Here is a 59,325-nt window from a genome sequence, read left to right as displayed (position 1 = left end):
AAAGGGGGAAAAGGAAACATATTTATAGGAAAAGCTATATTTTTCAGTCAAATTGGGAGAATTTTAGGTTGTCTTTTGAACGCCACATTGTCCTTTTTCTTACAAATACCATTTTTAAGTAATTACTTTCTAAATAAACTGCAACACCCCTGAGGTAGGGGGTACATGGACGACCGTTGAAAGGCCCAAGGGGTACGTAAGAAAATAAAGGTTGGGAACCACTGGTTTAGAGGCTTGTTATTGTTAGCATTATTGTTCTAGTGGTAGGAATGAACGTTCAGAGAATGAGAATCACCCTCGTGTGGTCGAGCAGGTTCATTTGAGCTGGACGAAAGGAAGAAGACAGGATATTTGTTTCGTTTTAACCGCACTTTACTGTTTCTGTCGGACATCAAGACCATTGGACCACTGATAACAGTACGAAAAGCTGCTTTATGAATCGTAGAAATGTGCCCAGAGAGAGTAGGTGTAGTATCAGGAAGTGCCCATCTTTACCCCAGTCTGAGTGTGAGCTACAGACAGACCCACCGCCCCGTAACAGACCGGCTGCTCGTGGGGCAGGAACAGGGGCGGGTCTCGGGGAAGGAGAGTGAGTAGGGAGGGAGGTCCGCAGTGTGAGGAGGACGTGTGCTTTAGGGAGCGGTCCCGTGGTCCAGGGGCAGTGGAGCTACACAGGCTGGAGAGACGAGAGCCTCAGAGGTTCAGGGGTTCAGAAGTAGAGCGCTGGTTCACTGCTGTAGTCGGAGAGGGACGAGCTGTCTGCTGGGGTCAACTGCGGAGGAACAAGTCGTTTAGCTTTACATGGATGTAGGCATTTTATAATAAAGAAATAGTTGTAGTACTCTCGAGCACGTCAGTATTTAAAGGGATATTTCAGGATTTTTGACATAGGGCCTCATTTCCTAGTTATCCAGAGTGTTGCTGGTACCTGGAGATATTTTTTTTTGTAATTCATGCAGTTCTTATTTTTGAAGAGTTTCGTGGCGCTAGGCTAATGCAAGGCTAGTGTATGTCTATGGTATCAGCTAGCCTGCATTAAAAACAGTCTGACCCGCTCCACAGTCAGAGCCGTGGGAAGATATTTTAGTTAGGGGGCGCTGAGGGACAAAATTTTGACCCCAAAATACTTTTTCTGTGCATAAATCCTATTTATTAACCTCTTAACTCCCGCCTGAACCGAGAGCATTTTCCCTAGTTCAGCTTTACCCAAATCCTGTAGGCCAGTGTGACGCGTCACTTGAAAGACCTACAAAACTAAATTGATCTTTTTCCTCACATCAGATGTTTTTTTCATCACTTTTTTTGCTGGGCAGTCGTCTCATTTTTGTCACTTTTTTGTCAAATTATTCACATTTTTTTGGTCAAATTCTTATCACTTTTTCGTCCATTTTTTCTCACTTTTTTTGTCACTTTTTCGTCAAATTATTCACATTTTTTGGTCAAATTCTTATCACTTTTTCGTCCATTTTTTTTCAATTTTTCGTCAAATTTTTCTCACTTTTTTGTCAAATTTTTGTCAATTTTTGTCAATTTTTTGTCACTTTTTTACCAACGTTTTCTCACTTTTTTCACATTTTCATCCTTGTTTTCGTCTCAGTTTTGTTGCTATTTTCACACCTTTTTTCCAGAAGCTTTTGGACTGGGGTAAAGCTGGAGAAAATGTGCTCGGTTCAGGTGGGAGTTAAGGGGTTGATATTGCCTGCAGTTCACAAACCATCCACCAGGGGGTGCTGCAGCGCCCTCAGCACCTTGGGTTCCCACGGCCTTGTCCACCGAGCACCTGAGGCAAATCACTTATAACACCAGACTAACCATGTAAATGTCTGTGTCCATAGAATCATGTTTGGAATATAACTGACCTGCATCACATGAATGATCGCATTTTGAGGGACTATTTTCTAGCAGATCACTCCGCCGCCGCGTAGCTTATACAACCATGAAGCTGATGCTGCTCAAATATAAGGTATTTTAAATGCAAAATGGTTAAAAATATTCTATGGACACAGACATTTATATGGTTAGTCTGGTGTTATAAGTGATTTGCCTCAGGTGCTCTGTGGAGCGGGTCACACTGTTTTTAATGCAGGCTAGCTGATACCATAGAAATGTGCTAGCCTGGCATTAGCCTAGCGTCACGAAACTCTTCAAACATAAGAACTGCATGAATTCCCAAAAAAATATCTCCAGGTACCAGCAACACTCTGGATAACTAGGAAATGAGGCCCTATGTCAAAAATCCTGAAATATCCCTTTAAAATGAGAAAATGGTGGTTGACCTCACCATGACCTCGTCTGTGAGTGCGGGCTGCGGAGACCCCTCTCTGAGCGCCACCTCCTGGTGCCTCTGCTCCTGCCACGTGTTGTAGTCCACCGAGTGTTTGGGAATGTAGTTCGAAAGATCTGGGGCGAAAAAAGTGAAATTAAAACACAAAGCACAGGCAAATTCTCCTAGTCTTAAACCGTGACATGACGACTGCATAATAATTAGACCCACAAATGTTGAGTGCAGTTCAAGAAATAACCAGAAGGTGGCATCGTAACCACACGATTGTGCCAGTACAGATGGTAAAATGTCATTGTACTTACTGACACCAGAAAACATGAGAAATAAGGACACAAACACTATTTTTTGTTGATATCTATTACTTTTAGGTTCTTATTTCTTCCTTTTGTATGTATGTCTGACTTAGTTTGATGGATAATGGTGTGTTAATCCTTGTTTTGCTTCAGCACGCAGCAATTTAATGAAGAAAATTTCAATTTGTTCATGACATAGAGGCATAGAAATAAAAAGGAGAAGTGGAATTCGATCCTAGCGTATGCAGACACTGTCCACTAGCCCCTCCGCCTGTTTAATGTTTTTTTTCCTATAGCCGTTAGCATTAGCCATCAAACATCCCAAATTATGAGTGATCCAGATGTTTTCAGCTGTTGTATTGAATGTAGAGATGTTCACAGGTATAAAAGTGTCCTCTGAGATAAATGCTACATCATATTTAGCTAAGTTTCTGCTTTTTGTGGAGTCACATACACATCCGATGGCCACTAAACATCTCATTATATGTCATGAGATATGTTAACCTCTTAACTTCCGCCTGAACCGAGAGGATCTTTTTTCTCACGTCATCAGATTTTTTTCCATATTTTTTTTGTTGGGTATTCAACTCAACAAATTTTTTAATTTTTTTTTGTCATTTTTTTGGTCATTTTTTGTCACATTTTTGTCAATTGTTTTTTATCACATTTTTGTAATTTTTTGTCATTTTTTGTCACATTTTTATCACATTTTCGTAATTTTTTTGTAGCATTTTGTCACATTTTTGTCATTTTTTGTCACATTTTTGTCACTTTTTTTAATCACATTTTTGTCATTTTTGTGTCTTTTTTGGTTATTTTTTGTCATTTTTATCACATTTTTGTTTTATGAAAAAATATGAAAAAATTATGAAAAAGTGGCAAAAATGTCACAAAAATTTACAAAAAAATGTTACAAAAATGTGACAAAAAATTGACAAAACAATTGACAAAAAAAGGACAGAAAGTGACCAAAAAGTGACAAAAAAATTACAAACAATTTGACAAAAAATGTACTAAAAAGTTACAAAAATTAGTTGAAAACCCCCCAAAAAATGATGGGCAAAAAAAATCTGATGACGTGAGGAAAAAGATCATTGTAGTTTTGTAGGTCTTTCAAATGAGGCGTTACACTGGCCTACAGGATTTGGGTAAAGCTGAACTGGAGAAAATGCTCTCGGTTCAGGCGGGAGTTAAGAGGTTAATGGGCAAATATTCAGACTTATTAAAAGTGCTCAGCCTAATTAATGATTCTCTGGGTTTTAAACACACATTAGCATTAGCATTAGCAGCTAGTAGGTTTGCTGCTGAATAAACCCTGTACCATTTGCTCTCATAAGCTAAATTTAACGACAATATAAAAGGGACAGACTAAAAGCTGTAGTGGCATTATAAAGCAACCAGCGAAAAAGTTACACAAGCAAATGTCACTGATGACGTCATGATTCTCGGTGAATTATCTGAAGCAACAGCTCAATTCCATGACTTTTCACATTCGCCAATAAATGAAACAAATAAAAAGTCTTTTCATGTGTAAATTAAAGGTTCTCAGTCGATCTTTGCGAGAGCGGTAACCTTTTGGCGCCCCTGATCTGACGTAGACGTTGCTCCATCTAGAGAATTCTGACTCATTCGTACCTCATTGATATAACATGGTTGGCATGGCAACAGTTAACAATGCTTAGTATAGATACAGACGGCATCTCTTTTTAGCCATTTTCTGGTGGAATATGAACTTATTTATCACATACAAATAAAGTCAAGTGTAAATCGGGCCCATATGGATATTCTCTCACAGCAGATTGTTCAGTAGAAGTGAAAAAACGGCAGTTGTAGCTAGCGCTAGCTAACCGTTAGCATTAGCCCGATGCTAGCATGTAGCATCATGTTAGCATTCTCGTTTTTTTTTTAAATGTATTTATGGGCTGTTGAACCACTTTGCTCCTCCCCATGTCTTTATAGCTTTATTTAGAAGAAACTATATTCATAATTTAGCGTTTGTTAAAGTAGTTTTTGAATAATTAGAGAAAGTTTAGATTTTTTTCAAAATTGTTTTTGTTTTGTAGCATTTTGTCACATTTTTGTAATTTTTTTGTCATTTTTTGTCACATTTTTTCGTCAGTTTTTATCACATTTTTATCACATTTTTGTCATTTTTCGTCAATGTTTTCTCGCTTTTTTGTCACTTTTTTATGAACTTATTTATCACATACAAATAAAGTCAAGTGTAAATAGGGCCCATTTGGATATTTTCTCACAGCAGATTGTTCAGTAGAAGTGAAAAAACGGCAGTTGTAGCTAGCGCTAGCTAACCATTAGCATTAGCCCATTCTCCGTTTTTTTTTATGTCTATAACTGCGTTTCCATCACTGGACTAAAATGCGCATTTCGAAGTTGCGCATAATTTACGAGTGATGGAAACACCAAATTTCGCATTTAAACTCTTAATTCGCATAAAAAGTTTATCCGCTCGCTTGAGGTGGTTTTTGATTTGTGCGCATAACTGTTGATGCGTATTTTGCGAGATGGAAACGCAGTTTGTCGAATAAATGTCATGAAGCGAATAAACAGACGCTGGTGCTAGCGTCGTTTCCATGGTAACATGGCTGCTTATGCAGGGTTTAACGCGCCTTAATGGGATTCTTAACAAAACGCATCAGTTCGTGACATGACACGATTCACCCTCTGTTCGTGGAGTTCGCAGCGGAGCGTGTCCTTTCGTGATGAGGAGTGGCGCTTCGTAATTCAGCGTGAGGGCATTCGTACAGCATTCGTACAGCATTCGTACAGCATTCGTTGAGCAGAATCACTGTTTTCACGCACAAAATTGATGGAAACACACGCTACGCCGAAAAGTACTTTTTTGGACCTGCAGCAGCAAAAGGAAAGTCACACACACTCGGCCAGTCCCGGGACAGCACCTGCTGCCGCCGCTCCTCAGGTGCTGAAGTTGTTCGGCCGGCTTTTCCTCCTCCTGCGGTCGTTCCTCCTGATGTTTGGGAGCCAGTCCCTGCCACCCCTATTGCCCCCCCGCTGGAGAACCCCACTGTTATATATTTGTCACGATTTTCCCCGCGTTTGTGGGGAAAAAGGGACAGTAAGAAGTGCGCCTTTCCCGCGGTCCCTGAATGCATCTCCCACGCTGCCTCGCACCAAAACAACAGCGCGTGGTTGCAGCAGCTACACCATGGAGAAGTTAAGGCTTATTTACAACCTTAGACACGTAAAACAAGCGCCGGTGGGCGCGGGGCAGGTGGAGACAGGCCTGTTTTTGTGGATTATAAAGTTTTTCCAAATGGAGCTGAGGACTGACCAGACGAGTGAGAATCATTGGATAAAGAGGTTTAAGAGCAGCAAGTTCGACGGATCCTCAGAAGATCGAGTGCACAGTGAGTGTAGTGTTTTTATGCTTATTCTGTGGAGTAAAGTCAGCCCAAGTCGTGGAGCTATTGAGCCCAACGAGTCAGGGGAGCACGGCGGAGCGAGACGTCTCTGCTCCGCCTCCACCCCGGTGTGCGCGGCAGCGATCTTGTCCACATTCGCCCAATTCTTGACAGATTTTTGACAGAACGCGACAATTCCCAATAACACGCAGCAGCACGCAGCAGTGCGGGACGCATATTCGTGACCGTGCGCAATAATTCGTGCCATTAGGCTAATCGTAACACGCAGTAACAGGTCGCAACAGTTCGTGGCGGCGCGTGAAACCTCTACCCCCAAATCAGCCACATTCGTGATCCTCGGCCACGAATGTGGATTCGTGGCATTCGTGACTTGTCGCCGTTATGTGTAAACCCAGCATAAGAAGGACAGGTTTGTGTGGACAGAGGATGAGATTGTGGCCCGGTCTCCATCTTTGGCTCTGGTTTGCCATAGTTACAACAGTGCCGTTATTCGCTAGAACAGCTTGATGGAAACACGTAAAATTCGCATCTGTTATACGCTTTGCTTTAGCGCATTTTGAAAAGATTCGCATTTTGTTTGATGGAAACGCAGTTTATGTCACTTCTTGCCAGTGTCCAATAGATACAGACGGCATTTCTGGAATCGCCCATATATGGTCATTTTTGAAAACAGTTAAGGGGGAAAACAATTTTGAAAAAAATCTAAACTTTCTCTAATTATTCAAAAACTACTGTAACAAATGCTGAATTATGAATATAGTTTCTACTAAATAAAGATACAAAGACATGGGGAGGAGCAAAGTGGTTCAACAGCCCATAAATACATGAATAACGGAGAATGCTAACATGATGCTACATGTTAGCATCGGGCTAATGCTAACGGTTAGCTAGTGCTTGCTACAACTGCCGTTTTTTCACTTCTACTGAACAATCTGCTGTGAGAAAATATCCATATGGGCCCGATTTACATTTGACTTTATTTATGTGATAAATAAGTTGATATTCCACCAGAAAATGGGAAAAAAGAGGGAAAATTGTGTTTCTCTAAAGATTCTATTTTCCCCCTAGGCGAAGCCACGCCCCCTTCTATGACAAGATGCCGTCTGTATCTATAAGGCAGCGAAATAATAACCATGGCAATACAAAAAGTCAAATTAAAGTCCATTATTATATATTTTTTTGCAAAATCTTGTCTAAAAATGTCTTCAGGCAATTTTGATTCCTGAGCGAACCCACCGTTGGCGTTGTTGGGGTGCGCCGGCGACCCCCCCAGCCCGGCCCGGGGTATGTGGATGCGCCCCACCATGCTGGGCTGCTCCTCTGGACTGTCCTTCCCCGTCCTGCCCCCGTCCTCCTCGTCCTCCTCGTCCTCACTGTCCCAGGCGCTGGTCTCGGACGGGTACTCGTACGTGCTCTGCAGGCTCGCCTCGTTGAAGGAGATCTTCAGCTGGAACACACGAAACACCACACGCACCGGTCAACAACGCCGTGGGAGTTTTTAGCGTCAATAATAAAAGATTTAAAAAATAAAATAATGAACAATCGGACAATCTAACAAACATAGGCCCGAGCAAATAATGACATGTTCCAATTCAAAACACACATGTAACAGATCAGTCAAATAATCAAGGGAAATGTGGCTCAAAACTATTTATACCATTATGTTCAGGGCCGGACTGGGACTGAAAAACAGCCCTGGACTCTGACCAGCCCGGCCCAAATTAGGGTAAATGTGACACTTTCACAAATACATGTTTTAACCTCTTACCGCCCGCCTTAACCAAATGCATTCTGTCCTCATTTGAAAGCTAAGACCCACAAAAATGACCTTTTTCCTCGCGCTGTTGCTGTGTTGTGTCACCTTTTGTATGTTTTTTTTTTTCCTTTTCTTTTTTTCTTTTTGTCACATTTTTGTTGAATTTTTGTCACATTTTTGTTGAATTTTTGTCACTTTTTTTATTGAATTTTTGTTGAGTTTTTGTCACATTTTTGTAGAATTTTTGTCACTTTTTTATTGAGTTTTTGTCACTTTTTTATTGAGTTTTTGTCACATTTTTGTCACTTTTTTTTTTAAATTTTTGTCACATTTTTGTCACTTTTTGTTGAATTTTAGTTGAATTTTTGTCACATTTTAGTTGAATTTTTGTCACATTTTTGTTGAATTTTTGTCACATTTTTGTTGAATTTTTGTCACATTTTTGTTGAATTTTTGTCACATTTTTGTCACTTTTTGGTTGAATTTTTGTCATATTTTTGTTGAATTTTTGTCACATTTTTGTCACATTTTAGTTGAATTTTTGTCACATTTTTGTCACATTTTAGTTGAATTTTTGTCACATTTTTGTTGAGTTTTTGTCACATTTTTGTTGAGTTTTTGTCACATTTTTGTCACATTTTTTTCACTTTTTGTTGAATTTTTATTACATTTTTGTCACATTTTTGTCACATTTTTGTCACATTTTTGTCACATTTTTGTCACATTTTTGTTGAGTTTTTGTCACATTTTTGTTGAATTTTTGTCACATTTTTGTTGAATTTTTGTCACATTTTTGTCACATTTTTTTCACTTTTTGTTGAATTTTTATTACATTTTTGTCACATTTTTGTCACATTTTTGTTGAATTTTTGTCACATTTTTGTTGAATTTTTGTCACATTTTGGTCACATTTTTGTCACATTTTTTTTCACTTTTTGTTGAATTTTTATTACATTTTTGTCACATTTTTGTCGAATTTTTGTCATATTTTTGTTGAATTTTTGTCACATTTTTGATGAATTTTAAATTATTTTTTCTATCACTTTTTTTTGGTGTTTTTTTGTGTCCGTGTTTTTCTCATGTTTTCATCCTCTTTTTCTCGCTATTTTGATGCTTTTCTTTTTGGCTTTTAGATTTGGGTAAAGCTCGGTTGAGGCGGGACCGGTGGCCCTCGAGCCAGTGGCAGTTCTGTGCTCTTCCAGAATGGACATATGGCCAGTCCACCCCTGATTATGTTTGAATCTCGTCCGAAATCCAGTAAACAAGCAGACATTCCCTGGCACTAAAAGTCAGCATTCGACACAGTTTCTTACATTCGTTGGTGACCACGGGGTCAGTTAACCCGAGCAGGAAAAACAAGGGTTACAGTTCAACAAGAACAGAAAATATTTCACTTATTTCCTGTCCGACCGTCAGGCAAAAATGTTGCACTTTTAAACAAGGCCAAAACACTTCAAGCACAAAAGGGGAGGAATCAGGCTTGAAATCAGTGTTTCCCAACCAGGGGTACTCGAGGACCAAGCAGGAAGTACTTTTTACTCTTTCAGATTGAAAAAAAAGGGAGGAAAAGCTATGTTTTGCAGTAAAATGTGTAGTTTTGCGCAAAACATGGGTTTCTTTTTTTTAACGCAACATTGTCTTTTTACAAACAGAGCATTGAACCCCTTAACTCCCACCTGAACCGAGCACATTTTCTCCAGTGTGGCTTTACCCCAGTCCAAAAGCTTCTGGAAAAAAGGTGTGAAAATAGCGACAGAACGAGACGAAAACAATGATGAAAATGTGACAAAAAAGTGAGAAAACTTTGACAAAAAAGTGAGGAAAAATTGATGAAAAAATTATGAAAATTGATGAAAAAGTGCCAAAAATGTCACACAAAAATGTACAAAAAATGTCACAAAAAAATCAACAAAAAATGTCATAAAAAAATGTCACAAAAAAATTACTAAAATGTCACAAAAAATGTACCAAAAAATGACAAAAAAAGGACAAAAAATGACCAAATTCGATGAAAAAGTGCCAAAAATGTCACAAAAAATGACAAAAAATGACAAAAATAGATGAAAAAGTGCCAAAAATGTCACGCAAAAATTGACAAAAAATGTCACAAAAAAATGATGAAAAATGATGAAAAAGTGCCAAAAATGTCACAAAAAATGTCACAAAAAAATGACAAAAAATGACACAAAATGACCAAATTTGATGAAAAAGTGCCAAAAATGTCACAAAAAAATGTACAAAAAATGTCACAAAAAAATTACTAAAATGTAAAAAAAATGTTACCATAAATTGACGAAAAAATGACAAAATTTGATGAAAAAGTGCCAAAAATGTCACGCAAAAATTGACAAAAAATGTCACAAAAATATGACAAAAATGCGACAGAAAGTGAAAAAAATGAAGAAAAAAACCAAACAAAACAGTTACAAAAATGATGGATCTTTTTCCTCACGTCATCAAATTTCTTTTCCATTTAGATGAGTTTTGTAGATCTTAGCTTTCAAATGATGGCGTTACACTGGCCTACAGGGATTTGGGTAAAGCTGAACTGGAGAAAATGCTCTCGGTTCAGGCGGGAGTTAAGAGGTTAAAGGGATATTTCAGGATTTTTGACATAAGGCCCTATTTCCTAGTTATCCAGAATGTTGATGATTTCTGGAGATATATATATTTTTAAGTCATGCAGTCCTTATATTTAAAGAGTTTTTTGATGCTAAGCTAATGCTAGGCTAGTGCATGTCTATGGTAACTAGTAGCCTTGCATTAAAAACAGTCTGACCCAAAAGGCAAATCACTTATAACACCAGACGACCCATATAAATGTCTGAGGACTGACCCCATGATTTTTAATGCTGGCTACTAGTTACCATAGACATGCACTAGCCTAGCACTAGCCTAGCGCCGCTAAACTCTTCAAATATAAGAACTGCGTGGATTTTAAGTAGGAAATGCACGTCCGCAGAGCATTTTCACGGAAGTAAGGCGCAGATTTTGTGTCTGTATTTACACTCGGGCAGTCACTTGTCATGCAGACCGGACCTCTTGTCCCGGAGCCAAATGTATTTAGGGGGGGAAACAAACGGCCCATTGAGGCAGTGTCCCGCTGAGAGTGCAGTTTGTATCGGCACAGACTTTGATGCGGTTCTGTTTAAGACCTCTGCGCGGCTGAACATTAACAAGTTGACGGCTCGTTCGCACTTCCTCATTGCGCTGAGATGATCCGCGGTGACTGAAACGTGGACATGTATATCCATCTGCTCACGTCAGCTCATTTACAGGGAGATAAGACACTGTACTTTTACTGCTGTGCTGGTTGTGAGCAGTTATGTGACGTTCAGGACTGAGTTGAGTCATTTAAAGTAACTGAGCGAACACGAGAAGCAAAAACAGCAGAGCGGGCGCCACCAGAAAGGCTTAAAAGTACAATCTAGTAGCTCTCGGATGATTAGATCAGGGCTTCTCAACCTGGGGGTCGCGAGACAAATTTGGGGGGGGTCGCCAGAGCATATAGATGAAATATACATTTTAATATTATTGTTATGGTGTTGTAGCATACATGCTGTTTTACCAAGGTGCCATTATTTGTTCTAAATGTAATTCATTTTTGTTTTAGCCATTGTTTTTTCTTTGTTTTTTAAGAGTTATATAGGTTAACCTCTTAACTCCCGCCTGAACCGAGAGGATCTTTTTCCTCACGCCATCAGATTTTTTTTCCATAATTTTTTTGTTGGTTTTTTTTTGTCATTTTTGTCATTTTTTTTGTCATTTTTTCGTCAAATTTGTATCACATTTTTGTCATTTTTGTGTCACATTTTTATCACATTTTTTTTCATTTTTTCGTCAATTTTTTTAAATCAATTTTTTGTCATTTTTTGTCAATTTTTTTGTCATTTTTTCGTCAAATTTTTATCACATTTTTTTCATTTTTTCGTCAATTTTTTTTAATCAAATTTTTGTCATTTTTTGTCACATTTTTTCACATTTTTGTCATTTTTTTGGTCATTTTTTGGTCACATTTTTATCACATTTTTGTCATTTTTGTGTCACATTTTGTCACATTTTTTTCATTTTTTTGTCAATTTTTTTTGTCAAATTTGTGTCATTTTTTGTCACATTTTTGTAATTTTTTTGGTCAATTTTTTATCACATTTTTGTCATTTTTGTGTCACATTTTTTTTTCATTTTTTCGTCAAATTTTTTTTGTCACATTTTTTTCATTTTTTGTCACATTTTTGTCAAATTTTTTCACATTTTTGTCATTTTTGTGTCACATTTTGTCTCATTTTTGCCACTTTTTCATAAATTTTTCGTCACTTTTTTGTCACATTTCCATCATTGTTTTCGTCTCAGTTTTGTCGCTATTTTCACAGCTTTTTTCCAGAAGCTTTGGGGTTAATGTCCCTGTTTTTCCCATGGTCTGACCCGGGTGGGGGTCACGATCCTAATTAACTGTTACAATGGGGGTCGCGGCTCTAAAAGGTTGAGAACCACTGGATTAGATTGATCAATAACATGATATAAAATGAGTATCGTAGATGGTTAGTTTTGTCTTTCTTATACTCTAGACTTGAAATTGATGTTAAGTGAGAAAACTAGCACTCACAACACACAACTCTATTTTCACCTGCCATGTCTTGCCTTAAAGGGGTTGTATAGACCCTTTAACTGGTGACATCATCAGTGACATCATCTGGAGGCAGGAAGTGATCAAGAGAAATAAGATTAAACTAAAACTAGCGATTATAAGCGTAAAACCACAACTAAAAAATGTGGTTCTGCTGGAACGACATTTGTGACGATAAAAAAAAAGGTTTATTTGATATTTCCAAAAACAGTTAAACATTTGTTTATCGTTACCATGACAACAGCTCCAATGGAAATAGATAGGAATCTAACTTATATTAAAGGGATAGTTCAGGATGTTTGACATAGGGCCTCATTTCCTGGTTATCCAGAGTGTTGTTGATTTCTGGAGATATATTTGTTTGTAATTCATGCAGTTCTTATGTTTGCAGAATTTAGAGGTGCTAGGCTAGTGCATGTCTATGGTATCAGCTAGCCTGCATTCAAAACAGTCTGACCCGCTCCACAGAGCACCTGAGGCAAATCACTTATAACGCCAGACTAACCATATCTGTGTCGATAGAATAATTTTTGGAATATAACTGACCTTGTATCACATGATTTACCGAATTATGAGGGAATATTTTCTGGCAGATCACTCCGCTGCTGGATATTAGCTTATACAACCACGAAGCTGATGCTGCTCAATTGGTGGTTAGTCTGGTGTTATAAGTGATTTGCCTCAGCTGCTCTGTGGAGCGGGTCAGACTGTTTTTAATGCAGGCTAGCTGATACCATAGACATGCACTAGCCTAGCGCAACAAAGCTCTTCAAATATAAGAACTGCATGAATTTAAGAATAAAATATCTCCAGAAATCAACTCTGGATAACTAGGAAATGAGGCCCTGTGTCAAAAATCCTGAACTATCCCTTTAAGGTGCAGTTACACATATGGCCTGAGGTGGCAGTGGTGAGTATAAAATGGCCGACTTGCATACAGCCCTTTAAGGCAAGACATGGCAGGTGAAAATAGATTTTTCACGCAGATCTTTTGCTAGTTTTCTCACTTAACATCAATTTTCAGAGTCTAGAGTATCCTGATATTTCCCTTTAAGCTTGTGCATGACGGCAATTTGGACCCGAAGTGACACCTTTTTGAGCAACAGGACTTTAGAGGCCGTTGTGGTGAACTCATTCTAACACATTAGGACATGGCTGGAACATGTAGGGGGAGGAAAACACACAATTTTAACATTTTTGAACTCCCTATAGTCCCTTTAAAGATTTGAACCTGCATTGAAAACACAAAGCTACTCCGTCTGTAATGAAGACTTTAAAACAAACTTCCTTTATTGATTTTGTTTACTGTTTTTATATTCCTCTGGTGACAGTAACAGCTCAGTGTGATGTGCTGCGGTTGGTAATGCGCAGGAGGAACGAGGAGGCGGCGGCGGTAGTATTTTTACCGCGGTTGCCATGGGGACGTGTGGGCCTGTTTAAAAATGGCGTTGGTGGGAAGACGGTCAGCTGTCGGCTCCGAACGTACACCTGGATCTGGATCAGAGGTTTCAGGCTAAACAGCAGCTAAAATTATATACATTTTTTTTCTAGTTTTGAAAACAGTCCGGGCCAAAAAAAACTGTTAAGACATCTTTAACCCCTTAACTCCCACCTGAACCGAGAGCATTTTCTCCAGTTTGGCTTTACCCCAGTCCAAAAGCTTCTGGAAAAAAGCTGTGAAAATAGCAACAAAACTGAGACGGAAACAATGATGGAAATGTGACAAAAAAGTGAGAAAACATTGATATAAAAGTGATGAAAAATTGATGAAAAAGTGGCAAAAATGTCACGAGAAATTGACAAAAAAATTACCCAAAAAATGACAAAAATGTGACAAAAAATGACAAAAATGTGATAAAAAATGACCAAAAAAATGACAAAAATGTGACAAAAAATGACAAAAATGTGACAAAAAATGACAAAAATGTGATTAAAAAAAAAGACAAAAATGTGACAAAAAATGACAAAAAAAAAATGACAAAAATATGACATAAAATGACCAAAAAATAAATGACAAAAATACGACAAAAAATGACAAAAATGTGATTAAAAAAAATGACAAAAATGTGATAGAAATTGGACAAAAATGAGATTTTTATTCTCATTTTTTTGTCAAATTTTTCTCACTTTTTTGTCAATTTTTGTCATTTTTCTGGTCATTTTTTTGTTATTTTTTTGTCACTTTTTCGTAATTTTTTTCTCAATTTTTCGTCCAATTTTTCTCACGTTTTTGTCATTTTTTTGAGATTTTTTTGTCATTTTTCTGTCATTTTTTTGTCACTTTTTCGTCAAATCATTCGAATTTTTTGTCAAATTCATATCACTTTTTTGTCCATTTTTCGTCGATTTTTTCCTCCATATTTCGTCAAATTTTTCTCACTTTTGTCCATTTTTTGTCCATTTTTTCCTCCCTTTTTCATCCTTGTTTTTGTCTGTTCTGCTGCTATTTTCCCACCTTTTTCCCTGAAGCTTTTGGATTGGCGTAGCGCTGTAGAAAATGTGCTCGGTTCCGGCGGGAGTTAAGGGCTTAAGGTAAACAAGCTACTTAGTGCTGCTTTAATCTCAATCAAAACATCAATTCTGCTTCAGCTACGACAACATTCTCTCCAAACAACTACATCTTGTCTCCAATTTTTTCAGCAAAACTTGCAGCTGAAAACATTTTGGGCCCTATTTTTTGCTATTGAAAGCCTTGATTTTACCACAATTCATCCAGTGACTCGCCCTCAATGTCCCGCGGAAACCCTGTATTAGCTCCGTCAATGGGACTTAGTTTATAATAGACTTTTTGGTTGCCTCCCCTTGTATGCACACAATGCGGGACAATGCCGTGACCGCGGGGCTGAATGTGGCGCTCGTCTGGAGCCGTGCCTCCGACTGCAACGCGAGCCTTTCTAAGTGAACCGTTTTCTCTTTAACCTCTCCCATAATGACGTGGGGGAATCGCAGGCGGAGTTTGTTCGATCTCCGCCCCGCTGCTGCCGGTGTCGCCTTACAAACGTCTGCCGCATCCCCACTGCTCTCACGAGTGGTGCACAAGGCACCGACGCAGAGGGAGGGGAAGGAGTTTATATGTTGCTACATCACTGGAGGATAAACGTGCCGGCCTGTAGTGTTAACACAGTGTTAATCTCTCTCTAAAAGGGGCTCTGCCTTGACATTAAAGGGATATTTCAGGATTTTTGACACAGGGCCTCATTTCCTAGTTATCCAGAGTGTTTTTTTGTTGTTGTAATTCATGCAGTTCTTATATTTGAAGAGTTTCGTGGCGCTAGGCTAATGCAAGGCTAGTGCATGTCTATGGTATCAGCTAGCCTGCATTAAAAACAGTGTGACCCGCTCCACAGAGCACCTGAGGCAAATCACTTATAACACCAGACTAACCATATAAATGTCTGTGTCCATAGAGTAATTTTAACCGTTTTGCATTTAAAAGACCTTATATTTGAGCAGCATCAGCTTCGTGGTTGTATGAGCTACGCAGCGGCGGAGTGATCTGCTAGAAAATAGTCCCTCAAAATGCGATCATTCATGTGATGCAGGTCAGTTATATCAGTGGTTCCCAACCTTTATTGTCTTGCGTACCCCTTGGGCCTTTCAATGGTCGTCCGTGTACCCCCTACCTCAGGGGTGTTGCAGTTATTTTTTAAAAAGTAATTACTTAGAAGTGGTATTTGTAAGAAAAAGGACAATATTGCAGTCAAAATAATGCTAAAATTCTCCCATGGCAACATATTTTACTGAAAAATATAGCTTTTCCTATAAAAATTATGTTCAATTTCTCCATTTTTTCAATCTGAAATTGTTTCAAGTACCCCCTGCTTGGTCCTCGAGTACCCCCAGGGGTCCCCGTACCCCTGGTTGGGAAACATAGAGGTATATTCCAAAAATTATTCTATGGACACAGACAGTTATATGGTTAGTCTGGTGTTATAAGTGATTTGCCTCAGGTGCTCTGTGGAGCGGGTCAGACTGTTTTTAATGCAGGCTAGCTGATACCATAGACATGCACTAGCCTAGCATTAGCCTAGCGCCACGAAACTCTCCAAACAGAAGAACTACATAAATTACAAAAAAATATATCTCCAGAAATCAGCAACACTCTGGAGAACTAGGAAATGAGGCCCTATGTCAAAAATCCTGAAATATCCCTTTAATGTCAAGGCAGAACCCTTTTTCTGTGTTTCGGTGGGACAATAAACAGCGTTACACCTGCCAAAACAAACTAAAGTTTTGCTCGCGTCTCTTCTGGACAAATTCAGATGATATGAGCGAGCTAAAGCGTGTATGTTCTACATCTGTATACTACATCTATGCTCCTAACAGTCCCACAGTCAGAGCGTTGAAGCCTATAATGTTTTATTTTGGCCGTACAATAATATCTGGCTGTAAGTATTTTGATGAAAGTTATGCTAGCTTGCATCAGATAAATGTTTTGGGGATTTTGTGATGTTTCCAATTTATAATTTGTAAGAAAATATTCAGCGCTAATAACGTTAGCATCCTCATGGCATCGTGCTAACCATTTTTTGTAGGTTTTCAGCTAACTTTAAGCTACTTATTCTCTATTTACATGGTATTTCCGTCCCAAAAAAGACTGTAATATGCATTTTCTTTGTTTCAGTGCACTACGTTAACAATCATTATGCAAATTGTATTTCAGTGCCATAAAGGTAAAAAAACATCAAGACATCAATCTTAGAAAGTTATGATAATTAGTTGTCATTTAAGCCCAGTGAAGGGACAAACTACTGAAAAAGGACGTTCCGCATTATTAAGCAGACCACCATTTTCAAGCAATATGGGAAAGAAAAAGGATCTCTCTCCTGATGAAAAGCGTGAAAAGTTGAATGTCTTGGACTCGGTATGAAAACATTGGATATTTCATGAAAGATTAAGCGTAATCATCGTACTGTTTTGTCCCGATCTGTGCCTGATTCAGACACACACGGGTTTGTGCGGATAAAGGCACAATGAGGACGGTTTCCGCCAGACAAATACATCAGATTAATAGAACAGCTGCTACAAAGCATGACACTGAAATACAATTTGCATAATAATTGTTAACGCAGTGTTTTGCAGTCAACCCAGTAAATTGCACTGAAACAGCAAGTGGTCCTTTATTGGAGACTGTTAGCTAGTACTACAAGCCTTGTAAGTATTCTGCCTTTAACTTTTAATACTTACAATGCTTCTTCATGCACTATAGACACCATAGTTATTAAATTATAGGTTTGAAAAGTTATGTAGTATGGCTTTAAGTAAGTTCACTTTCTCTTACTTTTGTCTATTTAAGGGGAGACACTACAGGCAAAACTCAATTTTTTCAGTTTTCAGGTTTTGGGCCAAATCGGTCTCTGAACATATAAGCTTTCACCCGGAAACAGAAAATATGCCAAATCTTCACAATAACATGTTTAAATATTGCGCTGATTCAATGTTCCCCCATAGACTTATATGGGAGAACGCAATTTCAAGGGCCTTTTTCTCAAAACACATTTTTCTGTCATTGTGGCGACACTATGTCCACGTCAGTCGGACCTAAAGACTTCACATTTTCCAGCCTTGGACTGAACAATATTTGGAAGATTTTTTCAGAGGGATTTTTTATTATTTAATCCCTTAAGCCCCATTTATTGAGTTTTGAATGTCAAAAAATAAGGCGAAAATTCAATTTTTACAAATTTTTCCACTAAAAAACTGCTTATTTTAAAACTAAACAAGAAATCCTAAATCCCCTCTGAGAAAGTCTTGGCAACTCATTTATTCATCAATAAAATAAAACCATAAATTTGAATGTAGCTCTATCCATTATTCAGATTTCGTCGCCGAAAAGATGGGAAAATTTGGGGCATTTTTAGGCATAAAACACCTTGTTCTTATATGAAAAGATAAAAAGGCAGAAAACTTGCCATGTATTTTTTTCTCACATTTATGCCAGTGATCGACAGCAGAAGCTTCAAATTGATATCTGTAAATATATATTTTTTCCCTATTCACCTGCAGTGTCTCGCCTTAAGTAAAGCATTATTTCGCCGATATAAAAGATTAATACATTTGAATCTTGCGCTTAAGTAAAAATATTCCTACTGATTTTTTGATGTTTTTTTAGGGAACCCAGCCCAGATCGAACCCGTGACCGTTTTTGTTGTGAAACCACCAAAGTTAAACCCATTAAGGCTTCCAGAATAGCGTCGCCGCGCCTCATTTATCCACAATAGATACATCAGCTGATTAAACAGGCGTTACAAAGGCCACGCTCCGGTCCGTCCCCGTGCGGGTCATGGGTGCAGCCCGCGCTTGTCCCGGGGCAGACGGGAGGAACCAGGAAGTGCTCGGCCTTTCCTGAACGCGCACAATAAAATATCAGATCACTTCGTGGTTTTATGAGTCTCATCAAAGCAGAGTGGCGTTCAGGCGACCTCAAATCAAAAGGCCAAGTGATAAGCGAGCGCGTCCGGGGTCTAAATATAACCTGAGCGACTGCGGGTGAACAGGAAACGGAAATAAAATACAGATCACGGGTAAAAATGTGCAGGATTGTATGTTTTTAGGGGTTTTATGAGTTAAAATGGCTAAAATGTTTTATATTTATTAGAAGCAAAATCTGAATCATGAATAGAGCAAGTAAAATTGTGACTTTTTAGTGACAAAGATTTGTTCAGAGGGGATTTTTAATTTCATGAAGCTCGTTATTGGTGAAAAAAACACATATATATAAAAATGTATACTTTTTTCACCTTGTTTTTTTAGGGTTCATAACTCAATGAATCAGGCGAGGAGGTAGATATTGGAAAATCCCTGTGAAATGTCTAAATATGACCCTCAAAAAAGCAGTTCTGAAAGATAAGAAGGGCCAAGACCATTAAGACATTTAAAAAACAACAAAAGAACTTTAAAGTCGATCCTGAAACACAGAAGGGGCCAATAGATACAGACGGCATCTCTGGAATCACCCATATATGGTCATTTTTGAAAACAGTTAAGGGGGTATTTGACAGTATAAGCTTTGCAAAAGGAAAAACTGTTGGAGGCCTTTCATCATCTGGGCGTATATTTCTTCAAACCCTTCTGACTAAATCTTGGTAACACACTGTTGCATCATGGGCCTAAAACCAGGGATTCGTCTTTCAAATTCTTTCACAAAACCAAGGCAATCGATCTACGTTCTCACCCTCACCTATGGTCATGAGGTCTGGGTAATGACCGAAAGGACAAAATCCTGAATACAGGCGGCTGAAATAAGTTTCCTCTACAGGGTGGCTGGGCGCTAGGGATGGGAATTGATTTTATTGATGTCTATTCCATCAATGATTTCGATTTGATTCTTTATCGATTCTTTTATCGATGCCTGACTGTGTGGGGAAAAGAAACTGAATGTGCTTTCTATCAAAAAGACACATTGTTGGTTTTCCCAAGAAATAATATTTATTAAGCTCTTAACTCCCGTCTGAACCGAGAGGATCTTTTTCCTCACATTAGATGTTTTCTTCCATCATTTTTTTGTTGGGTATTCAACTCTTTTTTGTCATTTTTTTGTCAATTTTTTATCACATTTTTGTCATTTTTTGGTCATTTTTATTCTTTAATTTTTTTGGTCAATTTTTTATTATTTAAAAAAAAAAATTGGCACATTTTTGTAATGTTTTCGTCATTTTTTTATCACATTTTGGACATTTTTTTGGTCATTTTTTTCATTAATTTTTTATTAATATTTTTTTTCGTCACATTTTGTCATTTTTTGTCAATTTTTTTTCACATTTTTGTCATTTTTTTGTTGTTTTTTTTCATTTTTTTGTCATTTTTTCGTCCATTTTAAATTTTATTTTATTGTCAAATTTTTATCACATTTTTGTAATTTTTTCGTCAATTTTTTCGTCAATTATTTTTTTTATTTTTTTGTCACATTTTTGTCGTTTTTTCTTCAATTTTTTATCACATTTTTGTCATTTTTTTGTCATTTTTTCTCAATTTTTTGTTTTTATTTTTATTTTTTTAGTCACATTTTTGTAATTTTTTGTCAAATTTTTATCAAATTTTTGAATTTTTTCCGTCAATTTCTTGTGGCATTGCACTAGCCTTGCATTAGCCTAGCGCCACGTAACTCTTCAAACATAAGAACTGCATGAATCACACAAAAAAATATCTCCAGGTATCAGCAACACTCTGAATAACTAGGAAATGAGGCCCTATGTCAAAAATCCTGAAATATCCCTTTAAATTCTAAGGCCTTTTCAACAAGAGAAACACACATAACGGCGGCGAGAACGGCGTCTCCGTGTGTGACCGTGGAGGCTGTGATTTGGCGGCGGCTGATCACAGATGGCGCTCACACCGACACGGCGCTCGGTGACGTCGAGCGCTCGCGTCCGAGGAGGAGAGAGTGTCTTCCGAGCGCTCCGGGGCCCGATGACCGGATTGAATGGCAGCGCCGGGCGTCGCCTCGGCAACGGGCGCCGTGGACACGTGAGGAGGAAACGGGAGAGAGGAGCGAGCGCACCGGGCACAGAGGGCAAGGAAACTCAGCCGGGGACAAAGATGGAAGACACGAATGTCAGTCTGGGGAGGTTATTCCTCTCTTTGTCTTAGTGGGAGGAAAGTTATGTTGAATTATCTGTTAACGTAGACATATCAGAGCGAGATGTCCTTGTCCTTTACCCCAAACCTTCAGGGTATCACTGTCCCCGGCCTTGATCTGCTTGACAAACTCACATTTGTTATCAAAATCACCACACGGCAGAAAGTACTACTGTAGTATTTGTCGCAAACCCCCGTTCAAAACCAGTCCCCTATAGTCTTCAATGAAGCAGCAAAATAAAAAGGTGGACATACTGTAGTGTTGGTGAAATAGCCAATATCACAGTGGAAATCGCTCACAGGTTTGTACACCTTGGATCGGAGGCAAGGCAATAAAACAATCAATAAAACCTATAAAATTAGTTAAAATACAATCAAGTACCATAGGCAGCAGTAAATACCGTAAATTCTCTAATACTGGCCTGTATTCCATTAGCGGCCGGGTCTCTGACAGAGGCCGGGTTCGCGGCTGGTGGAGGCAAATTAAAGCCGGTCTCTAAAACAGGCCGGGGCTTTTATTAGAAACTATAGTGGTAGAAATATTCCCCATGTTAGGAATTTGTCTCATACTGGTGTAAATGAAAACTCAGGTGCAGGAAGTAACAAACGGGAACCCGGGCCGAGGGGGACGCTGCGGAGGAGCTGATCCGAGCGTAACTTTGACACAGATTTAGCCACTTTTCAAACCTCCTGTGACTATTTGTAGAAACAGGGAAAGCAACAAATGTTTATGACCCTCCAGGGTTTTAATAAAGTCACCATCGCGTCTTCAAAGCACGTCCAGCTGCTCCGTGTGCAGGTCAGTCCCACGCCTCAAAATAACTCCTCCCATCAGCGCGAGCGTCTCGTCTTCTCTCGGGTCAGTCTCATGATCGATCACAAACACAAACGCTCCGTCTAAACTCGCCTTTTACACAAGATAACAACAAATAATCCGAGTCCGAGGTAAAAACGAAACAGAAACCTGCAGTGACATTGATGTCAAAGCTCCGCTAACAGCAACGAAACACTTCCTGTTGTCCCGACAAATTAAAAGGCGTCAATGTTCCAGCCGCTGGGAGAGGGTTTGAAATGTTAATTAATAAATAAACCTAATGTTTTAGGTGCAAATGGACACAAATCTCGTTTTTCTTCGTTTTCCTGGTCGTCCGTTTTGCTCAAATAGAAATAAAGGCCTGTCTCTAATTGTGGCCTGGTTCCAATAAAGGCCTGGTCCTAAATGCCCTTGAGTCCTCACTGAGGCCGTTTCAGACCATTGCTGCATGAACCTCACCATGTTTAGTCCTGACTCTGGGAACCACCAGGAGGATCTCAGAAACAAGTCAAATTTAATGTGTGTAAATGCCCGAATACTACATTTTAATGCCACAAATGTAGAAAAGAATCATTGCATATTTCATTTCTTAAGATTTGCAAATATTTCATCAAACAGAAGAAAGAGAACTGGACAAAATAAAAACTTTTTAGCCAGAAATGTGGTTAATTTCATCCAAAACTGCGTCTAAATATGTTGTAGACCATCATTTTGATACTTTCGACGATTGTACAAGCTTTATGTCCATAATAAAGCGCCCCCTGCTGTCATAGTTCAACACTGACATGTTTTACAGTTTAAGAAGCATCATACACAGGATTATATACAAGACTTACAAGACTTATAGACCCACATCAGTTTACCTCCTAAAAAAACTACACATTTTCTAACGAGCCTCGGGTATTACTCATGTGTGGTCGTATGCAAAGTCCATTTCTCCAAAACCGGAATTAAAATGAGAAAACAGCCGACACAGACAATAGCCTCATCATTACCATACGGTGCACTTGTGTCCTTGTTAAAAAAAATATACTGAAAACAAGCACGCGAGTTCATCCTTCTGCATCCCTGTCGACTCATGCAAATCAGCTCCGTGCTTTCTGCTTCATTTGCATTTCATTGCTACGTTTTTACCCAGGTATGAAAGGCTAGTCTGACCATGGTTAACTTTGTCTTTCTTTGCCTGTATTTCAGTTTCATAAATAATCTGTTGTTTGGTTAACCATTAAAGCTCAACAATTGTCATCACTGCTACCCTTGATCTAATGCGCGCTTGTTTTCCCCTTTCATGTTTGTTTTGTTAAGACGATTTTAAGTTATCGTGATTGAAATTATGCCCGGAATAATTGCTCTGATTATTTTTCAGATAATCCAGCAGCCCTACTGTGGAGCTTTCTGTGTTTGTCATGCACAATACACTCAAATTACTGCCCTAAAGATATAAATATGTGCATTTCTGGAATCGCCCATATATGGTCATGTTTGAAAACAGTTCAGGGGGAAAACAATTTGGAGAAAAATCTAAACTTTCTCTAATTATTCAAAAACTACTTTAACAAATGTTGAATTATGAATATAGTTTCTACTGAATAAAGATGCAAAGACATGGAGAGGAGCAAAGTGGTTCAACAGCCCATAAAAACATAAATAATGGAGAATATGCTACATGTTAGCATTGGGTTAATGCTAATGGTTAGCTCACACTAGCTACAACTGCCGTTTTTTCACTTCTACTGAACAATCTGCTGTGAGAAAATATCCGTATGGGCCCGATTTACACTTTATTTATGTGATAAATAAGTTCATATTCCACCAGAAAATGGCAAAAAAGAGTGAAAAATTGTGTTTCTCTAAAGATACTATTTTCCCCCTCGGCAAAGCCACACCCCCTTCTAGGACGAGATGCCGTCTGTATCTATACATGCCGTTCAGTCATGTGACCTTTGGTGGCGGCCATTTTGAATACCTAAGTAGAATTATGCACTACTACAATATGTAGCAATATCTCTATACTTAGGATATACAGTGGGGAAAAAAAGTATTTGGCCAAAATCCAATAGAATGTCTATGTGAAACTGACCAAATACTTTTTCCCCCCACTGTAAATGAAAGTGATAGCAGTGGTCTTTTTATGTACTCGTAATCATTGCTCAAGAAAACAACAGTAAAAATACGGCCCCAGACACGCACGTTTATGTGAAGAAACCAGTGAGTCGGTGTTTAAGCTGCTTAAGAAGTTAGCATGCTACTGGTTAGCATTTAGCTTCAACAGCTCAGCTCCGACCTCTCCAAGAGAAAGCAGTAGTATTTCCTCAGAGTCATCGATGTGAACCACACATGTGTTTATTATGTTGAGGCCATTGACAGTTGATTGATGACAGTTGCTAACCGGTAGCATGCTAGCGTCTTGAGCAGCTTAAACACTGACTCAGACTGAGACTCTGTTGACATGACAAACTGTAAAAATGACAGAGAATGGTTTTCTGTTTCCTCTTTGATGTGGTAAGTTAGTCTGAGAAGGGGAATCACACGAACCGAACAAGCCAGGGAAGAGACGCTCGGCCAGGGACGAGCCGCCAGAGGATCACGGCGGATATTCGAGCACGCGGACAATAAGCTTCACCCATAACAGAGGCTGTACCGGGATCATGTGGACTTCTGAGGGCAGCTGCAGAACACGGAGCAGGCACGGATTAGCCGGACGCCTGACAATTATAAGTTTGATCTGTCTTTTTCCTCACTTATAAATCCTAATCCCGCCTCTGTAGTATTCAGACATCGACTCCTTTCCTTTGCTTTTAATGCTCCACCCAGACAGTGCTTCCGAGCAGCCGCCACATTTGAATAGCATTTCCATGACACGGAGATACAGAGATGGCCCGACAACGCCAGTGTCTTTCAGGGCGACGTCTCATAAAGCGGCTGTGAGGAGGAGCTCTGGTCATTAAACTACAAAGCCAGAACGCTATTTGAATGTCCCCTACCGGTTTATCTAATTGTATACTGTTTGTTTTGCATCTGTTCAAAAGCAGAACCGTCTGGAGCTTACTGTAGACTGCTTATAGGGCTCAAGGGAATATTTAGGCAATAGTTTCCGTCATTTCAGGTCTATAATCCTCTACTTTTTCACACGCTTTGAACCTTGTGGCTTATACATGCCTTTCAGTCATGTGGCGGCCATTTTGAACACCAAAGTAGCATTACGTAGCACTACCACATGTACCAATATCTCTACTCTCGTGTGAAAATGAAAGACGGCTGATTGACAGTGGCATTTTTACACAGTCAACAGTAAAAACACGGCCCCAGAGACGCACGTTTATGTGGAGAAACCAGGGAGTCCGTGTTTAAGATGTTAGCATGCTACCGGTTAGCATTTAGCTTAAACAGCTCAGCTCTGACCTCTCCAGGAGAAAGCCCTGAAACAACCTCCAAACATCTAACCTTGGATACAACATGTGTTTATTGTGTTGAAGCCATCGACAGTTGAATAGACTGTTGACAGTTGCTAACCGCTAGCATGCTAACGTCTTGTGCAGCTTAAACACTGACTCAGACTGAGACTGTTGACATGACAAACTGTAAAAATCACAGAGAAAGGTTGTCTGTTTCCTCTTCAGTGAGTTAGTTTAGCCTGGTTAATGCTACTTTGGTAATCAAAATGGCCGCCGGAACTATGCGTGATGTCATTGGAAATGCTAGTTTAAAGATCTGTATATTATTGTGTCATGTGATCAAGAAAGACGCAATAAAAGCTCCTGTAATGTGACTTTGGGTGCAATTCTCTCAACACTGAAATATTATGGATGGACAAAGCCAAGGTTTTCATCAAAAGCCAGCTCACGAGTTGTCAAAAAAGTCAATTCCTCAATACCAAATCGTGAATAAAAACTAAATGCATCCATTGTCAAAGTGTAGGATCTGATTTCTGCTGCCGGACCAGGTGGAAAGGAGCAGGTGTTTTGTTAAAAACGTTACAATTTGCGATTGTGGCTAACGTTAGCTTAGTGGCGTCCATTGGTTTACATTCATCAGTTAGCATAGATTCAGACGGCATCTCTGGAATCGTCCATATATGGTCATGTTTGAAAACAGTTAAGGGGGGAAACAATTTGGAGAAAAATCTAAACTTTCTCTAATTATTCAAAAACTACTTTAACAAATGCTGAATTATGAATATAGTTTCTACTAAATAAAGATACAAAGACATGGGGAGGAGCAAAGTGGTTCAACAGCCCATAAATACATAAATAACAGCATCGGGCTAATGCTAACGGTTAGCTAGCGCGAGCTACAACTGCCGTTTTTTTCACTTCTACTGAACAATCTGCTGTGAGAAAATATCCAAATGGGCCTGATTTACACTTGACTTTATTTGTATGTGATAAATAAGTTCATATTCCACCAGAAAATGGCTTAAAAGAGTGAAAAATTGTGTTTCTCTAAAGATTCTATTTTCCCCATCTCGGATTGGATATAGAGTTCAGGAAAATCCACAGTTACCATGGAGATCTGCCATGTTTGCAGCTGTTAGCATAAATTTCCATACAGTAACATTAGCTAAAAACAAAACAAAAAGTGGAGAAAAAAGCAGCGGAACAACTCCGTTAGCTGCTGACTTACTGCTGGTAAATACATCTAACACACTGTGGTGTCCAAGTGTGAACAACAACAGTATTTTAACTTTTAAAATCTCCATTAGTTTATAATTGCTGCTCCCATGATGCTTAGCGGTATGACATTACATTCACAAACTCTATAAAGCCATTTTTTTCACCCAAAAAATCTCAACAAAAGGAAATATAATAGTTTCACATTAACAGTTTCCTATCTGTACTTGACTCATGGATATATTTGGAGGCAGCAAATATAGTGTGTGTATATATACTTTTCTGCCGTTGCATTGTTTCATTTTCAGGATCAAAACCAACTTTAACATTTTAGCATCACGACTAAAACGGCCTACACACGGCGGGTGAGCATTAACACTGCCTGTAGCTCTTCAAGAGAATAAAACAGGTTGCTCACGTGTAGCTCGAGGCCAAAAACATAACAAAACCTCACGTTCATTGCCCTTTTGTGCCACAATTACCGCTGATATATGCTCCTATAAACATAAACCGTTACAACCTGACCCACTGTGTGCCAGCTGGTTTTATCCTCTCAATTTCAGTGCTTATTTAGCTCCATACACTTGTTAATGTTTGACGCTAATGATACATTTGCACACACGGCAGCTGACCATTGGGCACCTTTTAGTTAATTAAACTTATAAAGAGCTACTGATGATAAAACATTCACACATGCAGGAAATTAAACCGGCGTATCAAGATTATAATTCACACATTATTAGACAAAGGAGCACATGTAGCCGCTTATAGAAAAAGTAAAGAAATCTGCAAAGCTTCTTAGCATTCTTGCCTTATCTGCTCATGGTACGGAGCAAAACAACGAGAAACCCACAAACACAGGAAGAGCAGTATAGTTCACATAGAGCAGCTTTGTTATGGGAAGTAGGTGGAAGTAATAACGCGCTCAGCAAGCGGACTACAGACTAAACCAGGAATAAAACATTCCCAAAACAGGAGACTCAAAGGAAAACTCAGCTAAGGCTAAAGAACAACACCTAGCTAACTCCATGTTTTAGAAATATAAGTATCGGGTGATTAAATTGTGGATTACTGATAGATCCAGACGGCGTTGTGTCGTAGAAGGGGGCGTGGCCTCGTCATTTTAGCCATTTTCTGGAGAAATATGAACTTATTTATCAAATACAAATAAAGTCAAGTGTAAATCGGGTCCATATGGATGTTTATTCACAGCAGATTGTTCAGTAGAAGTGAAAAAACGGCAGTCGTAGCTAACTCTAGCTAGCGTTAGCACTAGCACGACGCAAACATGTAGCATCATGTTAGCATTCTCCGTTATTTATGTATTTAGGGGCAGATGAACCACTTTGCTCCTCTCCATGTCTTTGTATCTTTATTTAGTAGAAACTATGTTCATAATTCAGCGTTTGTTTAAGTAGTTTTTGAATAATTAGAGAAAGTTTAGATTTATTATTATTATTAAATGGGAATCTGCACCATATGCACTTTCATAAAATCACTATTGTAATGGTTCATTGTTAGCCTATTTACTATGACTTTAAATCAGACAGATTGATCGACTGATTGATTAATATTGCCAATGGATTAAAATAGGTTAATGTAACATAATGATAGTGTTTCAATTGAATGTAGTTTTATGTCTTTAAAAATGTCCCTCATTGTCCTGCTTTGTCCCTCTTAAAATGCTTCATGTCCCACATTTGGCTGGATACAAACTGGTCACCATAAGTAAGTTTGAGAACCACTGCCCTAAGACTAAATTTTCAGAGAGCTGCAGTCGTGCCTCAGAGCTGGGGGGTCGGAGGAAGTGCGTTGGGGAGGAGACACGGGGAATGTCTGCTGAGCGTAAATTATTAAACGCAGTGGACTTTCACACCTGTAGAGCAGCGAGCACCCGTCACGCGCCTCCTCCACGGCCCTCCTCGGTTTCACAGGCCGCCGGGTATTTTTAAACTTTACCCAGCGGAAAAACCAGGCCGGAAATCAACAACCGCGGTGACGGGGAAAGACGGAGTGAGGTCATAAAGGAGTTATTCTAACGTCGGCCATTGTTTACGCCGCTGCTGCTGGGTATCTGATACTGTGTTTACCTTAATAAATCCTCCCCGTAGTCCCTGTGGGGGTAATACAAGTGTTTATGGGATGATTGGAGGGTCTTTCATCGCCCCCTGGTGTCTCTGGACAGAAAACCATGTTTGCAACTTGACTGCCACCGGGCCGGAGCCACCAATACACACTAATGGAATCACGAAGAAGAAGCTAGCATGCTAACGGGCAAAGCTAACTGCGGGCTAGCGTCACTTTAAACTGTATTTACAGCCAAGTTTGAGTGAAAAAATATTTCCATAACTTGCTACGACACCTGCAGTTGCGCTTATGGCCTCTAGGGGCAAGAGTTGCTTAGTACTGCTTTAAAAACACAACTTTCACCACTAAATCTGAGTGAATATGGACATGTTGTATGTCATTTTAAAGCTAAGAACCTGGAGAATCCAATCCCTGAGTTAGTTTCAATGTCCGCAAATTGTTGATCGATTGTTGATCGCTGTGCAAAATTAAACACAATTTAAAAAGTATGCTAAAGCTAGCGGGACCATGCTATCGCTACGGCCATAGAAATAAAAAGGAGAAGCATCATTCAATCCTTACGCATGCGGACAGTTAGCAAAGAAGCTACTCTGGTATACTTTTCAGGTTCCATTAGCCTCAACAGTGTGTATTCCCTATAGCCATTAGCATTAGCCACCAAATTATGAAAGATTCTGATGTTTTCAGCTGTTGTCAACCCATCGACCTCATTAAGAGGAGGCCAAAGCCTAGTTAGAAATAATGAATAAATGTACAGACCTTTGTACAATTTATTTTAGATGGATTTTTGTCACTTTTTTCCTGAATTTTTTTCACTTTTTTCCTGGATTTTTTTTTTCACTTTTTCGCTGGATTTTTGTCACTTTTTTGCTGAATTTTTGTCACTTTTTTCCTGAATTTTTGTCACTTTTTTCCTGGATTTTTGTCACTTTTTTCCTGGATTTTTGTCACTTTTTTCCTGGATTTTTGTCACTTTTGCTGGATTTTTGTCACTTTTTTGCTGGATTTTTGTCACTTTTTTCCTGGATTTTTGTCATTTTTTTCCTTAATTTTTGTCACTTTTTTCCTGGATTTTTGTCACTTTTTTCCTTAATTTTTGTCACTTTTTTGCTGGATTTTTGTCACTTTTTTGCTGGATTTTTGTCATTTTTTTTGCTGGATTTGTGTCACTTTTTTTGCTGGATTTTTGTCACTTTTTTGCTGAATTTTTGTCACTTTTTTCCTGGATTTTTGTCACTTTTTTCCTGGATTTTTGTCACTTTTTTCCTGGATTTTTGTCACTTTTTTGCTGGATTTTTGTCACTTTTTCCTGAATTTTTGTCACTTTTTTCCTGGATTTTTGTCGCCCCGAGGGAGAGAAAGTTCAAACACCCAGCACGTTTTCACAACTTCACGGTCACTTTCACGTGTTCCTGCCACAGACATGCCAACAAAAACTATCCTGCGAGCTCACAATCCATAAAAATGCTTCATAATCACATTGCCTCGGGTTTATTTACCACAGATGAAGTCCTGGTTTAGTCTGACTGTAGTCCAAGTGGAGACTGTTTACTGTCTGAAACTCCAAACACTCTCGATCCTGTTCTGATCTCTGGTTGTGGGAGAGGTTTGAACAAAAAAGTCGTCAGATTTCAAACCATGGTGCACCATTAGCAAACATATCGTATTTAAACTCCCAAACTCGCTTCAGTTCAGAGAGAAAAACCCGTGCAGTGTTTACCGTTGCCTCTCCGCAGATTAGCTCTTGCCTGTGGATGTTGTGCTATTTTCTATAATAACAGCTTATAGAAACCACAGCGCTCCCTCGGCTTCTTATTTCAGCTGCTCCTCTGCGGCGGGCGCTGCAGGCACGGGAGTTTAAATGTCTACAACCAGCTCCTGCTTCCACTGGAAAAAGGCCCTGCATGAGAAATCTACTGTCGGACGCATTTAGTCATTCTCAGTCAAAAAAAAGGGCAAAAAAAATGAATATCTGAACATTTTTGGGCACTTTAGACACGTTATAAACAACTTTAAAGCAGTACTAAGTAACTCTTGCCCCTAGAGGTAGTAAGCGCAACTGCAGGTGTCGTAGCAAGTTGCGATTTTTTAGCTTATTAATCGTCTTGGAGAGTAAATACTACGCTGACAGGAAAGGTGAAGGGACAGAGGGATATTGTTCATCCAATTATACAATGGGAAAAAAAAATTTCATTAAAACTTGGCTGTAAATACTGTTTAACCTTATGTGTTTTTGTCACTTTTTTATGGCACTTTTTTTACTTTTTTGATACATTTTTGTTACATTTTTTGCTGGATTTTTGTCACTTTTTTGCTGGATTTTTGTCGCTTTTTTCCTGGATTTTTGTCACTTTTTTGCTGGATTTTTGTCACTTTTTTGCTGGATCTTTGCCATTTTTGTCAATTTACATCCTCATTTTCTCGTTTTTTGTCGCTATTTTGAAGAAGCTTTTAGATTTGGAGAATTTGGAGAACAGGAGAAAACATGTTCAGGTGAGAGTTAAGAGGTTAAAGTGACGCTAGCTCGCAGTTAGCTTTGCCCGTTAGCCTGTTAGCTTCTTCTTCGTGATTCTATTAGTGTGTATTGGTGGCTCCGGTCCGGTGGCAAAGTCAAGTGTAAATCGGGCCCATATGGATAGTTGTTCACAGAAGATTGTTTAGTAGAAGCGAAAAGCATTAGCACGATGCTAACATGTAGCATCATGTTAGCATTCTCCGTTATTGATGTATTTATGGGCTGTTGAACTGAGATGAAAGCTGAGACGAAAACAATGATGGAAATGGGACTAAAATGGGAGAAAACATTGACAAAAAAGTGACGAAAAATTGATGAAAAAGTGGCAAAAATGTCACAAGAAATTGACCATAAATGGACGAAAAAATGACAAAAAATGTGACAAAAAAATGACAAAAAAATGACAAAAAATGACAAAAATGCGACAAAAAAATGACAAAAAATTGATAAAAAATGTGACAAAAAATGACTAAAAAATCACAAAAATTTGATAAAAATTTGACCAAAAAAATCACAAAAATGTGACAAAAATTTGATAAAAAATTGACAAAAATGTGACAAAAAATGACAAAAATGTGACAAAAATGTGACAAAAAAATGACAAAAAGATACAAAAATGAGTTGAATACCCAACAAAAAAATGGAGAAAAAAATGTGATGACGTGAGGAAAAAGATCCCCTCGGTTCAGGCGGGAGTTAAGAGGTTAAACTGAAAGCACATGCCTGATTAAGAGAGCTGCCTTTTATCTCCTCTGTGAAATCAAGGGCTGGCAGTCTGTTCACGTTCTGGCCCAAAATACTCCCCGATCCGACTCACTACAGCCCAGACACAACCAAACGGGGGCTGACGTGCGCTGGAAAAGCCGTCGCCGTCTTTGTAAAATGGTTCAAGAGAAAAGCTGGACCCTGAAGCAGAACCTCTCACTGGGTTTTATGCAAATATGAAAAAGTGATACGCGCCGCTGCTCTTGACCTACATTTGTTCCATAATTCCTCGGTCTGCCGGAGACGGGAGACGGAGGGAGGCGATGGGGGGGGGATCACAGGAAGCTGGGAGGAGCATGGGGGGAGACGCCGCGTTATCAACCGCGGTGAATGTTCAGAAAAGCATCGCCAGGGAACAGCTACAAAGAGCTACTGCAACACTCATATATCTACAGTGTCCTCCATTGACGGTCAATGTAGAACAATGTAGTGAGACAATCGCCTAAATGTTCATTATCAGGCAGCGTTTATAATCTGAGGATAAATTTGGCGATGCTTTCCAATTTTTCAAATGCATTCTGTCCTCTTTGGCCATTATATAGGTCTGTGTAACACCTCATTTGAAAGATAAGACCCACAAAACTGATCTTTTTCCTTTCGTTGTTGCTGTGTCGTGTCACCTTGTTATGTTTCTTTTTTTTTTTTTTTTTGGTCACATTTTTGTAGAATTTTTGTCCTTTTTTTGTTGAATTTTTGTTGAATTTTTGTTTAATTTTTTGCCCCATTTTTGTTTAATTTTTTGCCCCATTTTTGTTTAATTTTTTGCCCCATTTTTGTTTAATTTTTGTCACTTTTTTGTTGAATTTTTGTCACATTTTTGTTTAATTTTTGTCACATTTTTGTTTAATTTTTTCCACATTTTTGTTGAATTTTTGCCACTTTTTTGTCGAATTTTTGTCACTTTTTTGTTGATTTTTTGTCACATTTTGTTGAATTTTTGTCACATTTTTGTGGAATTTTTGTCACATTTTTGTAGCGTTTACATCCTTGTTTTCTTCTCATTTTTTGTGGCTGTTTTGGTGTTTTTTCCCAAGAAGCTTTTTGATTAGGGTAAAGCCAAACTGGAGAAAATGGGAGGTTAAGAGGTTAACAAACACTGAATTATGAAGAAACAAAGACATGGAGAGGAGCAAAGTGGTTCAACAGCCCATAAATACATAAATAACAGAGAATGCTAACATAATGCTACATGTTAGCATCGTGCTAATGCTAACGGTTAGCTAGCGCTAGCTACGACTTCCGTTTTTTCACTTCTACTGAACAATCTGCTGTGAAAAAATATCCATATGGGCCCGATTTAACACTTGACTTTATTCATGCGTTATAAATAAGTTCATATTCCACCAGAAAATGGCTAAAAAGAGCATGTTTGTTGATAACAGTACAAGGCAGATGCTACTCCAGGTTTCCCCGTGCTTTCAGTTCTGGACGGGTTTCAGGAAAATCACTTGCGTCATGAAAACCATCTGGAACGGCAAAAAAAAAAAAAAAAAAACGCCAGCTTCCTTATAAAACGCGCTCGGATGGAAAAGCGGAGCCCACACAAACCCACTTTCTCATCTACGCGGAGGCGAATTCCACACAGATGACAGAGCTGGGGCCCGGCCGGAGCTTTTGTTTGGCCCTGCCCTCAGAAGAAAGGAGCAGGGCGCTGTACGCTCATGAGGACACACGGGACAACGGCACTGTCCCGTCTAATGAGGGACAAAAGGCAGGAAGTGAATAGGACCGAGGGCTACAGAGGAATGATTCCAAACTCGGGCTGAAGAGAAGAGAGAAAATCAAAAGCTTTGTCCATGTTTGTCCATGAAACCACACTCCACATTTAGCATCGGAGCTGATTTATGAGATTTATCACGGTTAAAATGTGAACTATGACTCTGGCTTTTGTTTTTTTTTATTTAGCCCCTTAACTCCCGCTTGAACCGAGCACCATTTTCTCCAGTTTGGCTTTACCCCAGTCCAAAAGCTTCTGGAAAAAAGGTGTGAAAACAGCAACAAAAATGAGACGAAAACAATGATGGAAATGTGACAAAAAAGTGAGAAAACATTGACAAGAAAGTGACGGAAAATTGATGAAAAAGAGGCAAAAATGTCGCAAAAAATGTCACATGAAATTGACAAAAAATGATCAAAAAAATGACAAAAATGTTACAAAATTTGACAAAAAAATGACAAAAATGTGGTAAAAAATTGACAAAAAATTACCAAAAATGGACAAAAAAATTACCAAAAAATTACAAAAAAATTACAGAAAATGTGACAGAAATTGACAAAAAAATGTGACAAAAATTGACGAAAAAATTGACGAAAAAATAACAAAAAATAACAAAAAATTGACAAAAAATGACAAAAAAATTACAAAAAATGTGACAAAAATTGACCAAAATGTAACAAAAAAAATGACAAAAATTTGATGAAAAATTGACAAAAAATTACAAAAAATTGACAAAAAAAAAGACAAAAATTTGATGAAAATTTGACAAAATTTTGATGAAAAATTGACAAAAAAATTACAAAAAATTACAAAAAAATACAAAAAATTACAAAAAATTACAAAAAATTACAAAAATATGACAAAAAATTGATGAAAATATGACAAAAAATGACAAAAAAATTACAAAAAATTACAAAAAAATGTGACAAAAATGTGAAAAAAATGGACGAAAAAATAACAAAAATGTGATAACAAAAATTGACAAAAAATGACATAAAAAAGACAAAAAAAATGACGAAAATGTGATAAAAAATGGACGAAAAAATGACATAAAATTACAAAAATGAGTTGAATACCCAACAAAAAAATGAAATCTGATGACGTGAGGAAAAAGATCCTCTCGGTTCAGGCGGGAGTTAAGAGGTTAAACAGGAGCTGGGAGCCAGTAATAGTTCCATCCATACTGGCTCCTTGTAATTCTGTGTATTGCTGCATAATTATTACAGTTCTGGTAATCCTCGACATGGTTTCTGACTGAGAGACACTGGTCCAGGGCTGGTCTCCTGGCACAGACCGGGCAGTGTTTCCATCGGAGCAGCAGGATCTGGCTTCAGTCCGAGACCCGGATTACAGCAGGTCTCACAGAGGAGCCAGGACTGGGCAAACGAGGCAGATACAGGCTTTTGTGTATTACGGATTGGCTGTATTAGTCCAGTGCTCAGGTCTCCGCACTGGCTTCCTGTCGCTAACTAGTCCTTGAATTATTATGAAATAAAGGGTGATAGTGTGTAGCCGGTTCTGCCAATTTAATGCTCGTTGATGACTTTAGGTCTTAATTTTGGAACGATTCATACAATGACTTTTAATGCTTTTTAATGCCCTGCAGAAACCCTGGAAATCGATAGTGTTGAGTGTAAGAGGTGCAGAAAGTGGGTGCAGTTGAGAGTTTTGTCTCGAATAAACACCAGATTCACACCTAAACACGGATCATCGTCACAGACACCCTCACCACACGCTCATGCACTCTCACGCACCCTCACCACACCCTCATGACACCCTTACGCACCCTCACGGACCCTCACGCACCCTCACACACCTTCACGCACCCTCACACACCTTCACGCACCCTCACGCACCCTCAACACACCCTCACGCACCCTCAACACACCCTCACACACCCTCACCATTCCCTCACGCACTCTCACGCACCCTCAACACACTCTCACCATTCTCTCACGCACCCTCAACACACCCTCACAAACTCTCACACACCCTCACCATTCCCTCACCACACCCTCAACACACCCTCACAAACTCTCACACACCCTCAACACACACTCACAAACTCTCACACACCCTCACCATTCCCTCACCACACCCTCAACACACCCTCACACACCCTCAACACACCCTCACGCACCCTCAACACACCCTCACAAACTCTCACACACCCTCAACACACACTCACAAACTCTCACACACCCTCACCATTCCCTCACCACACCCTCAACAAACCCTCACGCACTCTCACACACCCTCAACAAACCCTCACGCACTCTCACCACACCCTCAACAAACCCTCACGCACTCTCACACACCCTCAACAAACCCTCACGCACTCTCACACACCCTCAACAAACCCTCACGCACTCTCACACACCCTCAACAAACCCTCACGCACTCTCACACACCCTCAACAAACCCTCACGCACTCTCACACACCCTCAACAAACCCTCACGCACTCTCACACACTCTCACACACCCTCACCATTCCCTCACACACTCACACACACCCTCACCATTCCCTCACACACTCACACACACCCTCACACATCCTCACCATTCCCTCACGCACTCTCACACACCCTCACCATTCCCTCACACACTCACACACATCCTCACCATTCCCTCACGCACTCTCACACACCCTCACACATCCTCACCATTCCCTCACGCACTCACACACACCCTCACACACCCTCACCATTCCCTCACACACTCTCACACACCCTCACACACCCTCACCATTCCCTCACGCACTCTCACACACCCTCACACATCCTCACCATTCCCTCACACACTCACACACACCCTCACACACCCTCACCATTCCCTCACGCACTCTCACACACCCTCACCATTCCCTCACACACTCACACACACCCTCACACACCCTCACCATTCCCTCACGCACTCTCACACACCCTCACACACCCTCACCATTCCCTCACACATCCTCACCATTCCCTCACGCACTCTCACCATTCCCTCACCATTCCCTCACACACTCACACACACCCTCACACATCCTCACCATTCCCTCACGCACTCACACACACCCTCACCACACCATCACGCACCCTCACACACTCTCACACACCCTCACACACCCTCACCATTCCCTCACGCACTCTCACACACCCTCACCATTCCCTCACGCACTCACACACACCCTCACACATCCTCACCATTCCCTCACGCACCCTCACCACACCATCACGCACCCTCACACACTCTCACACACCCTCACACACCCTCACACACCCTCACACACCCTCACACACTCTCACACACTCTCACACACCCTCACACACCCTCAACACACCCTCACACACCCTCAACACACCCTCAACACACCCTCACACACCCTCACACACCCTCAACACACCCTCACACACCCTCACACACTCTCACACACCCTCACACACCCTCACACACCCTCACACACCCTCACACACCCTCACACACTCTCACACACTCTCACACACCCTCACACACCCTCAACACACCCTCACACACCCTCAACACACTCTCACACACCCTCACACACCCTCACACACCCTCATGCACCGATACAGAACAAAAAGGGAGGTTGGGGAGATGAACCTTGTGTTTTGTCCCTGAGACACAACATCCCGTCACAGTAATGTTTATGGCAGAAACAAGGATCGAATCTGGCGCAAAAACCAATAACCAACCCTCCTCTTCCGGCTCTCCATTGAAAATAACCAGGCCGTCTCCCTAGATCGTCGACGCTAACAACGACACTGTTGTAAACGGGCTCCCTCGAGACTCGGGGCCAGAGGCTGCAGTGAAGAAGAAGAAGAGCAGAGGAGCCGCACGGCCTCCAGCGCTTACACACTGTAATTAAAACCTCCGTGCGACGGGTAATTACTCCCTCGCGCAGATCAAACGGCAACAACAACCGGCGGTGAGGAGGAGCGTGGAGCCCCGGCGCGCCCCGTGAATGCTTCATTAAAAACGGAAATTTAAACACGAGTACTTCTTAAACGCCGAACAGCAGAAAGTGATGTCTTGTTTTATTCGTGACATGGAAGCTGTAAGCAAGAAAACATTTGAAAAGGTTTTATGGATCATAGACTGAGAGATCCAGTGCTTTTCAGTCGCTGCAAATACGACCCAAATATGAAGGTTGTTTTTTTTAGGGCTGAAACAACTCGATTATTGAAATAGTAATCGATTAATTGCTGCACACAGACTCAAAATTACATGAAAATATAGTATTTCTGATGAAAACCTACTTTGTTTTTAATAGTAAGGGTCTGTAGTTTTTTGTGCTTTGTAAATTTCATGAATATCCGTCTGTGTCTCATCCAATCAGGAAGCAGAATTAGCACTAAGAGCCTCCAACAAACATTTACTTTAAGTTTTCTCCATCAACATGTCCTAAAGCGGCGCCACTTTAGCTTTATGTGATAAAAATTAAAATCCTACACCATTCACAGCCAAGCGATTAATTGATTGATCGTAAAAATAGTCGAAAGATTAATCGATAACAAAATGATCGTTTATATATTATTTGTCCATGAAACCACACTCTCATTTAGCATCGTAGCTAATTTATGAGATTTATCACGGTTAAGGCTTTAAAATGTGAACTCTGACTCTGGCTTTTGTTTTTTGTTTTAAGGGGAGACACTACAGGCAAAACCCAATTTTTTCAGTTTTCAGGTTTTGGGCCAAATTGGTCTCTGAACATATAAACTTTCACCCGGAAACAAAAAATATGCCTAATCTTCACAATAACATGTTTAAATATTGCGCTGATTCAATGTTCCCCCATAGACTTATATGGGAGAATGCAATTTCAAGGGTCTTTTTCTCAAAACACATTTTTCTGTCATTGTGGCGACACTATGTCCACGTCAGTCGGACCTAAAGACTTCACATTTTCCAGCCTTGGACTGAACAATATTTGGAAGATTTTTTCAGAGGGATTATTTATTATTTAATCCCTAAACCCCATTTATTGAGTTTTGAATGTCAGAAAATAAGGCGAACATTATTTTTTTACAAATTTTTCCACTAAAAAACAGCTTATTTTAAAACTAAACAAGAAATCCAGAATCCCCTCTGAAAAAGTCTTGGCAACTCATTTATCAATAAAATGAAACCATAAATTTGAATGTAGCTCTATCCATTATTCAGATTTCGTCGCCGAAAAGATGGGAAATTTGGGGCATTTTTAGGCATAAAACACCTTGTTCTTATATGAAAAGATAAAATGACAGAAAACTTGCCATGTATTTTTTTTCTCAGATTTATGCCAGTGATCGACAGCAACAGTTTCAAATTGACATCTGTAAATATACATTTTTTCCCTATTCACCTGCAGTGTCTCGCCTTAAGTTGATGACTTTTAGCTTCTGTTTTTTCTTAGTTCTTGTTGTCAGAATGTGACAATGTGCCCAACCCAGAGCTCTCTTATATAAAACTGCCAACACCCACCTATTCAAGTTGCTAACAGTATCACTCAATTTCTTTGTGATGCTCTGCTGCAGCTTCATCGGGAAGCCTCTAACCACACCTTTGAGGACAAACAAGTCAAAATACTGTTTAGGGAGAAGAGGTGGTTTGAGGGTGGAGTTAGGGGAGGAGCAGCGGCCTAGTCTAGACTGAGGAACGCCTTGTCCCTTTTCTAAAACGCCCTATTGATCGGGTACAAGCCTCCTTTGTTTCTGCCGGTTCATCATCACACTTCTCTGTCTCAGCAGCAAAACAAAGACTGGCTAATTGAGTAAACAACTTGAATAGGTGGGTGTTGGCTGTCTTGGTGCCCGTCTCCTGGCTCGGGCTCGGGTCTAGGGTCACATTCTGACCACAAGAGCTAAGAAGAAGCACATTTTTTCAACTTCAATGAATATTTAGTGGATGATTGAGAGCCTGCGCAAACATATTATGACATTTCACACCAAATATTAGATGTTAGATTTTCTTAGGAACCACCAGGCAAAGATTAAGATCAAATCAAGACAAAACCAGGCATATAATAGACCTAAGTATGCTAATTGTGGGTATAAAGAGCGTCACCTGAAGAAGCAAATATAACCACAGTTTCGGAAACTGCTCATCTATTATGTTAAATCGTGAAAATTTGACATTTTGAGCAAAAGCAAAAGTCATTTTTATTACTTATTTATTGATTTGGGACAATTAAGCAACTTGCTTTAGTGCTGTCTGGGCCCACAATCCATCCATCCATCCATCTACCCATCGATCGATCGATCCATCCATCCAACCCAACCCAACCCAACCAACCAACCAACCATCTACCCATCCATCCATCCATCCATCTACCCATCCATCCATCCATCCATCTACCCATCTATCCATCCATCCATCCATCCATCCACCCATCTATCCATCTACCCATCCATCCCATCATCCATCCATCCATCCATCCATCCATCCATCCATCATCCATCTACCCAACAATCCATCCATCCATCCAACCCAACCAACCAACCATCCATCCATCCATCTACCCACCAATCCATCCATCCATCCATCCATCCATCCATCCATCCATCCATCCATCCATCCATCCATCCATCTACCCACCAATCCATCCATCCATCCATCCATCCATCTACCCACCAATCCATCCATCCATCCATCCATCCATCCATCTACCCATCTAACCATCCATCCATCCATCCATCTATCCATCTAACCATCCATCCATCTAACCATCCATCCATTCAACCATCCACCTACCCATCTCCCCATCCATCTACCCATCCATCCATCCATCCATCCATCCATCCATCCATCCATCCATCCACCCACCCATCCATCCATCCATCCATCCATCCATCCATCCATCCACCTACCCATCCATCCATCCATCCATCCATCCATCCATCCATCCATCCATCCATCCATCCATCCACCCACCCATCCATCCATCCATCCATCCATCCATCCATCCATCCATCCACCTACCCATCCATCCATCCATCCACCCATCCATCCATCCATCCACCCACCCATCCATCCATCCATCCAGATGACATCAAACCAACAAAATCTTTAACAATGATTTCTTCAAGCTGTGTTCAGAACAATGAGGGGAAACAACACAACACGAGTCTGACACTGAGCCACTGAAACTGGAATCAAATTGTAAAAACACATTGTAAAAAAAAGTAGAAACATCACTGCTCTTTGTGGATGTGTTTGAGTATCATCATAGAACTGCTTTTTATCAGAATATTTTCCTTCCAATCGGGTGATTTGGCTCGTCACAACAAAGACCGTCTCACGCTGCAACAAAATTGTCTTATCAATGTCATTTCGCTCCGACTCCAAGTCTGCTTTAGGTTCCAGAGCCGGTCTGACACGACAGGCTTGATGAGCTTGGACGACCGTAACCCACTAAAGCGTCTCAGCGTCGGGTCAGTGGCGGGAGCACGCTTTATCCGGAGGGACAGTGAACGCCACATGCGGCGCAAGCCTTCCAAGTGGCTGTGTAAACACTAGCCCTTAATCCACTTAGGCCCGGAGCAGGTCAAGTCATGGACACGAGGCCAGCGCAGAGCTGCAGGCACGCACAGGGCTACACCCACACTGTCCCGGACAATTCCCAATACATTTATGGAGACATTTTTTGTTGAATTGGTGAACTACCAGCTACGAATTAAAGGGATATTTCAGGATTTTTGACATAGGGCCTCATTTCCTAGTTATCCAGAGTGTTGCTGATACCTGGAGATATTTTTGTTGTAATTCATGCAGTTCTTATGTTTGAAGAGATTCGTGGCGCTAGGCTAATGCAAGGCTAGCACATTTCTATGGTATCAGCTAGCCTGCATTAAAAACAGTCTGAGGCAAATCACTTATAACGCCAGACTAACCATATAAATGTCTGTGTCCATAGAATATTTTGAACCATTTTGCATTTAAAATACCTTATATTTGAGCAGCATCAGCTTCGTGGTTGTATAAGCCAGTGTTTCCCAACAAGGGGACTCGAGGACCTAGCAGGGGGTACTTTTTCCTCACGTCAGATTTTTTTTTTGGTTGGGTATTCAACTCATTTTTGTAACTTTTTGTCATTTTTTGTCAAATTTTGGTAATTTTTGTGTCAAATTTATATCAAATTTTTGTCCTTTTTTTCGTCCATTTTTTATCACATTTTTGGCACATTTTTGTCATTTTTTTTGGTCATTTTTTGTCACATTTTTGTAATTTTTTCGTCATTTTTTTAAAATCAATTTTTCGTCATTTTTAATCAATTTTTTGTAATTTTTTCGTAAATTTTTTGTAAAATTTTGGTCATTTTTTTGGCAAATTTATGTCACATTTTTGTCCTTTTTTTTGTCAATTTTTTATCACATTTTTGTCACATTTTTGTAATTTTTTCGTCATTTTTTTTAAATAAATTTTTCGTCATTTTTTCGTCAATTTTTTGTCAAATTTTGGTCATTTTTTGGCAAATTTATGTCACATTTTTGTCCTTTTCTGTCACATTTTTGTAATTTTTTCATCATTTTTTAAATCAATTTTTCGTCATTTTTTAATCAATTTTTTGTCATTTTTTTGTCACATTTTTGTCATTTTTTGTCACATTTTTTGTAACACTTTTGAAATTTTTTCCTCCATTTTTTTGTCAATTTTTTTTCATTTTTCTTGTCACATTTTTGTCATTTTTTGAGGTAGGGGTTACACGGTTGACCACTGAAAGGCCCAAGGGGAACGAAAGACAAAAAAAACGCGGCGGCGGAGTGATCTGCTAGAAAATAGTCCCTCAAAATGCGATCATTCATGTGATGCAGGTCAGTTATATTCCAAACATGATTCTATCGACAGGAAGAAGTCATTACTCTATACATGCGTTTCCAATGACAACACACATAGTCCCGGCGGCCATTTTGAATACCGAAATAGAATTACACAGTACTGCAACATCTAACAGTATCTCTACTCAGGATGAAAATGAAAGACAACTGACTGACGGTGGCATTTTTGTGCACTCGTTAGCATTGCTCAAGAAGAAAACAGTAAAAACACACGTTTGTGTGTCTGTTTACAGCAGGATTTAGAAGATCTGCTTCACTCTGAAGACTAAATTAACACATCAAAGAGAAACAGAACATTTTTTCTCTGTGATGTTTACAGTTTGTCATGTCGACAGAGTCTCAGTCTGAGTCAGTGTTTAAGCTGCTCAAGAGGTTAGCATGCTACCGGTTAGCAACTGTCATCAGTCAATTATTGTCACTTTTTTGCTGTATTTTTGTCATTTTTTCTGCTGTATTTTTGTGTTTTTTCTGCTGTATTTTTGTGTTTTTTCTGCTGTATTTTTGTGGGTTTTTCTGCTGTATTTTTGTGGGTTTTTTTGCTGTATTTTTGTGTTTTTTTTGCTGTATTTTTGTCATTTTTTCTGCTGTATTTTTGTGGTTTTTTTGCTGTATTTTTGTCATTTTTTCTGCTGTATTTTTGTGGTTTTTTTTGCTGTATTTTTATCTATTTTTGCTGTATTTTTGTCATTTTTTCTGCTGTATGTTTGTCTTTTTTTGCTGTATTTTTGTCACTTTTTTGCTGTATTTTTGTCTTTTTTTGCTGTATTTTTGTCATTTTTTCCGCTGTATGTTTGTGTTTTTTTTGCTGTATTTTTGTCATTTTTTCTGCTGTATTTTTATCTTTTTTTGCTGTATTTTTATCTTTTTTTTGCTGTATTTTTGTCACTTTTTTGTTGAGTTCTTGTCATTTTTGTCGCTTCTTTTGGTCACTTTTTTAGCTTTTTTTTGTTGCGTTTACATCCTCATTTTCTTCTCGTTTTTTGCCTCTGTTTTGAAGAAGATATTCAGTCAACAAAATCTATGAACACTGAGGAAATACTACAGCAACAGCTCAACCAGATGTTTGTCGTTCAGGGCTTTCTCTTGGAGAGGTCAGAACTGAGCTGTTGAAGCTAAATGCTAACCGGTAGCATGCTAACGTCTTGAGCAAACTTAAACACTGACTCACTGGTTCCTTCACATAAACGTGGGTCTCTGTTTTTACAGTTATCTTCTTCAGTAATGATCATCAGTACATAAAAATGGCCGACAGAAAGTTATCCAAAAACATTCCATGCACAGTTCCCATTAGTGTGATTCTATTCTGTTTTGTGAAGTTACATCTGTGCGTAACATTAAAAAATAGGTCAGGACTTGAGAAACTTTTCATCTCTACGTCTTCCACTGTAGACAAACTACTTAGCCGACTTCCTGTTTCACCGCCGACTCTCCCTGAAGTTTTGCTTATTGTTGTCATGGAAACACTGTGTTTGGGAAGTGTGTCATCTAAGCGGCTCATTTTACTGTTTCAACAAAGGAAAAAAGGGCAGACCGGAGAAAGATTGTTAAACTCTTACCACCCGGCAAAACCAAATGCATTCTCTCCTCTTTGCCATTGTCGTCACTTTTTATTTCCCCTTGTGTGTTTTTAGCACTTTTTTATTACTTTTTTGCTGCTCTTCTGTCACTTTTTTGCTGGATTTTTGTCTTTTTTTTGCTGGATTTTTGTCTTTTTTCTGATGGATTTTTGTCTTTTTTCTGATGGATTTTTGTCTTTTTTCTGCTGGATTTGAGTCTTTTTTTCTGCTGGATTTTTGTCTTTTTTCTGCTGGATTTTTGTCTTTTTTTTTGCTGGATTTTTTTCTTTTTTTCTGCTGGATTTTTTTCTTTTTTCTTCTGGATTTTTGTCACTTTTTGCTGGATTTTTGTCACTTTTTTGCTGGATTTTTGTCTTTTTTCTGCTGGATTTTTGTCTTTTTTCTGCTGGATTTTTGTCTTTTTTCTGCTGGATTTTTGTCTTTTTTCTGCTGGATTTTTGTCTTTTTTCTGATGGATTTTTGTCTTTTTTTCTACTGGATTTTTGTCTTTTTTTCTACTGGATTTTTGTCTTTTTTTCTACTGGATTTTTGTCTTTTTTTCTACTGGATTTTTGTCTTTTTTGTCTTTTTGTCTTTTTTTCTACTGGATTTTTGTCTTTTTTGTCTTTTTGTCTTTTTTTCTACTGGATTTTTGTCTTTTTTGTCTTTTTGTCACTTTTTCTGCTGGATTTTTGTCGTTTTTTTTGCTTGATTTTTGTCTTTTTTTTACTGGATTTTTGTCACTTTTTCTGCTGGATTTTTGTCACTTTTTCTGCTGGATTTTTGTCATTTTTTCTGCTGGATTTTTGTCATTTTTTGCAGGATTTTTATCTTTTTTTTGCTGGATTTGTGTCACTTTTTTATTGCGTTTTTGTCATTTTTATCGCTTCTTTGTGTCACTTTTTCGCTTTTTTTGTTGCGTTTACATCCTCATTTTCTTCTCGTTTTTCGCCTCTGTTTTGAAGAAGCTTTTAGATTTGCAGAATTTGGAGAAAACATGTTCAGGTGGGAGTTAAGAGGTTAAATCCAATGCGATAACAACATGCAAAAGTCTGACAAAAGTCCAACCAAGTTCTCGCTTTGAATTCCAAACCAGAAATCTTTCCCACCAATAAAAAAGCTTGTATTTTGCTCTATTTATTGTGTGAAAAGTAATACAGAGCTGCTTTAACAACAAGAAAAGGTGCCAGAGTTTGAAAACCAGTGCCAGCAGACCCGACCAAACCCCTTTTGGTCTGGGCCAAAGACCAGCGTTGGTCACGTTTGGAGCTGATTTGATCAGGAGAGGCGGTGGCAGGGGCTCCTTGCTCCACTTCCACTTGCTCTCAATTCTGGTTCTTAACAGCTTAGCGCAGAACACGCAGAACTATAGCTCCAGGAATGTTTGGCATCTGAGCTTCGACATAAAGCAACGACGAGACGGATTTATCAAAGGTCAAAACGCTCCCTGCTCTTTTGTCTCAGTGTGATATCAGCGGAGCATATCAGGACTATAACAAAAGTCAGACAGACTGGATGGATCAAATATTTCCCTTGAACCCAAACCAAATAAAAATGCATCGAAATCAGAGCCCCGCACTGCAAAAAGTGGATTCTGAGCAAGTAAAAAATGTCTTACTTTAAGAAATAAGTTCTTATTTTTCCCCTAAAAAGTAATAATGTTTTACCTGCAAAGTTTTCTTGAGAAAAAAAAATCTTATTTTAGGAAATAAAATCTAGCCATTTCTTGTTCAGATATATTTGCTAAAAACATTCTCATTTTTCTTGTAAGAAGAAAGAAAATGTTTTGAATCTTCTTCAGTTTTAGAAATTTTTTCTTATTTTAAGAAAAACTAAGATCAACAGCTCTTAATGTAAGAACTGATTCTCACAGAGAGAAAATACATTCCATTCTTTAAAGTGGGCGGCTCGGTGGCACAGCGGTTAGAGCCTCAGCTTCACAGCTGGAAGGTCCTGGGTTCGATTCCCACCAGGACGAGGCCTTTCTGTGTGGAGCATGTTCTCCCCGTGTCTACCACTAAAAACATGTACAATAGGTGAATCCTCCAGCCAGGTGATTCTGACCATCAGCCTGGCTCCACATCATGGAGGCGGGTCATGCGGGCAATACTTTCCTTAAATATTAGTATCTATTAACAACATTTTGCTCAAAAATGTGTGTAATTTAGAAAATTTTGCTTAAATCAAGCAACATTTAAGTGAAATACCCACAATTTTTCACAAAATAAGAATGTTTCCTTAAATTATTCCATTTTCTGAGGACATTTTGCTTAATTCTAGCTATTTATTTGCTTAAATTTAGTGTTTCTTTCTTGTTTTATGATGAGAAAAATATTCTAGAAATAAGAATTCTTAGCAAGAAAAAAATGCTGACCCCATTGGCAGAACTTTTTCCTTAAAACAAGACAAAATGTCCTTGTTTTTAGGAGGGTACCTTTTGCAGTGCAGAGTGAGAGCTTCGTCATGTAAGATTGATTGAAACAGCAGGATGGTGAGTGGATGTATTAGCATCAACTACACTGCCCTGATGAAAGCACGTGTCCAACATTACAGACCCAGGTACTCAAAGACACTGAGCACCCCATACGAATCGCAAAGATTTGTTCTTGCTGCTATTTCCCTGATCAACAAGTCGGGATCTAATCTGCTTTTTGTCTTTGTTGTTTTGGTCTAATGGCTTAAACCTCTGTGGTGTCTTTAGCGAAGGCACATCCTGTTAGTATCTGGAGCACTTACAAGTTTGGATCTAAGTGTTTATTTCATTCTTTGAATAATGTGTTACTGAGGATGTAAATGTCCGGACATTTTCCATGGAAACTTAAAGGGATATTTCAAGAATTTTGACATAGGACCTCATTTCCTAGTTATCCAGAGTGTTGTTGATTTCTGGGGATATTTATACAGTGGGGAAAAAAAGTATTTGGTCAGTTTCACATAGACATTGTATTGGATTTTGGCCAAATCCTTTTTTTCCCCACTGTATATATTTTTTAATTCATGCAGTCCTTATATTTGAAGAGTTTAGCGGTGCTAGGCTAGTGCTAGGCTAGTGCTAGTCTATGGTAACTAGTAGCCTGCATTAAAAACCTCCTCTAAATTATAGGCTCGTCCTCCAAACGTTGCCATGTCTGATTTATAGAAAGCTCCTTTGTGAATTACACGTGTAGTAATGGCGGCCGCAGGTAAACAAGCTACTGTAGATCCGGTAACCGAGCAGATCACTCCGCCGCTGCGTAGCTACAACCAGGAAGCTGCTCAATTATGAGTTCTTTTAAATGCAAAATGGTTATATTTCAAAAAAATATTCAGTCAACACAGACATGTATATAGTTAGTCTGGTGTTATAAGTGATTTGCCTCAGGTGCTCTGGGCTTGGGTCAGACTGTTTTTAATGCAGGCTACTAGTTACCATAGACATGCACTAGCCTAGCATTAGCCTAGCACCACGAAACTCTTCAAATATAATTAAAAATCATATAATATCCAGAAATCAACAACACTCTGGATAACTAGGAATGAGGCCCTTTGTCAAAAATCCTGAAATATCCCTTTAAGCTCAGACATTAAAAAACTGGACACTGTTCATTCAGCTCTCGACCGTGATTGGGATATTAAAGATATTTCAGCTGATATCCATGAAATCAGGTTTATATACACTGCAAAAAGAAACTAACTAGATCAGTATAAACATCTCAATTTGAGCATAATAATCCAAATTTTAGTTGTTTTGACTGGTTAAGAAGTCGTTGTTCATTTGTCCTGGATTATTTCACTTGTTCTGAGATGTTTCTGACTCGTTTCGATACATTTCCTCCTTATTTCAGGTCATTTTCTTTGCCAATGGGGAAAGAAAATTGGTCTTGTCTCATTGGCGGTTTTACTTTCTTATTTCAAGCGAGATTTACCCTAGAACTGGTCTGAAATGTCCTCAAACAAGCAAAGCAAACTCGGTCCGATCAGGAAAAGTGTCTAAATGAATGAAAACCGCTGAAAACAAGAGACATTTCCTCAATTCAAGTCATTTAAGCCAATGCTTGATATTCACAGTCCAGTTCAGCTCCAACAATATGCATGTTAAACTGATAAGAAGTGAACCATAAGCGAGTGTAGGGGTTTTAAAAGGTATAAAAAGGTATAATATCAAATGTTATGTATCTGTGGATCCCTGGAAAAGCTCTCATAACCTGGAAGAACAAGAAGAAGATGGTGGTGCAACAAAGAAGCTAAAGTCCAACAGATCAACCGTGAACCGCAGTGAAACAAAACCCAAAGCTTCTCCCGCCGTTCCTCACCTTTTTCCCCGCGGACCCCGTCTTGACCAGGCACGACTTGGCGAGCGCCAGGTACCCCCCGACCACCTCGATCTCCTCCGCCGCCGGGTACCGCTTCTTCAGGAGCGTGCCCAGCTGCGAGTACGGGGCCTGGGGCGGCGTGGACCCCGGCGTGGACCCCGGCGTGGACCCCGGCGTGGACCCCGCCTCGGGCAGGGCCTGCTGGGGCGAGTCCGTCTCCGCCCTCCGCTTGGGCACCACGGTGAAGGTGTTCCCCTTCCGCCGGTTCACCAGAGGGCTCGGGGCGGGCGCTCTCTGCTGCTGGGGCGGATCCACCTCGATGTCGTCGATGTTCGTGACGGGGAGGTGGTCGGCCGGAGGGGGAGGGGAAGGCGGAGGGGCCAACGTAGGGGGGGAAACACCCGGGGTAGGGCTGGCCGGTACCGGGGAAGGCGATTCAGGCTGATCGGACGTTTCAGGGAAAGCGGCAGGAACGATCACCGGCTTCGCAACTGGTTTTGTCGGAGAAGATGGTTGATTTGTTGGAGAAGATGGGGGTTTTGTGGGGGAAGATGGGGGTTTTGTTGGGGAAGATGGTTGTTTTGTTGGAGAAGATGGGGGTTTTGTGGGGGAAGATGGGGGTTTTGTTGGGGAAGATGGTTGTTTTGTTGGAGAAGATGGTTGTTTTGTTGGGGAAGATGGTTGTTTTGTTGGAGAAGATGGTTGTTTTGTTGGGGAAGATGGTTGTTTTGTTGGGGAAGATGGGTGTTTTGTTGGAGAAGATGGGTGTTTTGTGGGGGATGATGGGGGTCTTGTCACGGCCGAGGATGTTTCAATGGGTGCAACTTTTCCTGGCGCTTTCGAACTCTCATGGGACGCACTCTTGACCGGAGTGGCTTTCGAAAAGTCATCGGTTGGCACTGCCCTACGGGGTCCGGCGGGGAGGGAACCCGCGGCCGCAAGCCTCCGTTTGGGGATCACCGTGAAGGAGTTCTTGGACTGGAGACGCAAATTCGCCAAGGCCCTCGCTTGCGTGTCGTTGTCGGGGATCCCGGCCAGATCGGGCTTCGGGGAAGGGCGGATCTCGAAGTCCGGGGTGGAGCGGAGCGCGGCGGACGGCGCGTCGGACTCGCTGGCACGTGCGCGACGGGTTTCCGGAGAACATGGCACCTTGGCTTTGGGACCGTCCGCCTCGTCTTTCGGGGGGCTTCTCCCGTCTTCGAAGCGTTGGCGGAAGGAGTAGACCGAGTGGTTGGGAGTCCGAAGGGGGCTCTCCGGTTCAGCCTTTGGTTTGAAAGCCCCCGTCGTTTGCGAAAAGGGGGTCGCCGGTTCGAACCTCGGCTTTGGCACCGCGTCCTGCTTCGGCGACCAAAGTCTGGGCCGGGCACTGGCACCGTCCAAATCCAGCAGGTTCTCCGTGCTGTGCGACTTCTTCTGCAGCTTGCCGTAGTTGCTGTCGAACTTCTGCAACATGCGGCTCACCCTCCCCTGCCCTTCCCCCTGATCGTCGTAACCCTGCAGCTCGTGGTCGGGCCGTCCCAGGGTGCTCAGGTTCTCCTCGCTCTTGCTTATCGTGGTGTCGTAAATCACCACCTCCTTGGCTCTTATCTCGGTCACGGCACTCCCACGCCGGTCCAAAAGGTCGTTCAGCGAGCTGTACGCGCTCACGCCGTTGGGCTGCCACTTCGCGGCCCCGCCGTCGGGGAAGAACTCCGGGTCGGACTCGATTATGATGATGTTCTCGGCCCTGATAGTCCGTATGCCGGGCACGCTGCCGTAGAGCTCCAGGATGTGCTGAACGGGACGGGCGGCGCTGTCCCGGTCCTGCCGCCTCCGCCGCTCCTTCTCCAGCTTGATGAAGGGGTTTTCCTCCAGGGGGCCGAGGCTCTCCTGCAACAACAAGACAAGACATGAGTGGATGCAGAGATTTAGTCATATTTAAACCCCTGAACTCCCACCTGAACCGAGCACATTTTCTCCGGTTTTAACCGAGTCCAAAAGCTTCTGGAAAAAATGTGTGAAAATAGCAACAAAACTGAGACGAAAACAAGGATTAAAATGTGAAAAAAGTGAGGAAAAACGGACGTAGAAGTGACAAAAAATGGACGAAAAATGGACGAAAAAGTGACAAAAAATGGACGAAAAAGTGACAAAAAAATGACAAAAATGTAAAAAAAAATTACAAAAAAGTGACAAAAAATGGACGAAAAAGTGACAAAAAAATGACAAAAATGGACTAAAATTTGGCAAAAAAGTGAGAAAAAATTGACGAAAAATTGAGAAAAAATTGACGAAAAAGTGACAAAAAAGTGACAAAAAAATGACAAAAATTTGGCAAAAAAGTGAGAAAAAATGGACAAAAAATGGACAAAAAATGGACGAAAAAGTGACGAAAAAGTGACAAAAAAATGACAAAAATTTGGCAAAAAAGTGAGAAAAAATTGACGAAAAATCGAGAAAAAATGGACAAAAAAGTGACAAAAAAATGACAAAAATGGACAAAAATTTGACAAAAAAAGTGAGAAAAATTTGACAAAAAATTGAGAAAAAATGGATGAAGAAGTGATAAGAATTTGACAAAAAAAAGGGAATAATTTGACGAAAAAGTGAGAAAAAAGTCACGAAAATTTGACAAAAATGAGTCGACTGCCCAACAAAAAAACTGATGAAAAAAAATCTGGTGATGTGAGGAAAAAGATCAATTTAGTTTTGTAGGTCTTTCAAATGAGGCGTTACACTGGCCTACAGGGTTTGGGTAAAGCTGAACTGGAGAAAATGCACTCGGTTCAGGCGGGAGTTAAGAGGTTAAGCCAGAACAGGGATTCATGAACTCCTGAGGGTGATGACCGTGCAAACTATGACTGTAAAACGTAGTCGTAAAATGTAAACATTAAACAAACCTTATTCCTTTTCACCACCTAATGTCTGTCTTTCAGTTTAACCTCTTAACTCCGACCTGAACCGAGCACATTTTCTCCAGTTTGGCTTTACCCTAATCAAAAAGCTTCTTGGGAAAAAAACCACCAAAACAGCCACGAAAAATGAGAAGAAAACAAGGATGTGAACGCAACAAAAATTCTACAAAATGTGACAAAAATTCAACAAAAAAGTGACAAAAATTCAACAAAAAAATTGACAAAAATTCAACAAAAAATGACAAAAATTCAACAAAAAAATGACAAAAATTCAACAAAAATGTGACAAAAATTCAACAAAAATGTGACAAAAATTCAACAAAAAATGACAAAAATTCAACAAAAAAATGACAAAAATTCAACAAAAATGTGACAAAAATTCAACAAAAATGTGACAAAAATGTAACAAAAATGTGACAAAAACTTAACAAAAATGTGACAAAAATTCAACAAAAATGTGACAAAAATTCAACAAAAATGTGACAAAAATGTAACAAAAATGTGACAAAAATTCAACAAAAATGTGACAAAAATTCAACAAAAATGTGACAAAAATTCAACAAAAATTCAACAAAAATTCAACCAAAAAGTGACAAAAATTCAACAAAAATGTGACAAAAAGTGACAAAAATTCAACAAAAATGTGACAAAAATTCAACCAAAAAGTGATAAAAATTCAACAAAAATGTGACAAAAATTCAACAAAAAAATGACAAAAATTCAACAAAAAAATGACAAAAATTCAACAAAAAAAATGACAAAAATTCAACAAAAATTCAACAAAAATGTGACAAAAAGTGACAAAAATTCAACAAAAAATTGACAAAAATTCAACCAAAATTCAACCAAAATTCAACAAAAATGTGACAAAAAATAAACAAAAAAATGACAAAAATTCAACCAAAATGTGACCAAAAAAAAACATACAAAAGGTGACACAACACAGCAACAACGCGAGGAAAAAGATCACTTTTGTGGGTCTTAGCTTTCAAATAAGCTTTCAACAGCCAAAAGAGGACAGAATGCATTCGGTTTCGGCGGGTGGTAAGAGGTTAACTTTAATTCTAGTGTATCCTAAAATCATATATAACTCAATGTGACCCAGTATAGTCAGGTCTGTACAGGATCTGGTACATGTTTTCTTCATGCTATGTGTGACAGCATTTGAAAGCTAATTACTGCATGTAGTGTGTAGTATGTTCTATTCTTGTTGATTTAAATGCGTCATGGCCCTATACACTGACACCAGAACCCATCCCTCACCCCTCGGGAACGCTCCCCCCATGAACCCCCTCTCCTCCATTGGCCTCCGTGCGTGCGTAGCCTAAAAAATCTGTAGCCCCACCACCGCGTCCTCCTCCTCCTCCAGCCAAGTCTCGTCTCGTGCGCGCACTCCTCCTCCTCCTCCGCGAGCTCTTTTTTTTACCTGTAGCACCAGGCTCTCCTCATCCTCCTCCCTCGGTGCCGCCGTGTGTCGCGTCTCTTTGTTGCCCCCAAAGTGCTGGCTGGCCGTGGTGATGGTGTAGTTTCGCCCATTTCCTCCACCGTCTTGCTTGGAGCCATTGACAACCGCGGCGCTCCCGTTGTGCCGATGAGGGCCAGCCGCCGCCGCCGCAGCACCTCCACCTCCTCCTCCAGGGCTCCCCTCCTGCGCCCCCGTCCCGCCACCCTTCGCCCTCCGCCTCTCCAGGATCTCTCGCTTCCAGGCCGGCATCCGCGGGCTCTCTGGCTGCTCCTCGCGGTCCTGGCGGAGGACGCGGACATCACCTCCGCCAGACATCGCGGCGGCGGAGAGGACGCAGAAGAAGGAAGAAGGAAGGGAGGGAGGGGGTGGGGGGGGGGGGGGTTCGAAGGCGAAGACAAAGGAGGGCGCGTGGAGGGTGCAGGGTAAATGGCTCCGTGGAAGGTGAGGGGAAACGTTCAGCGCGCGCCGGGACACATCCTCCCCGTTTCCCCCGTGCCTCCTCTTACCCGTCGGTCGGTGCGCTGTGGCTCGCGACGCACGGGCTGGTTGGGTCCGGTGTTGTGAGGCTGCGGGGGCGGAGACGCTGCGGATTCAGGGCCGCTGCGGATTGAGGGAGTAAAACAATCCCCAATGAAAACAGTTCACAGTTCAGTGTCGTGAAAAGAGAATATCGCATATGGAAGAAAATACATTTTAATGACAGTGGGAAAAGTGCGTTAACCTCTTTACCCCCGCCTGAACCGAGAGGATCTTTTTCCTCATGTCATCAACTCAACCTCAACTTTTTTGTCAAATTTTACCATATTTTTGTATTTTTTTGTAATATTTTGTCGCATTTTTGTCATTTTCTAATCATTTTTTTTGTAAATTTTTTATCATTTTTTAGTCAATTTTTTGTCAATTTTTTATCGTTTTTTGTCATTTTTGTGTCCAATTTTTATCATTTTTTTGTCCAATTTTTATCATTTTTTTGTCACATTTTTGTCAATTTTTTATCATTTTTTTGTCACATTTTTATCACATTTTGTCACATTTTAGTCATTTTTTTGTCACATTTTTTGTCATTTTTTCGTAATTTTTTTATCATTTTTTTGTCACATTTTTGTCATTTTTTTGGTCAATTTTTTATCACATTTTGTCATTTTTTTGTCACATTTTTCTCATTTTTTTGTCACATTTTTATCTTTTTTTTGTCAAGTTTTTATCACATTTTGTCATTTTTTTGTCACATTTTTTGTCATTTTTGTGTCCAATTTTTATCATTTTTTTGTCACATTTTTGTCATTTTTTTGTCACATTTTTGTCATTTTTTTGGTCAATTTTTTATCACATTTTGTCATTTTTTTGTCACATTTTTCTCATTTTTTTGTCACATTTTTATCTTTTTTTGTCAAGTTTTTATCACATTTTGTCAAATTTTGTCACGTTTTTGTCATTTTTTCGTCAATTTTCTGTCAATGTTTTCTCACTTTTTTGTCACATTTCCATCATTGTTTTCGTCTCAGTTCTGTTGCTATTTTCACACCTTTTTTCCAGAAGCTTTTGGACTGGGGTAAAGCCAAACTGGAGAAAATGTGCTCGGTTCAGGTGGGAGTTAAGGGGTTAAAGTAGTCCAATTTAACAAATATACACGTGAATACATGTGCATTTACTCAACTCCTTTCAAGGTACTTGTTGTTAGACCCCCCTGCACCCCACTTTGGGAATCACTGGTGAGCTATCACATCATGCACTCAAACCCAAAGAAAGCTACATTCGCTTTACTTATAACTTGAAAGCCACTGCTCCTACTGCACTTAAATTAATGTTATTGCTCCAACAAATGGGGAGAGCAGGGAGCCTTGTAACGGCAGTGGTACATACATTTAGAATACTCATTTACAACACTACTGTTAACCCCTTAACTCCCACCTGAACCGAGCACATTTTCTCCAGTTTGGCTTTACCCCAGTCCAAAAGCTTCTGGAAAAAGCTGTGAAAATAGCAACAAAACTGAGGGGAAAACGATGATGGAAATGTGACAAAAAAGTGAGAAAACATTGGCAAAAAAGGGACGAAAAATTTATGGAAAAGTGGCAAAAATGTCACAAAAAAAAATTTACAAATTTTTTTTACAAAAATGTGACAAAAAATGACAAAAAATTGATAAAAAATTTACGAAAAAATGACAAAAATGTGACAAAAAAAATGGAAAAAATTGGACAAAAAATGACAAAAATGTGACAAAAAAGGACAAAAAAATGGACAAAAATGTCATAAAAATTTGACAAAAAAATTGAAAAAAATTGACCAAAAATCACAAAAAAATGGACAAAAATGTGATAAAAAATCACAAAAAAATGACGAAAAAATGACAAAAATGTAACAAAAAATTGACGGAAAAAAGACAAAAATGTGACAAAAAATGACTAAAAAATGACTAAAAAATTGACAAAAATGACTAAAAAAATGACTAAAAAAATGACAAAAAAGTTACAAAAATGAGTTGAATACCCCAAAAAAAATTATTGAAAAAAAATCTGATGACGTGAGGAAAAAGATCCTCTCGGTTCAGGCGGGAGTTAAGAGGTTAAAGGAACCGGCCACCGTTTTTCCATACTGAGATATGTTCTTACCTGAGCTTAGACGAGTTGATTCGTACCTGTCTGGTCTTTATGCGTGTCCTCAGTCACGCAAAAAGACCAAAGACACTCACACATGGGCCCTGGGTGACAGTCTTGCACCTGCAGGAGCCGGAATTCGAACCGCCAACCTTCCGATCATGAGACGACCCTTCCTAGATCCAAACATACATCACAGGGCTCAATCATTAGCTTCATATTATGACATTATTAAGAAAGCAGTTTTAATGATGTACTAAAATACCTGGAATCTGCGTTTCTTCTTCTAAACTTTGTGCTTCTGCTTCGACAAACGGAGGTCGTGGATCTGCGGTCGTGGATCTGCAGCTGCTCCGGTCCGTAGACTCCGCTCCGCCCCGCAGCAGAGTCCCGGATGTCGCTGATTGGTCCGGCCCGAGTCAAACCCCGCCCACTCGCCCTCCCGTTTCTGTTGTTGACCATGGCAACCGTCGACTGTCAATCACACTCCGGACCCGCCTTCTTTGCTCGTCACTGTAAAAATAAAACCATTAAAAAAAAAAAAGGAAATAAAAAGAATTACGATCCAATCTTAGCCTCTTTTGGGTTAGTCCTCGTAAACTTTACTCAGGCTGGATTAACCTCTTAACTCCCACCTGAACATGTCTTCTCCAAATCGAAAAGCTTCTACAAAACAGAGGCAAAAAACGAGAAGAAAATGAGGATGAAAACGCAACCAAAAAAAAGCTAAAAAGTGACAAAAAGAAGCGACAAAAATGACAAAAACTCAACAAAAAAGTGACAAAAATCCAGAAAAAAAGATAAAATCTAGAAAAAAAGTGACAAAAATCCAGCAAAAAAAAGACAAAAATCCAGCAAAAAAAAAGACAAAAATCCAGCAAAAAAAAAGACAAAAATCCAGCAAAAAAAAAGACAAAAATCCAGCAAAAAAGTGACAAAAATCCAGCAAAAAAAGATAAAAATCCAGCAAAAAAGTGACAAAAATCCAGCAAAAATAAATAAATAAAAATCCAGCAAAAAAGTGACAAAAATCCAGCAAAAAAGTGACAAAAATCCAGCAAAAAAGTGACAAAAATCCAGCAAAAAAATAAAAATAAAAATCCAGCAAAAAAAGTGACAAAAATCCAGCAAAAAATGACAAAAATCCAGCAAAAAAAGACAAAAATCCAGCTAAAAAGTGACAAAAATCCAGCAAAAAAGTGACAAAAATCCAGCAAAAAAAAGAGAAAAATCCAGCAAAAATAAGACAAAAATCCAACAATAATAAAGTGACAAAAATCCAGCAAAAAAAAGATAAAAATCCAGCAAAAAAAAATCTGATGATCAATTCAGTTTTGTAGATCTTAGCTTTCAAATGAGGCGTTACACTGGCCTGCAGGATTTGGGTAAAGCTGAACTGGAGAAAGCCTAGCCTTGCACTAGCCTAGCGCCACGAAACTCTTCAAATATAAGAACTGCATTAATTAAAAAAAAAAAAAAAAAAAAATCTCCAGGTATCAGCAACACTCTGGATAACTAGGAAATGAGGCCCTATGTCAAAAATCCTGAAATATCCCGGCAGTGCTTTATAAATAAACAGGGTTGGATTGAAGCGACCACTGTGCTTTAAGTCATTGCTTTGTCCCTCATCCTGTAAAAAAAATGAATCAATAAATGGCTCTAATTTCAAATTCTAAAAATAACCACAACATCTATGCTTGATCATTGGACTGTCATGGATTTGTTTGTGTTTGTTGTGTAGATAAGCCTGTGACGCCACCTGTCGATAATCCGGATGAAAGTCATGCACATCAGCAGTAAGAGAGGCCTATTATTGGCTCTATACAGATTATGTGCCTCATCAAACATTTATCACTGGGCTTTAATTACCAGTATGTCTTTGGGCACTTGTTTTTAAAGAATATGCCAATAACTACTACTTAAGTCTAAATTACATTCTATCATTTGGCTGGAGCTAGGGGAGCATTTATGGCTTTGTCTAATTGTTGTAAAATATTTATTCTACAATGGAGAATGCTGTTTAATATTGATAGTAGGACAATACTATTAAAACACAAACTGGACACTGATTATGCACATAAGTAGGCTATATATTTGTGATAAGGTTCTTGAATTCGCTACACCAAAAACTTATTGTTATTTTTTGATACCTGGTCAACTTTAACCTCTTAACTCCCGCCTGAACCGAGAGGATCTGTTTCCTCACGTCATCAGATTTTTATTTTTTTTCCATCATTTTTTTGTTTTGTTCCTATCCATTTTTTGTCATTTTTTGTCATATTTTTGTCATTTTTTTGTCATTTTTTTGTCAAATTTTTATATTTTTTTGTCAGATTTTTGTAATTTTTTGGGTGACATTTTTGTCATTTTTTTGTCAGATTTTGTCAGATTTTTGTAATTTTTTTGTCACATTTTTTTTAATTTTTTGTCGGATTTTTGTCATTTTTTCATATTTTTTTATCAAATTTTTGTCAATTTTTTGTCAATTTTTTGTATTTTTTTTGTCAAATTTTTGTCATTTTTTTGTCAATTTTGTATCACATTTTAGTCACATTTTAGTCATTTTTTCGTCAATTTTTTGTCACATTTTTGTCATTTTTTTTGTCATTTTTCCATCAATTTTTTATCAATTTTTTGTCATTTTTTGTCATTTTTTTGTCAATTTTTTGTCATTTTTTTGTCAATTTTTTGTCATTTTTTTGTCATTTTTTTGTCAAATTTGTATCACATTTTTGACATTTTTTCGTAATTCTTTTGTCACATTTTTGTCATTTTTTTGGGTCACATTTTATCGTCCATTTTTTATCGAATTTTTGTTATTTTTTTGTCAAATTTGTATCACATTTTTGTCATTTTTTTTCTCACATTTTTGCCACTTTTTCATCACTTTTTTTGTCAATGTTTTCTCACTTTTTTCTCACATTTCCATCATTGTTTTCGTCTCAGTTCTGTCGCTATTTTCACACCTTTTCTCCAGAAGCTTTTGGACTGGGGTAAAGCCAAACTGGAGAAAATGTGCTCGGTTCAGGTGGGAGTTAAGGGGTTAAAGTGATATTCTGTACATTTATTACATAAACAGATGTTCCTGAAGTCCCTTCCCTTGCTGATCTCAGACACTAATCACAATCTTGGGTACTAATAACTTCTACCAATGAGACGAGCTTTCCTACTCTTGAAAGAGAAGGTCCGTGCGTTGGTCACTGTGGCAGCATATCGGGGACAGGAAGAGAATTGGACACAGGGGTTTAGCGCATGCGCAAGCTTCGCATGGCCAATTTATGTTTACGACAGTTAGAAGACAGTAATTAATATGTTGGAGTCGAATAAAAAAAATAGCTTGACACAGACATAATGCTTTGTATAACATCATTTTAATAAAAATCAAAAGTACTGTTTTGAAAGAAGTTTGTTTTAACTCAGCACAATATATTTAGTACTTCTGCGCATGCGTCTTACAGGCGCGAAGTTCGACCGGCTTTAAAATGTATTAATATTTTTATGATCGGTACAATTTATGTGTTTAAACCATATCTACTTATAATTTTAATTGTTTTTCCGCTTATTCCAGTCGTATAGATGCAAACTAGCCACGAGGATGTTTTCTTTCGCGTTTTTTCGCTGAAAAGAATGGCTTTATGAGGAACTAACCTATTTAAATCTTAATTTGGCTGCCTTGTGTGTAAATATATAGGCCTATAAATATTATCATAGATTGTACATTTTGTAAATAGTCAATTGTTGTGTTTTTGTTTAGTTAAATCTGATCGTTTATAATTATTATAATTTACATCATCATCAACATCATCATTATTTTGATGATTTGTATTTTCTATAAATATACACAATTTACAACTTGTTGTTCTGTTGCTTTGTCAAATCTTTCATAATCGTTATTATCATTTCTATCATGATCATTACAATTATTTATTTCAATGTATTTTACATAAATATAGCCGACATAATTTACACATTGCCTAATTAACACTTTCTCCATCTGTGAGATCAATAAAGTATCAAAGAGCTGCCGTAAACATGCCAGGCCTGCGCATGCGCTAAACACCGTAGCCCCGATTCTCCAGCGTTCGCTAGCTCCGATTCACTTCCTGTCTCCAATTCTCTTCCTGTCCCCAATATGCCTGCCACACGGTCACAAAAGGAGCCGTTTGGCGCCCCATCGTGGTAACTAATGTCGTGATGAAATAGTTCGGTCGTTCTCTTTCATTTTCACTTTTGTTGAAAATGCTGCGCAGC

The 59,325-nt window shown here is 39.3% G+C and overlaps 1 protein-coding gene across 1 annotated transcript; it reads right to left on the bottom strand.

Annotated features, from left to right (window-relative positions):
• Positions 1 to 456: 456 nt before the first annotated feature.
• On the bottom strand, positions 457 to 52,824 carry tprn (taperin). The gene is made up of 5 exons (XM_079581094.1): positions 52,436 to 52,824; positions 48,116 to 49,984; positions 7,215 to 7,425; positions 2,282 to 2,400; positions 457 to 772 (listed from the first exon to the last, which is right to left on the bottom strand). The coding sequence occupies exons 1-5, from the start codon at positions 52,787 to 52,789 to the stop codon at positions 710 to 712; spliced, it is 2,616 nt and encodes an 871-aa protein (XP_079437220.1). The 5' UTR covers positions 52,790 to 52,824; the 3' UTR covers positions 457 to 709.
• Between the last annotated feature and the right edge of the window lie 6,501 nt (positions 52,825 to 59,325).

The sequence above is a fragment of the Gobius niger genome, assembly GCF_951799975.1.
Source record: "Gobius niger genome assembly, chromosome: 22".
NCBI classification, from domain to species: Eukaryota; Metazoa; Chordata; class Actinopteri; order Gobiiformes; family Gobiidae; genus Gobius; species Gobius niger.
The sequence above is the reverse complement of the archived record's forward strand: the minus strand, read 5'-3'. Positions and strand labels throughout refer to the sequence as shown.

Bases quoted from the DNA above. Each gene is read 5' to 3' on its own strand.
- tprn (XM_079581094.1), bottom strand. From the start codon at position 52,789: ATGTCTGGCGGAGGTGATGTCCGCGTCCTCCGCCAGGACCGCGAGGAG. The intron at 49,985-52,435 runs GTAAAAAAAAGA...TTGTTGTTGCAG, and splicing joins AGGAGAGCCTGGTGCTACAG to GAGAGCCTCGGCCCCCTGGA. The intron at 7,426-48,115 runs GTGAGGAACGGC...CGTGTGTTCCAG, and splicing joins CGGGGTCCGCGGGGAAAAAG to CTGAAGATCTCCTTCAACGA.